This window comes from Saimiri boliviensis, chromosome 16 (assembly GCF_048565385.1).
Source record: "Saimiri boliviensis isolate mSaiBol1 chromosome 16, mSaiBol1.pri, whole genome shotgun sequence".
Taxonomy (NCBI): Eukaryota; Metazoa; Chordata; class Mammalia; order Primates; family Cebidae; genus Saimiri; species Saimiri boliviensis.
In genome coordinates, this window is record NC_133464.1 from 37,640,860 (window position 1) to 37,712,948 (window position 72,089).

Genomic DNA, 72,089 nt, shown 5'->3' on the forward strand with positions numbered 1-72,089 from the left:
ATTAACCATAGATTCAGAAGTGTAAGAAAATACGAACTACGAGGAGCAAAAAAAGATGCTTCAAGAACTCTATGACTAAGGGTGTTGAATAATGTATCTGGATAAGCTGATCAAATTATGAAAGAGAATAAGCATGGTCATTATTTTATGTCTATCAGTGGCATTGGCCATTCTGTTTAGAAACTATTTCTTAAAAATCTTATTTTTTACGTAGCCTATTTAATGATGTTTCTAATTTGCAAGTATAAGAAAGCAAAATGGTTATGTTTGATAGCCTGTTGCAGGGTTGAACTAAAAGCAGTAAATGATGCCAGCATCACTGTCATAAATTTGTTAATATAGTTGCTGCCTCAGCATTCAGTTTTAGACCCGACGTAAGTTGTCTGAAACCTAGTCCAACCCCATCGTTTTGGCTCAATTAAAACTTCCCCTCCCCATAGTGGTTGTTTAAAATATAGCCTGGTTGTGCCTCCTCTCACTGGTCCAAAATCCTACACACCCCACATCTGCTAACCACAATAAAACACATGGTTAACACCAGAGTTGTGTAAATAAGTTCTCCCTTTGCGTATTTTCTTTAGCTAATCCACAACCACCACAGGAAAGCCTAAGGGATAATGCTCATGGACCTTAATAAGCTTATAGTCCCACAGGTTTCTCTCTTTCTCTGTCTCTCTTCCCCAACACTCACATGTTGAGCTCCCTGCTGCCTCTGAGCTTCTTGCCATCCTCTCATCAACACCCTTTACCTCTCTGGTCCTGTGAGTAATAAATTTCTTCTGTCTCATACATTTTGGTTTTACTTCCTCATGTGACTCACCTGACACACACACACCCATATTTAACTTTCCACTGGTCAGGGTTCTCCTGGAGGGCAGGTATCCTGGCTTTTGGCCAGTCTCATGACAGAATTCAAGACCAAATTAGGTCGGGCGCGGTGGCTCAAGCCTGTAATCCCAGCACTTTGGGAGGCCGAGGTGGGTGGATCACGAGGTCGAGAGATCGAGACCATCCTGGTCAACATGGTGAAACCCTGTCTCTACTAAAAATACAAAAAACTAGCTGCGCTTGGTGGCACGTGCCTGTAATCCCAGATACTTAGGAGGCTGAGGCAGGAGAATTGCCTGAGCCCAGGAGGCGGAGGTTGCGGTGAGCCGAGATCGCGCCATTGCACTCCAGCCTGTGTAACAAGAGCGAAACTCCGTCTCAAAAAAAAAAAAAAAAAAAAGACCAAATTAAATTAAAAAGAAACTATAGCAATAGAAATCACAACCATCAGACTCAGCAGGTTACCCTGCTCAACACCAGCACCTCCTGAGTTAGCCAGCCATCAAATGCTCAGCTAGAAACTTATGACAAATGAGACTCAAAGCAAGAAGAGTTTTACAGATTTGTATTCAGTTATAAATATTTTCCAAAATTACCATTTGCTTTTGTGAGACTTTTCTTTTAATTCCTTTGAGTCACTGGAAAATACAATTGCATACAAAGAATACATAGGAAGCATTTAAATAATGCAGTCTGACCTTTCTAATTAAAACCCTAAAAGCAGTTCTCACGATCAAGCTGTAACTGTCAGGGAGCATTTCCCACAAATGTTTTGACTCCTATTAGAATTATAAATTACTTATAACTAAACTAGAAAGTGAGTCTCCAAGAAATTATTGAAATGCATAGAATAATACATAGTTTAAGCAGAATTTTCAATAGATATCCAGGTAGCTAACCATCTCTACTCATTCCTAACATCATAAACATAAGACACAGAGTAATAATGAATAGCTACTCTATACTACTATTAGTAAAGTGTTTGTTGGCTTGAAAATGTTAAACAGAATAAAAAATAACTCATTCATTTATATTGTCTAACACTGTTTATGCAAATACAATTTTTAAACGTTAAACAGAATAAAAAATAACTCATTCATTTATATTATCTAACACTGTATAGGCAAATAAAATTTTTATTCACTACATTTTATACTTACTTAGAATCTAATAACTACAAAATACTGAAGTATTTAAAATGGCATAGTGCTATTAGTGATTATCATGGTTTACATGAGCTGCTTTGAAAATGAATGCTTAGAAGCTTTTCCAACAATATTAGGTAATGTTTAACCTCTATGCTCAACTTTCTTCTGTCAGTTACATGATGAGATAGCAGGTACCTAATTGGATACCTTATTTCAGGAGATCTGGGTGAATAATCCCTGCTTAAGCATGAGAAAGGCCCTGGAGAAAAAGCAGAACTTCCATTTTAAGGTTCTCCATGTGATCAAATGAGGTTTCCAATATTTGTTTATTTTAAAATCATCTCCAAAAACATAATACTAGAGATATTTTATTATTCTATTTTCACATCGTTATAAAGAGTTATCTGACACTGGGTAATTTATGGAAAAAAAAGGTTTAATTGACTCACAGTTTTGGGGGCTGAACAGGAAGCATGGCTGAGAGGCCTCAGGAAATACAATCATGGCAGAAGGTGAAAGAGAAGCAAGTACTTCTTCTCATGGCTAGGAGGAGAGAGAAAGAGTAAAGGGGGAAATGTCACACACTTTTAAATCATCTAATCTTGTAAGAACTCACTCGCTATCATGAGGACAGCAAGGGGGAAATCTGCCCCAATGATCCAGTCACCTCCTACTAGATACCTCCCTGAATATTGGAAATTATAATTCAACATGAGATTTGGGTGAGTACACAAAGCCAAACCATATCAGATATAGTCCCATATTACATAATTCAACTAGTAATTATTAAGTGCTGAAAATATAACCACACTAGTAAGTACTATAGGCTACTGTATTTTCACTCCTTTTATATAAATTTAAGTAAAAACAAAAAAACTTATTATTCCCATCCTTAAACCTCTACTTTTTTAATGCACTGGTAATCAGTCCAAAACACGTTAAATTATATTTTGCCTACTCAATAATTTTTGTATTAAGACACGTTTGCCATGGATTAAATTATTTGCTAAATAACTGCAAGTATCCTAGACTTAGAGGTTTTAAGCTTAGGGAATATTCATTGGTATATGCAATTTTCATACTGAATTCTCTGTGGGCACATAGATATGAAATGTTAACACTACAAAAGTGGAGATTTGTTATCAGATCTTTATTACGAAAGAAAATTAGTGATGCTGAAAAGAATACGAAAATCTGGAAGTCTCAAAAAGAAGCATATTGAGAAATAAATTTAAGATGGTCTCTAATATAGTTATCGCCAAATAGTATTTGAGAAAAATCTTTCTGTTAAACATTGTTTGGGTCGTCTATAAAATAAGTCAAAACTTATGTATAATGTTAATTTTTCCTTACAGCCAGGAATATTATTAAGATATTATAGGAAAACAAAGAATAACAAGGTATACTACACATTGACTTGTGAAAAGAAAACAGCACTAAAGTTTCTGTTAGTTCAAACTTATAATATTTCAAATACCCTGAAAAGGTCTTAAAGTATCTGGGCCAGATTCTTGATCAATTGTCTATTTTCCAGGCTCTTCCCACTAGTGTACCAGTTCTGAATCTTGATTCCCATGTAAGTTTGAAGAAGTCAACTGAAGCAATTGGCAAGAATACTTTTTCTAAAAACCTACATTTAGAATGAGTGGCAACTTCCTCTGCAATCAACTTAGACAGTTAAACATTCATTTTGACCTCCAGAAAGAAATAAAGCAAAAAAATTTGACTGAAGGCTTATCTTAAAAATCTTGACTTGTATGATCAGGATTTCTTTTAATATATTTAAAATAAGATGCAGCTTTTAATGTATTGTATGGAAAGACACTGCATCTGCTACAGCACACTAGGACAGAGACAGGTGGTAGCTTCATCGAGTCAAATAAACCTATAAGCACAGGCCAAAATAATTTACCTACCTTTGGTATATATCTTCAACGCCAGTTAAACTTGATATTGGAAAACCCTCAGTGGGGAATTCTGTATGCCTGTATACATAGCATCTACAGCACTGGCTCCGTAACACCCACTCAGTCCCTGGAGAGTCCTTCAACCATATTCTCTTCCCCTGAACTTCAGAAGAAACCATCTGCTACTGACGCTGCCAGGAACCCGGTCTCAAAAAGCCTTAAGCTGTTTTACTTCCATTTTTGTCTCAATCACTTTAAAGTCTCCCTGCTCTTCTCCTCCTGCTTGTGATCCAGGAGGTCTGCGACCCAACTCCTCTCTTCTGCTCTTCCCAGAAAACCTTCTTCCATCTGACTCCTAAGGGCATTTCCCCTTTTGTTCATTCAACAGATTCAGGCTGGATGTCTTGTTACTCTTCCATACATTTGCTTGTCTGTAAATACCAATCATTCAATCAAGGGTTTTTAAGGCTTTCTTCTTACTACAAGGCAAAAAAAGGAAAGTGTGATATCATCTGCAATTTGATTTGAAATATATAAAATCTATTTAGCATAGGGATAAACCGAAAGAAAATATTAAAATGTCAGTAGTTGTTCTGGTGACTTTTTCTCCACTTACCTGTATTTTTTACATTTTCTCTCAATCAATTTTTCCTATTTTCATAACAAAATAGTATCATTATCTTAAAACTTTTTTAAAATTATGTATTTGGGGGGAGGTTGATACAAGTGACATTTTTAAATAGTAAAGCCAAGCAGATGACTACAAAATATAACAGTACAATATGATAAACAGCTTTTGTCAGTATTTCCATTAAACTACAAATTGGAACTTACAAAAACAACAACAAAATAGAGAAAGATTACATTTTAAAAAACTTTTAATGTAAAACAATATCATAAAATCAGTTCACCCTTCATGAAAAAAGTTTCTGATATTAAAAAACAGATATACAATTATGGGTATGTACATATGTAATGTTGCATATGTAATATGTATGTTATTTTGTAATGCTTAATGTTAATACATATGCTAACATATGTAATGCATGTTATTAACTTGATTTAGTCATTCCAAGATGTATGCATATTTCAAAACATCATGTTGTACACAGTAAATCTGCATAATTTTTATTTGTCCAATAAATAAATAAAAAGATACATGTTGATTTTTTAAGTATCATCCCTCCCTCAGCCACAACTAAGCAGAGAAGCAAGATATTCTGACAGGTTAGAAGAGGATCCATCAGTTCAAATCTATCCCTGTATGAATGATGTGTCTGTCTGCCCAAGCAAACAGAGCTCTGGTGATGCCTAAAGTAATCCCCAAAATGGAACTAAGTACACTTGAGAGACTCTATACATAGGCAGAAATGTCATCTTATTATCCAACTATTCATTCTATGTGTGCCTTCTGTTGTGATGTTGCATTCACAAGCAAAAGAAATCCTAATCTGAAAACATTCACTAATAAATTCACACTATTTCCCAAATAACTCTAGTGTTTAGTGATACCTTTGGGCCTCTGTCTCTTATTGATCTGGGACATCCGATAATGCCATGAAAATCACTTGCAGAGAGAAATTAAAATTGGAAGATTGCATGAAACATACACAAAGACTTTGACAAATTAATGCTTAGTAAAGTTAGACTAGTGAACAGTCTAGAGAAAAGGGACAGAATGATAAGAAAGAAGCAAGAATGATGACTTACAAAGGATTAGAGGTTGATCTTCAGGACAAATGACTTTATAATTACACTACACAGTCAAACATGAAATGAAAATGATCATATCTTAATATGTTAATTTGTCTAAAAGTTTACACCAATCAAAATTAATATTCGATGCATTCTTAGTCATGTTAAGAGTTAACATATAGATGAAATTATAATAACATTGCATAATATAGTTTCATTTTCTAAAATTGATGTCACAATCAACATCTTTTTTTTCTTTGACTATTCACCATGATATTTGGCTTAAGTGGCCTTTAAAAAGAGGTACCAATTTTTCATATATTACAAAAACCAAGAGTATATTTTTTACAATATAAGCCTTAAGAAAAGATTACATTTTTCTTTTATGGAATATATCTTGTGCTATAGGTTAAAAATTTTATTTGAAAGACACTTTTCAATCGCAGTCACCTACCAGCACCCTCCCTCCCAATTCTCACCTGTCCTGAAGATATAACAAGCTTAAGAACTTCTACAAAAGCAAAGCTGTTAATACATCTGAACAATGTCTATTGGAACTACAGATGAAAGCTAAAAGTGAGAGAGAAAAAAAAGAACGAAAGTGAGATTCAAAGAGAAGGGAAGCAACAGGGAGAAATACATAAGTAAGAGTTGTAAGTTGCATGAAACATTAATTTTGTAGAGTACCATCAAAATTATCTTAGCAATACCAAGACTGCTGTCTTTGAATTGGAAGCAAATGAAAGAGAAAATACAGTACAGCACTTTCTCCTCATTACACTAGCTTTGTGTCATTTCTTGTACATTTTCTTCCATGTTTTTAATCTTCCCACCTAGAATGACCTCTGCTTTCCCATCTCCACCTATGCAAGACCACCGACCACCCCTTGCTGCAAAGTCCATATGAAGCTGCATTTTTTTCTTTTTTTTTTTTTTGTGAAGCTGCATTTCTTCAGTGATTTCCATGATCACTCAGTTTACAATGAACTGTAGCACTTAGTTCGTTAAGTATAAACTCAGTCTTTTACTGCTAGTTCCATGTTATGTTTGTGTGCTTGTGTCTGTAACTAATCTGTAAGCTCCCCATGGACAGAGGCTGAGTTTCTTTCATCTTTATCGCCATATTGCCCTGCCTGTTGTCTAACACATAACAATCACTGAAGAAATGTTTTCTTGTATGAATGGACAGAATATATATCATTCAGAAACTAGAAGAATGCTTGGCATTATTAGATCAAAGGAATAGGTGATCAGCTGATGTCACCTGAGGCATATTCTTCTTTGTTTCAAACCAGATGAGTATAAGTTTAGTAAAGGTTTTTCTAAGGTTTTATATATAAATATTAAGAATAATTCTCTCTTAACTTTCCTTACTATTTTCCTTCTTTATCAATCATCAACTGATATGGTTTGGCTCTGTGTCCCCACATGGTGTGGGAGGAACCTGGTGGGAGATAATTTGAATCATGGGGGCAGTTTTCCTCATACTTTTCTCATGGTAGTGAATAAGTCTCAGGAGATCTGATGGGTTTATCAGGGGTTTCCACGTTTGCATTCTTCTCATTTTCCCTTGCCGCTGCCATGTAAAAAGTGCCTTTTGCTTCCCACCATGATTCTGAGGCCTCCCCAGCCACATGGAACTGTAAGTCCAATTAAACCTCTTTTTCCTCCCAGTCTTTGGTATGTCTTTATCAGCAGCATGAAAACAGACTAATACAGTAAATTGATACCAGCAGAGTGGGTTACTGCAGAAAACTTACCTGAAAATGTGGAAGTGCCTTTGAAACTGGGTAACAGGCAGAGAGGTTGGAACAGTTTGGAGGGCTCAGAAGGAGACAGGAAAATGTGGGAAAGTTTTGAACTTCCTAAAGACTTCTTGAATGGCTTTGCCTAAAATGCTGATAGCGATATGGACAATAAGGTCCAGGCTAAGGTGGTCTCAGATGGAGATGAGGAACTTCTTGGGAACTGGAGCAAAGGTGATGCTTGTTATGCATTAGCAAAGTAACTGGTGGCATTTTGCCCCTACTCTAGAGATTTGTAGAAATTTGAACTTGAGAGAGATGATTTAGGATATCTGGTGGAAGAAATTTCTAAGTAGCAAAGCATTCAAGAGGTGACTTGGGTGTTGTTAAAGGTATTCAGTTTCATAAAGGAAGCAGAGCATAAAAGTTTGGAAAATGTGCAGCCTGACAATGTGATAGAAAAGAAAATCCCATTTTCTGAGGAGAAATTCAAGCCACCTCTATAAATTTGCATAAGTAACAACGAGCCAAATGGTAATCCCCAAGACAACGGGGAAAATGTCTCCAGGGCATATCAGAGGTCTTCACAGTACCTCTCCCATCACAGACTGGGAGGCCTAGGAGAAAATAGTTTTTGGTTTCGTGGGCTGGACCCAGGGTCCCTATGCTGTCTAAAAGTCTAGGGCAGGCATCCCCAAACTTTTTACACAGAGGGCCAGTTCACTGTCCCTCAGACCGTTGGAGAGCCGCCAAATACTGTGCTCCTCTCACTGATCACCAATGAAAGAGGTGCCCCTTCTTGAAGTGCGGCAGGGGGCCGGATGAATGGCTGCAGGGGCCCGCATGCAGCCCGCGGACCGTAGTTTGGGGACGCCTGGTCTAGGGACTTGGTGCTCTGTGTCCAAGTCACTCCAGCCATGACTAAAAGAGGCAAAATACAGCTCAGGCTGTTGCTTCAAAGGATGGAAGCCTCAAGCTTTGGCAGCTTCCATGTGATGTTGAGCCTGCAGGTGCACAGAAATCAAGAATTGAGGTTTAGGAACCTCTGCCTAGATTTCAGAGGATGTACAGAAATGCATGGATGCCAGGCAAAAGTTTGCTGCAGGAGCACGGCCCTCATGGAAAACCTCTACTAGGGCAGTGCAGAAGAGAAATTTGGGGGTCAGAACCCCCACACAGAGTCCCTACTGGGGCACTGCCTAGTAGAGTTGTGAGAAGAGGGCCACCATCCTCCAGACCTGAGAATGAATAGATTGATCCATCAATATCTTGCATGGTGCACCTGGAAAAGCCATAGACAATACCAGCCTGTAAAAGCAGCTGGGAGGGGGCTATACCCTGTGAAGCCATGGGGCAGAGCTACCCAAGACCATAGGAACCCACCTCTTGTATCAGCGTGACCTGGATGTGAGACCTTGAGTCAAAGGAGATCATTTTGGAGCTTTAAAATTTGACTGTCCTGCTGGATTTTGAACTTGCATGGGCCCTGTAATCCTTTTGTTTTGGCCAATTTCTCTCCGTTGGAATGGCTGTGTTTACCCAATACCTGTACCCCCACTATATCTAGGAAGTAATAAGCTTACTTTTGATTTTTCAGGTTCATATGTGGAAGTGACTTGCCTTGTCTCAGATAAGACTTTGGACTGTGTACTTTTGGGTTAGTGCTGAAATGAGTTAAGACTTTGGGAGACTGTTGGGAAGGCATGATTGGTTTTGAAACATGAGGATATGGAATTTGGAGGGGCCAGGGACAGAATGATGTGGTTTGGCTCTGTGTCCCCACCCAAATCTCATCTAGAATTGTGCTCCCATAATTCCCATGTGTTGTGGGAGGGACCCAGTGGGAGATTATTTGAATCATAAGGGCAGTTTACTTATGCTGTTCTCATGGTAGTGAATAAGTTTCACAAGATCTTATGGGTTTATCAGGGGTTTCCACTTTTGCATCCTTCTGATTTTTCTTTGCCACTGCCATGTAAAAAGTTCCTTTAGCCTTCTGCCATGATTCTCAAGCCTCCCCAGCCATGTGGAACTGTAAGTACAGTTAAGCCTGTTTTTCTTCCCAGTCTTGTGTATGTCTTTATCAGCAGCATAAAAATAAACTAAAACACAAGGCAAACAAAAGAAAAAGGAAAATCTCAGAAGTTGAATTTCTTCTACCCAATTTAGGTATATGTGATTGGTACCCTTTGCTGATTGCAGGTTTTTGCTATGGAATCCAGCTGCTATCAAGGTAATATCAACTCTGAAATAGCTTTCTTCTCCTGTTATTACAATCCAAAATTTATTTTTACATAAATAATTTTTTGAAGTTGTAAAATATTCAGTTTAGTACTTATTTAACTTAAATATCTCATAAATTTTGAGAAAAGTCCATAAATCTTTTCTGAGACAAAACTTACAGTAAACATCAACTATCAAACCTTCAATAAAATAATTGCAGAAGAATATTTTCTTTACTAAATGTATTAATTTCTACTCATGTTTCTCTGATTAAATAAACTATTGCTGAAACCCATTAAGATAATCAAAGTATGTGCATCATCAGTAAGAAAGAAATAATACAGAATAATACACTAAAGCCTTGTCATTCTATGAACTTACGTGTCGCCAAAGCCCAATTCCCTGGACTGACAGTGTTTTATAGAATTAAAGGTAAGAAGAACTTGACTAGAAAATCTGATGGTTTCTTAGGCCAGTTGTCCAATGTTAGCATTACCAAACTTCCATTATAATTGAAAGTAGGTAATTTATTGAATAATTTTAAAAATATAATACGCCTTCTCTTAATTCTGAACTGTTATGTTTTCACAGGGAATGACTTTGTACAAACTAAGATTATCTCTGCTGCTATGTCAAATAAATCTGGAAATAGAATGTACTCCTGTGTAAGCCATTGAGAGAGTCTCCAGGAAAACAAATGGGTAATTGTTTCCACTCAATGTTCAGTTTTTCTCTGACTTGTTGATTCAGTATATTTGAAGCATAAAAAATAATAAGATTTATTTAGACAAAGCCAAATTTCAGTCTGAGTAATCAATCACAGACTATCATCCTCTCACTGGTAAGTTAATTCCATGTAGAGATATGTCAGCAATACTTTTAGAGCTGGCCAGATTATACTTTAGATCACCAGAATAAGTTACTATGAGTATTTTGGTGGGAATTTTTTAAAAATATTGTTAGACATATCTATTTTTAAAATAGACAAGAATTACCTGGTTTAACCTTTAGCTTGTTTTGAACTACAACTAGTAATAATTAGCCAAGTTGTCAGAACAGGAAGAATTTTTAAATTTGCTTAAATAAAAATACTTTAAATGATGTGTACAATAACGTGTATCTATAGACTAAAAGCACTTTTACTTACAAAAGTCATTTGGAGAAGTCAGTATTGTGACTCTAAACCAGCAGTTCCCAGACTTTTGGTTTTGCTATCTTTTCACACTCTTGAAAATGAAGAATGACTGAGAAACTGTTCCAGACAGCAGGAAACCAGTCAAAAGTAATAACAGAATGTGATGTGGGATTCTGAACCCGTTCCTGGAACCAAAAACAAAAAAAGACATTAATGGAAAAGCTTAAGTGGGGTTTTTATTTTGTTAATGGTATTGTACTAATGCTAATTTCATGATCTGATAAGTAAACCATGGTTATATAAGATGTTCACATTGTGAAATGCTGGAAGAAGGATATTTGAAAACTCTCTGTACTATTTTTACAGCTTTTCTGTATGTCTAAAGAAGCTCACAATAAAAAGATTTTATAGATTATTAAGAACAGCAAAAAGCTTTTGTTTATAGAGGTATCAATATCAGCAAAATCAATACTCAAAATTTGAAACTGAGAAATGTTAAGGTATATATTTATTAATTCATTTTAAAGTAATAATTATCCAGTTAAATGTTAACATAAATAGCACTTTTATAAAAAATAATTATAAAATAAAAACATTTAATTAGAAGAGTAGCATTATTTTATATTTTTGCAAATCTCTTTAATGTCTGGCTTAAAAGAAAACACTTGGTCTCTTGTATCTGTTTCTACATTCAGTTTATTGTAATACATAAAATAGAGTGGTGTTGGGGTTTTTTAAATTGAAGTAAATAAATAAGACCTAGCCTCACAGAGGTATATAGTTGAAAATGGAATATGGATATCTTTTAGAATCTTTCTGATAACTGTGGATATTCTTCTTTGATACTACACCAAAACTCACCAAGTGATGCTTTCTTTAAGATGGAATCTGAAATCATAATAAAACTTCTTTTCATTCTGTAAAAATGAAAAGAAGTTTTATTATGTAAACTTGTTATGTAAAAATCTATTGGACTATTTTGCACTTTAAACATTTACCCACATGTAACTTTGTGCTATCATGTATGAGTCATTTGAAAAGTATTTCTTATGCAGATTTTCTAAATGTTAAGTTTTTAATTATAAGATATAGGTAAAAGCCCACAATTCTTAATATCATCACTAATCTCATCAGAAACATCTTCAAGTATTGATGTCTTTCAAGTTTATGGTAGCAAATACAAGTCTTACAAAATTCTAGTTTTTCACTTGAGAGGTTCGGTTTTATTATGGACAACATATACTGTCAGTGTCTTCCCAACAAGCTCACTTTATTCATTTTTGAGGAAATACCTACCAAACAACAAGACTGAAAAACTATAGTTTGTCAGTCATTCTTTCAAGTAAAAATAGTGTTCTGTGTAAATCCCAGCTAGTTCAGCTCACAACCCAAACAATTATACAAATGCTTTCTTTGAGGCAGCTGTCATACTGCATTGTGCAGCAGAGTGGTTCACGCAGAATATATTTGGAAAGATGTGTACTTAAGGACAGAATGCAATAGAAGTGATTATTTGTACTCCCTTTTCAAGGGCATGCTCAGAGCAAACTGACTTTATTTTTTTGTTCTGTAGTGAAGACCACAGTGACTTCTGCCAACAATTGGGCCCACTGCCTACAGCTAAAGCACCACAGTTTAACCGACTATGGCTTTGCACCACCAGGGCAAATGTCAAAAGGAGAAATACATTCTTACCGTTATGAATAGTTTTGGCTTCACAGACTCCTAGGGACTCCCTAAGCTTCCACAAACCACACTTTGAGAATCTCCACTCTAACAGAAAACCAAATCTCATCACAATAGTAAAATGTACTGTGCTATAAAATTATACTGGGCAATGTTTGTACAGAAATAGATGTGGAATATTTTCTAGAGAAGAGAAACAGTTTTGAGAAACTCTGTGAGTGAAAGAACATCCTTCCTGAGTTTATATAACAGATAGATAGAACCCCGGGCTTTTGCAGAGCCATTCAGAATCAGAAGGCATATGATATGGTAAAGCAGAATTCCATTTTCTTGAGTTGTGCAGCAATAGGAAAGGAGAGTGGCATAGTGAAAGACAAACAAGTGTATATAATCCTTACTTTGTAACCAATATAAAAACCATGGTCTCTGCTAAATTCTCTGTCTTGTTCACAATGTGACATCCTCCCTGAAAACAGGAATTGCTTCTTATTTTTTAATCCCTAGACCAAATACAATGATTAGTATCTAGACAGGATTCAATAAGTGCTGAACAAATGAATAGACAGGCAAAGTACAGTGGCTCCCACCTATAATCCCAGCAGGGATTTGGGAGGCTGACATGGGAGGATTGCTTGAGATCAGGTGTTCAAGACCAGCCTGGGCAACATAGTGAGACTATTCCTTTAAAAAAAATCAAAAGGAAAACATTAGTCAGGTGTGGTGATACATACTTATAGTCCCAGCTACTCTGGAGGCTGAGGCAGTAGGATCACTTGCACCCAAGAGATTGAGGCTGCAGCAACCTGGGTACAGAGTGAGACCCTAACTAACTAAATAAATAAAAATGACCGGACAAGCAAGCCAAAATGCCTGTAGTTATTAAACATTATTTGACTTCAAGATAGGAGACAAGGGAATTCATTATTAAACTGCAGAACAGGATAGAGATTTAAAAAGAGACAAGAGAACAAAGCACTAGCAGGAAAATTCAGCGTACTTGAGAATTCATATTTCTCTTGGATTTCTTTCAATCCATCTGATACAACTTTTCTCATTTACATAAAGAAATTTTGCTAAAGGATTTAGTAAATGTATATACACACATGAGAACGATATGCACAGATGTATTTAGTACAAACTCAAGTACTTAGTGCTCCTAGAAGTTAAAACCTGCAATCGTCCAGATAGGAGAATTTCAGATAGCAAAGTGGGGACAGGGTAGCACTATTGAGTCATAGAAGAAACTGAAGTCTGCATCCTCGCTCTGCCATTTGCAGACTCTATTAACTCGATTAATCATCCACTCCATTCATTCACCTCACAGGCAAAGTGAAATAACAGTCTGGGTTATGCTTACCCTAGAATTTTATAAACTGCAAATTGTAGAGATTAAGATAGTAAGATAAGTTATAAAGCCCTCAACAAACCGAAGAGTCTTTTTATCTTCCGCTCCACCACGTCGTCAGTGGGGAAAGTTTAGTTCATCTCTAGAGTACCTAACAGGTGATATAAGATGAAATCACACAGACTACATCTCTCCTCCCACCTGGCCTGGGTAGTATTAAAGCTTCAACAAACTCAAGGCATGAAGTATTTTTTGCCAGCTTTTCATGATCCCTCTTCTCCCTATGCTGCCCTGCTCCTCTTGGCCTGCCATATTGTGGCAGAAGTGATAATAAAGAACTCAGGTACAACCCTCCACTTGAGGAGGGTTTTTAGCCAAAAAGAAGAGAGAAAAGACAATTTGTCACTCTGAATATCTCCTCCTACCCCTACTATACACACATAGGACTTTCCCTCAACAGTTTTTTGGCTAATGGCTACTCTCAGTTTTTCTATGGGCAAGGTAAGAACGTGGAGAAGAAAAAGCAACTCTCTCCGCATATACTTCACCCCATTTCATTTGAAGCAATGGACAGAAAAATAAACATGGAGAAAGTATGCCTTAAACAAAGGGCACTCGCCTTATACAAATACTTGTAAAAACACTTGAAAGTGTTTTTAAACACTAAGAGAATGAAACATTCAGAGACTTTTCTAAACCAGCTATGAATCGCCTTATATTACTAAATCATCTATCACTAAATAAAAACTAATAAATTTAGATTATTCTCCTTGGAAAAAATAATAGAAAGAACATTGATTTTACAGCACACTAATATTTTCTGAAAAATTAAAATATCTCATTATTCCAAAATCAGCTGTGATACAATTAAATGTAAAGGCAATTTATTTCTCTTCCCAATAGCTGACATTTATTCAAATGAAAAGTAACATAATCCCTCTTGAATTCCTACTCTTTTAGAAAACAAAAGAAATGTTAGAAATGTTTCTCTTTGAAATGAAATATTTGGTCATTTATGCAAATGATTGCATCTTAAATCCAATACAATAAAATAATCTAAATCCATATACCTTCAAATACAAATGAAAACTATGGCCTAAACTCTGCCATTAAAATACTTAGTGGCAGTGACATGATCTTACTGGTGAAACTGATTAAATCTCTTCTTCGACATATACCATAAGAGAAGAGAAAGTAATACAAGCTAGTAATCTGTATTCATTTCCCCAAATTTTGTTTTTCATAGAGCCTTGTATCTGAGCACTGCTAGATGTCTGTACATGAAGTGTCAGTTCAGCAGAAATTCAAAAGAAAAAAACTGCAATTTATTGGAGATGACAAAGCATTAAAATCTGCTTATTTTATAACAAAAAATAAATGTTTTATTACTATTTAATCTAGTTGTTTTAAACATGAAATTGTTGAAATCTCCTTAAAAATGCTAAGCTTTTAAAACTCAAGTCAATCACTCTTTTGTTATCATAGGAGACTACAGATTCACTTAATTCTAGGTTTGACAATTCAACTTTCCCTCTCCTTGCGAAAACTCACATTTCCTACAGTAAAACAAAGGGTGATCATGTCTTAAGAGGGGAGTTCAATGAATGAATGCTGTGGAATAAGCAGACATTGGCTGTGTGTACCAGTGATCTAAATGCAGTTACTACAAACATTCTGATTGAAGCCATGGACTTACATTCCATTAGATCCATATTATAGGAGACCTACTATTATCCTCCTAACAACGGAACCAATCTGGTGCAGCTACAAAAACACAGTCTTTTACTTTTTTTTTTTTTTGGTTACAGTCTCGCTCTGTCACCCAGACTGGAGTGCAGTGGCATGATCTTGGCTTACTGCAACCTTCACCTCCTGGGTTCAAGTAATTCTTCTGCCTTAGCCTCCCGAGTAGCTGGGACTACAGGCATGTGCCACTATGCCCAGTTCATTTTTATATTTGTAGCAGAAACAAGGTTTCACCATATTGACCAGGCTGGTCTCAAACTCCTGACCTCATGATCCATACCCCCCACCCCCAAGCCTACCAAAATGCTGGGATTACAGGCATGAGCCACCACACCTGGTCACTCTTTTACTTCTAACTTATTGCAAAGTTGAGCACACAAAGAAACCTGAATGAACAAAATTCTAGAAAGTAATGAACTTTTCATATGGGAGAAAAGATCCGAGGCTGCTCTTATCTCTAGAAAGATAGCAGGATGATGAGGTACCAGCTAAATTGTTTATTAGCATTTAATTGCAAAGTGTGGGTAACTGTGACATTAAAAACTTGAAGGAGGTACAGAGACAATACAGGACTGTACTCACCTGAAAACTTGTAGCCAGAGGTCCTTACTGAGGGCTCGGGGGTACACACCAAAGGTTGGCATTGGCAGGAAAACAAATAAGATGACTGAAAACTTCTAATCAGAAAAGGCATAAGCCAAAAGACAGTGGAACAACATGAAGTACTGGAAGAAAATACCCAGCAGGCTAGATTCTCTTATCTAGTAAAATACCTGTCAAAAAATGAAGGCAAAGTAAACACATTTTTAGAAAAACAAAAGCTGAGAAAATATATCCCTAACACATCTATGCTAAGAGAAATGTTAAAGGAAGTTCTTCAAGCTGAAATAAAATGATACAAGATGGAAATTAGAATCCATAGAAAACAGAATGCTAGGAATAATAAATGTGAATAAATATAAAAGACTATTTCATTATTTACTAACCTCTTTAAAAGATAATTAAGAGAACAGAAAATTCACTAAAAATATTCAAAATTGACAAAAACCATAAGAAGCATTGAATCTTAATAAAATTAGAGAAATTGAACAACACTAAGATACCACTTCTCACCTATCAGATTGGCAAACATCTAAAAGCAAGACAGCAAATTCTGTTGACAAGGCTATAGCAAACAAATATTCTCATACACTGCTTATGGGAATGAAAATTGGTCTATGCCTTCTAGATAAAAATATTACAATATTTAGCAAAAACCATATATATATCCTGAAGATAGTTTTCCAGTAATATGAATATTATTCATAGGCTTAACTAATATGCACAGGGTTATTTGTTGCTGCATTGTTCATATTTTCAAAATAGTGATAATAAACCAAATATCCATGTGTTGGAGAGGGATTGAATAAATTATGATACATTTACATGACAGAATACTATGCAGCTATAAAAATAATGAGGAAAATTCCTCTAAGATGCCTTGTTATTTCCAGAATATACTGTTAAGTGGAAAAAAGCAAAGCACGAAGCATTATTTATAAGATTCTATATGTCATGTGAGGAAGAAAGGAATACTAGAATGACTATAATTAAAAAGGGAGATAATAAGTTATGAGAATACAAAGAAATTGGGACCCCCTAATATTGCTATTGATAGTAAGAATGTAAAATGGTGCAGCTTCTTTGGAAAACTTTGGACTGTGGAATTTTGAGTTAATGCTGAAATGAATTGAGACTTTGGTGGACTGTTGGGAAAGCATGATTGGCTTTGAAATGTGAAGACATGAGATTTGGAAGTGTCCAGGGGCAGAATGATATGTTTGGCTCTGTGTCCCCACCCAAATTTCATCCTGTAACTCCCATAATCCTCACATGTTGAGGGACCTGGTGGAAATGAGTGAATTAAGGGGTCTTATCCTTCCCATGCTATTCTTGTGATAGTGAATGGTCTCACGAGATCTGATTATTTTAAAAAGAAAGTTGCCCTACAGAAGCTCTGTTTTTGCCTGCTGCCATCCACATAAGATGTGATGTGCTCCTCCTTGCCTTCTGCCATAATTGTGAGGCCTCCCAGCCATGTGGAACTGTAAGTCCAATAAACCTCTTTCCTTTGTAAATTACTCAGTCTCAGGTATGTCTTTATCAGCAACATGAAAACAGACTAACACAGGAGATACTACAACTGATACCACAGAAATACAAAAGATTATTCAAGACTACTATGAACACCTTTATGCACATAAACTAGAAAGCCTAGAGGAGATGTATAAATTCCTGGAAATATACAACCCTCCTAAATTAAACCAGGAAGAAATAGAAACTCTGAATAAACCAATAACAAGCAGTGAGATTGAAGTGGTAATAAAAACAACATTTGTGAATGACAAAACTTTTAGGACAGCCATAGTCAAAGACATCATTGACAAGGAAATTTGGTTATTTATGTGGCATACAACAATTTAACATGATAATTGTTAAGTATTACTGAGAACATATATTAAAATATCAGATTTTCAGGAATGTCATACAATACTGGAGCATGTATAAACAACATATCCATATGTAACTCAAAGAAAGTTACATACCGCCTTACATCTGACAAGGCTTACTGTATACTAATAAGCCTAATATATCTCCCTTGGAATTCAGGGAACCTAATATCCAAGACAGTTTCTTTAAGGTCAAAAAGATTTAAGTTAGAACTTAAATTTTGCCATTGGAAAGTCAGTCAAATACCAAAGTTTTTTTTTTTTTTTGCCATTTTTAAAAATTTTGTTTATTACTGTTTACCAATGGGGAGATGCAGCTTATTTACAACAGCAGCCATAGAGCAAAGGGAAATGCAGTTAGTCAGCTATCTGTATAGGATGGACTACTTATGCAAAAATAAGAATCTCCAAAACAAAGGACAGTGGTGAGCTTCACTACCCTCCCCCAATGATCCCAGCATGCGATAATGCCAGGCAGTGGTCCCTGGGCATGCGATGGTGGAAACTAACGTATGGAAGAAAAAGCCACAAACCACAGAAATTTTAAAGAACCCCTTTCCCCCATAACACACACACACACTCAGATACATAATATTGATTGCAGGGTGATCAATACACTTAATCAAGAAGGGGAAAATGGGAATTCTGCTGTTAAAAAGGAAGGCAGGTAGGGAAAAGGAGAGTTCCTAACCACTGTCAACTATATGGTAGGGAGCATTCTCTCCCCAGAAAGGAGTCTGTACTCTCTGGGCACCTGTTGAACCAAGCCTACCTTATACCCATGCAGGGCAGGGAGCCATTGCCCTATAGGTAGAGGGGCTAGAAACAAAAAAACAAAACAAGAAACAAAAAGGGGGTAATATGAATAAACCATTACTCCAAACTACTTCCCATTTCCTCCTCTAACCAGGAGAAAAGGCCAGAAAGAAAACAGTAATTTCAAGATCTGAGTCCCCTATCTGAAGGTAGAGGGATTGGACCGTGGCCTTTCTCCATCATCCCACTTCCAAGACACTGTTAGGAAGTAGGCCACAGTCTCACTTAAACTCTCCTTTCTTCATCCTCTTAGATGTCTACAAGGGCAAAGATATATCCAAATTATTTTAGCTCTTGACAAGGCTTGACTTTTTTTTAAAGTTATTGCAATTATTGAAGACTAATCTGTAACTAGGCCCCAAGGCTGATCAGCACAAGTCTAGGAGAAGAAGGCAATGACAGACAGTTCCAAGGCCCGATCTCTATGGTTTCCTTAACCCTCTAAAGTATGTAATCTAAATCAGTCTATACAGTCCAAATAGTACCTTCTGGGATAAGGATACATGCACAGCAAGGGTTAGAGAATGGATAAGGACCAACTCCATTCCCCTGTGTGTCAATCAGCCTTTTTACTGCTCTTCTACTTAGGTCCTAACAGGCAGTATTGAAATGGAGGTGGGAAGATACAACTCCTTACGAAGTAAGACACAGCAAGAGGGCACAGTAGCAAGGCAGTCCTATATAGGAGAACATGCTTAGGCATGACATTGCATTTTAAATACAAAAAATTAAGTTCTCTTCCAATTCCAATCCCAACAGAGGGAGCCATAAGAAAGATTCTCCTCTGAGTCTTCCATAAAGACAGGGGAAAAAAGAAAGAAAGAAACAGAGACCAAGAAAAAAGAAATTGGCCAGGCTTAAGCAGGAGCATTAAGAGCTGAACTGAAACTGGTCATTGTGAAAGCTGGAGTGGCAAGCAGCACCTGAAAACATTTCAAATAAAGCAGCACTGTTCCCACTCACCTCGGGGCTCCCAGTCCTTTATACTTCACAAACCCTCACCCAGGGAATAAAGTGGAGGGTAGTTTTGATATGTGGCTCTTACTTCCCATCTTCCCCTATCCCGATACCATTCCCTGAAGTCAGGAGATTCCAGAGGTCTTTCTCTGACTTCTAACAATAAAAGGACTGCTCTTGTTGTCAAGATCCGAAAGGTACCGAGTGGAATGGATTGCCCCTTTACAGGGACAGAGAGAAGGTGGTGACAGTCTGGATGTTCACCATAGCAGAGCTCTGACTTCCCCACCAAAGAACCAGGAACATTCAACAATATTCTGCAGTCAGATGAGATAATCTAGTCCTGCTCCTTGGCTCCTCAGCTAGCACTAACCCATTCACATTACTGAGGGCAGCTGAAAGAGATCCCCTCTGGGCTGTTTTCAAATCACACCCTCCTTCCAGGACAGCCATGATGCTCTTCTATAGTTTAGTCCCGCCCCCAGGGTGGGAGGCAGCTAGTGACCTGGCTTAATGACCAAGTCAAACCCATGGACTGGCTAGGTAACCAGTAACCCAGAGTAGGAAATGACCACCCTCCTAAACTTATGCCCACAGCATAATACATCCAGACATGAATCTTGCAGTTTGAGAGATCGTGCATAGTTGCAGAGGTCCCCTCTACCTCCCCAGGGGATCATAGCCGAATCCTCAGCCTGACTGGACAACCAAGTTGTCCATGTGCCAAGTTTATGCCACCAGTTTGGAGGGCAAGGAAGAGGGCACTGCTCAGTCAAGCGCTAGGCCTTCTCCTCAAGTCAGCTGAAATCATTACAAAGGCTGGACCTTTGGGAAACAGGTGGTTTCGACCATTTCTTCTTGCTGGAGTCAGGGCTACAGTGCTTCCCTATCAAACTTGAGAATTCTTTTTCTTGGATTTCCCAAATTGAAATTGTTAGTATCCAGATTTTGCACCTGACATTTACTTGTCTCAGAGAAGCCCATATCAGAGGTTCAGACATCAAATGAGCAGTCCCATTGCAGGCCACTGATTACGGATGAACCATAATGTCCAAACTGTCCAGGAAGTCCTTGACATCAGGCAGACAGAAAAGCTGAGGAACCAAAAATTTTATATGCTGGGCACACACTGCTCACCTGTGCATTGGGGGCACTACAGAATCTTGAGCACATCCTGGTATGTGTAGAGATCAACAGGCACTGCATGGCCCGCAGGCTGTGCGGCTCCTCCTGCCCGGGGCTTCAGAGCTGGCTCCAGGTGATATACTTTAAAAAAGGATTCCTAAATTATCCACTTTGGGTTTTTAAATGCTAAGATCTTCAAGGGGAATTAGAACTTTTGTGTGATTTTTTTTTTCCTACTTTTTTCTACTTAGCTCACTCCTCCACGCCACAGGACCAGTCTATGTTATCGTCCTGGCCACTCTCAGAATCTCATTTTGCAGCTACTGGAATTCCGCAGGTGAGCGCTGCAGCTGCTGATCGGGCCCATTCCCAGGTCTCCCGGAAGGGAGCAAAGCTGGAGACCGCAGGCTCCTTCGTCTTCCACTGGCCGAATGCCAAAATGCTTTCGCTACCAGTCTCTGCCAACTCCAGGTAGAAGCAGCCACACTTGACTGCCCGGTGCACCTCAAAGCAGAATCCCAAACAAGAATCCTCTATCAGGTCTACCTAAATCTCCTGGGCGATGGCCTCTAGCTTGTTAGTATCCAGCTTGGCCAAGGAAATTTCCTCCATTTTAATTCGTAAGCGGCTGCGGGCGCTCGTTTTACTCACGGCAGCAACGCGTCTGGCTCCGCGGGCCGCGCCCAGGCCTGCAGGCCGTTCAGGGCCGAGTCCTCCGGCGGCGGCAGAAGCGGCGGCAGCGGCACCTGCTCCGGAATATCCCAAGTCCTCTGGTTTGTTTTGGCGTCGCCCTCCCGGGTTGCGGGGCTTTTAGCTGCGCCTGGCCCAGGACTCACCGCTAAACCGTCTCAGCGCCTCACCCAGCCGCCTGGGCCTCTTCCGCTGCCTTCAAATAGCAAAGTTTTAAGACACTTGATATCACAAAACAGGATCATGAGTCACTATAGAATGTTATTCATTTAACTACAGTGATAAAACAGAAACATTTTCCATTCAATAAAGAGAAGATTCAGTTTCCCAAATAGTAAGACCTAATAAAGACAGCATGAAGCCAAATAAATCTGTCTCTCCTGTTCCATTTTCTTCCTGCAGTTTACTGAAAAAGTAAACAAAGTATTTTATCTTTTAATATTACACATTTTGTTCAGAAGAGAAAACCCTATTTTACCTATGTATGGTGTACTATTAATGTTAAAGCTAGTTTTAACAAAACCTTATAAACAAAAAAGTAAATAAATACACAGCTACTGTTGTGCTACAGTCGCCTACAGAATTTACTACAGTAACATGCTATACAAGTTTGCAGCCTAGGAGCAATAGACCATACCACATAGCCTAGTTGTGTAGCAGGCTATACCCTCTAGGTTTGTAAGTAAACTAAGATGTTTGCACAATGACAAAATTGTCTAATGACATGTTTCTCAGAATATAACCCCATCATTAAGTGATACATGACTATATATCATATATATGTATACACATACATATATGCTGATTATATGCAACTGAAAGATTTAAAAAATGAGTAAAAAAAGGAGTCAGAGAAAGTTATTCTAAGAGAGAATGTAGGTCAAAGAACAGTTATAAATGGGTCTGGTGTTTCGGTTATTTATTTAAAAATTAGCATAGCAATAACATATTTTAAGTGAATAGAAGATTAGAGGAAGAATGGAGAAAGATAAATCTGGAAAGATGTGGGGAGAAGGGCAGATTGTTAAGGGTATTTTAACTAGGTAAAGAGTGTGATTTTGATCTTATAATCTGGGCAAAAGAAACTAACAGAGGTTTCTAAAGAAAATGGTATAATCAGGTTTGTATAAGTCCAGTGTTAAGGACAACATTGGCTAGATCAAAGAAAGCCTAAAATAAGACAGTGATAGCGAGGGAGAAAGGAGGAGACAGATTCAATAGATACAATTTTAGAGATGAGGAGAGCCAAGGATGACAGGTTTACAGCTTAGCAGCTTGAGTTAACTGTGTTACAATTTAGTGGGTTTTAGCATCCAAGACAGAACTGGTTTCAGAGGGCAAAATAATGAATTCCATTCTACAGATGTTGGTATCTCTACAACAGCTGTTAATAAACATAGTTATTAGGGCAGGATGTAACCTAAGCTAAGAAAAATGTCTGAGCCTGCTCATTCTAGGCCCAGCCAAGAACTGGATAGGTCATGTTCCATTAAAAATGCCTAAGGAAATAGTACATATGCATCTTTCTAAATAAGCCTGGAAAGTTTTCTTAATTTACCCAAAACAACTCAATTTCTGTTTTCCTTGTATTTCTAAATTTTTTGTTGCAAGTATTTTAATGGCATATTATTTTTCACAAATTATCATGACTATTAGAAATGTGATGATAATTGTTCCATTTAAAATATAAAAAAGCAGCTTTGGTCTTATTTAATGTTGTCTGAAACAAAGATTGTATGTTTGCCTTTTCTACTTGCCTTTATGTTAAAAAAAAATACTTGCTTGCCCTTTTATGTTAAACTTTTCTTATCATTTGGTAATAGCTATGTCTCTTGTAAAACAATATACAGTCAGATTTTAAATCTTTCTGAGAGTATTGCCTTTTAATAGAATATAAAGAGTATAAACTATTTGCATTTTCTTTCTTTTTTTTTAATTTGGATTAAGAGATATTTCATTTGCTTTATTCATATCCAATGATGTGAAACATATTTATTTTTACTTTCCCTTAGTAATAATATTTGAATTTTTCCAAAACGTCTTTCAACTTAAATTCCTTTATATATCACAGCCACTCATGAATGAATCTTTCCAATTCTTCCACACATAAGCAAAGGGCACATCCAGGTTATATAACCTAGGTTTTAATTTGCCTACTGGGCTAGCACAGTGCTTTTTTATACCAGTATTTAGTAAAGTTATTTGATATACTGATACTGACAAACTAACATTAATACAGGGAGAACATGCTTATCGGATGTAAGGGGATCATATTTGGAAAAAGTAAAAACTTACTGCTTAAAATAATATCTGGTTAAGCCTTTTGGCCTGAACCTCCATTGTTCAGTAATTCCCCAAAATGACAAACACAAAGAGAAAAAGACGAGGTGCCTGCTGTATGTTCTTCAGGCCTTTTGGAAAACATGGAGTTGCTCTTTTGAGCACATACATGGGAATCAACGGGAAAGGTGATACTGTAGACATCAAGGGAATGGGTACTGTTCAAAAGGGAGTGCCGTGCAAGTGTTGCCATGGCAGAACCGGAAGAGTCTACAGTGTTCCCCAGCATGCTGTTGGCACTGCTGTCAACACACAAGGTATAGGCAAGGTTCTTGCCAGGAGAATTAATATACACGTTCAGCATTTTAAGCACTTGAAGAGCCAAGATAGCATCCTGAAACACGTGAAAGAAAATAATCAGAACACGAAGGAAGCCAGGCCAGGCATGGTGGCTTACACCTGTAATCCCAGCACTTTGAGAGGCCAGAGAGGAGGGATCACTTGAGCTCAGAAGTTTGAGACCATTCTGGCCAACATGGTGAAACCCCATCTCTATTAAAAATACAAAACTTAGCTGAGCATGGTGGCGCATGCCTGTAATTGCAGCTACTCGGGAGACTGAGCCAGGAGAATTACTTAAACCCGGGAGCTGGAGGTTGCAGTGAGCCTAGATCGTGCCACTGCATTCCAGCCTGGATGACAGAGCAAGAGTCCGGTTTCAAAAAAAAAAAAAAAAAAAAGGGAAGTCAAAGAGAAAGTCACTGGGTTCAATAGAAGCCCCAGCCTGCTTGGAGAAGCAGAGTTTGTGAGACTAAGTGGAAAGTAGCCTGAGCTGCTGGAGCCTATTCCCTACGAATTCATGGCAGAATCGCTGTAAGAAAAATAAAGACCTCTGGGCTGTTAAAAACAAATAAAATAAAATCTATTTAAGTGATAATATTGTTTTTTGTTTGTTTTGTTTTTCTTCCCTTTAATTTAACTAAGAACATAATGAGAGAACATATTTTTATTCTAAGCTAAATTGAGAGTACCAGTATAGTGACTACAGTTCAATATTCAAATAGTCAAATTTTCTTGATTAAAAAAAAAAGGATTCAAATGGACTTACCAAATTTCGTGTATTGAAGGTGCATTCTAAGCTTCATTTTCAGCTCAGACTCCAGAAACTGACTGTTAATTGTGACAATTAAGAATCATCAAGGATATAATTGTTCCTTTCATTTTGCTTTGGGAAGAAAGAGAGTGATTTATCACATAAAACAAAGGCCTAGGGCCCTGCAAGGAAAGAGAACGAGAAGATTTTGGTTAAAAAGGAACACCAGGAAAACTCTTTTATAATCGACTCATCTCAAGAGATGATAAAAAGCCTTCCGTGTCTCCCCCAGACAGTAGAAATTATAGAATATCTGAAATCAGTTGTTTTTAAAAACTCTAATCTACTTTGGCAAAGCAAAAGATCTGGATAGCCATCTGTGCCACCTGCTACCTTTGGCCAATGCTTAAAATACACACACAGACACACACACACACACACAGGTGAGTACCAGAATCAACAAAACAACTAGTGTTGATTTTAGTGGGATGACAATACTATTAACATTCAAATCAACAGTGTCAAAACCCTTCTAGATTTTCGACTACCTGGGGAACCTAGAGTAAACCACTCCTAAACAGTTAACTGAGCATTTCTCATCTGTATAGATTATATCAATATAATTATGGGGATCTAATTTTGTAAATATCACATTTGAATACCATTGAGGCTTTGATAATTATGAGTCTCATATAATAATATACTTGAGAGTCTGACATACTAATGGCATAAACCTGTGGAGATATTTGAAAACATAAACTTTAAAGCTTTTATGATTCTACCAGTTGAACATATCATATAATATCATATCATAAATTTTCTTATGAAAATTTAAGAGACCATAACTATTTAAAAAACAAACTTTGTTTTTAAATTTTCATAAGAAGGCTGAACATATGAATCCTAAAAAGACAAGGAACCCATTATAGAATGAGTCATGAATATTTGCTGTGTCTACCTGACACCAAAGTACAAAATTTAATCGGATGTGTTTTGCCTAGACAAGGCCACTCATCTGGCTGTGGAATCTCCTGGTTTCTCATTGTTCTTCCACAAAGAATATTTTGCTTGATAAGAATAAACAATGATTTTTATCACTCATTTTCAAAACATTGGAATGCCTTCTAGTCTTCTGGGATAAATTTCAATTTTATTTTGGAAAGCTATGAACCATAGAATAGGTTGCACTGCATTTGACTTTGTGTTTGTTAGACTACATTAAAGTAATTTAGCTAAGAAAAAAATAATTTTTTCTCTGACCTCTGCAAGTGTTCCATGCAAGCTGTAAATTTTCAAACCTAGCATAAATATTTAGCTAAAACTTATTCTACCTTGATCTGCCTAGCTCTGCCCTTGATCTGAGCAGAAATCTGAGAGATGTCCTGTGTTAAGATATGAAAAATTATGCAAAAAAGAAGGGAAAAGTCGATCTTTATAAGCTTAGACTGAGGAAAGAAAAGTGTGAAATTAGAAAAGACAACATTTCTGCAGCCCATCCTTCCTTCTTAGTCATCTGTCCTAGTGAAAGGAGACCTTCAAGTGAACCCTTTGAAAGCCCACAGGCGAATTTCTTGGTCTGTTCATGAGACCTGTTCATCTCCAGAGAAGGCCAGATTTAAATTTCTAGATCTGTATTCAGCAAATGCTTGATGCAGAAAATGAAAGTTTGCTATTAAACTTTGGTCAATTTGTTATTACTTTCCTATAATTTCAGCATCACTTTGAATTTAACAAGCACTAAAAATGTGTTAGAGGTCCCTGGAGGCACATGGCACGGCACCACAATTTATTTTACAGACAGTCCTTCAAAATATTAATAAAGAGCCACCAGGCTAATCAATTTGGTCCAACCTTTTTTCTTACCACAAAGGAACACAGGGTTGCTGATAACTATGGTCCACCCTATATTTAAGTGTCATTAGAATCAGCTCTATGCAAGCCTAAAATGTCAGCCATTTATGTTTTAGAAAACAAAGTGTGGAGTAAATTTATCTAAATGTCTCAGCTAAAATGCATATATTACCAAAAATCAGCTTTCTAGTCCTTGCTCATTAACACTTGGCCAAGATTCATTTATCATAAAATATAGTCTTCATCTGGCACCCTGAATAAATGAGGTGCAGTGAAGATGGAGTATGTGGCAGTTAGAAACTCATGGGAATTAAAGCCATCAAGAAAAGGGACGCAATGAGGGTCATGGCCAAACAGGGAATATATGGAATGATAAGGAAGGTGGTTAAAAGTGAAAAATGGAGATAGGATTCTTCAAGGTGTGCCTATATTTTATTAGCTCCAAGTGGCTTCTTCCCTTCCCAAAAGTTATTAAGCAACCAAACGTAACCTTGAATGAAATTAGTCCTTTAATATTATTATAAATCCTATAAGCAGCAATAGTATTTACTACCACTTGTAGATTTAAAAGAGTGGGCTCTTGGCCTGGCACAGTAGCTTACACCTGTAATCCCAGCTCCTTAAAAGGCTGAAGTAGGAGGATCACTTTGAGGTCAGCAGCTCGAGACCAGCCTGGGTGACACAACAAAACCACAATCTCTATTTAAAATTTTAAAAATTAGAGGGGGATGGTAGAATGCACCCATAGTCCTAGCTACTGGGAGGCTGAGGTGGGAGGACTGCTTGAACCCAGGAGGTCGAGGTGACAGTGAGCTAGGATTGTGTCACTGTACTCCAGCCTGGATGACAGAGTACTCTGTCTCTCTCTTTTTTTAAATAAAGTGGATTTTTATAGGCAAGACTTGGTGATAACTGCATTTTTGAAAATCACTTAGATATGCACTCAGGTCATTCCACTCAAGGTCTCAGAAAACCAACATGTTCTTACCTTTCAGAAAAAAAAATTAAACTCTGTTACAGCCTGCTCTGATTTTAATAGCTAGCGATAATTCTGTTTGGCTTTCAAATTCTTTTGAGACATTGGTAAAAAGCAGCCTTAACATTCAAGTCAATTGTATGTGTTACCAAAGCCCCAAACAAAGATACTGCTGAAGAGCCGACTTAGACGCGAAGATTGCTAGGATCACATCCAACCTTTCCCCTCCTGAAGAATCACCTGGTTTGTGACACACACTGATTGTTAGAGCATGAACTCCTGGCGGTACACTGTCAGGTCCTAAGAGCTCTCCTTCTATTTCCACATCATTCTTCCCTATTCTCAACTATCTTTTAGGGCACCATTATCTCTGAAAAAAAAATCAAATCTCTCCATTCCTTTGATTAAAAATTAAATTTATTATGCCATGAAAATGAGTTTGTGCCTTTCTGCACTCATAACATCTCAGAAATCTTTTGAACGATGAATTCAATGTGTGAGGTCATCATACAAGATTAGGGAGGTGAGGAGAATACAGTTTGTTGCACCAAATTGTTTTTAAATTGTATTAGAAGAAGAGTAACTTTTGCAAACACTTTAGCAACTACAAAGTGTCTGCACTTTGAGATTAAAATGATGTCTTTCCAGTTGACATGCTTTATTAATCAGAGAGAGGAGACACTTGTTTGGAGTAGCAATGATTTAATCCCACAGAATTTAAGTACTCTAAGAGAAAGGGATTGGCCTTATTGACCATCTCCTATTGGGGAAGCATTAAACTTGGCTTGTTAAGTATTCAACTTAATTAATTCTCAAAACAACTTTCTGAGATAGGCATTTGCCTCCATTTTACAGGTCAGGAAACTGAGGCTCAGAAAGGTTAAGTAGCTTCTTCAAGATCCTTCATCTAATAAACAGTAATCAGGATTGTGACTCGGGTCTCTCTGACTCAGAAGCCCATGCTCTTTATATTACATAGAGTTGCTGAAATAAAATGGGATTAGGCACATAGGTTCTCATAAAAATTATATGGGACAGAATTTTTGAATAATGTAATTTAATAGGAGATTATCTTATATATTTTAATTGAATCTCTTTCAGGGCTAGTTTAGAAATATCAGATTAACAATGTTCAAGAGATAAAATATAATATCAACCTACAGTTGTATTTCTTCTGGATCCAACTTTTTACATATTTTTATGAACAAACAAAGATTATTTAAAATGTTCTATTTCTAAGCTGTGGAAAAATACTGGCTGGCTGTTGCTCAACAATTTTTCCTTTCTTCCCGAGTATTTAAATGGACTACAATTTGAAGCCACCATTGTATTTAGATGTGGCCAAATGACTGAGTTCTTGCCAGTGGAATGTGGGTGAGTATGACTGCCTCATTTCCAGGCATGATCCATAAATCCTCCACAAAGGCAACACCCAGTGTACTTGTAGAAGCCACATGTTAAAGATAAAAGTCTCTGGACCCACAAATAATTGTGTGGGTCCGAGTTCAAAATGTCTGCCAATACAACACTATCTCTTTATTTAAGTAAAAAATAGGCATTATATGAAATGAAGTGACTATATGTCCCACTATGCAGAGAACAGTTTCAACTTACACTGCGTATCCCAGTGTATTTATTAAGAGCTCTCCCCTTCATTCTTACAATTGCTCCAGTTTGAATACGTAGTATCTGTAGTAATAGGTCAGAGAGTTACATATTATGACAAATAGCATTACCTTTCCAAAAACATTGGGTTTTATTTGTTGTACATTTATATTCTTTAGCAAACAATGGCTAAGCAAGCTATTTTTATTTTAAAAGTTTTAAAAGAAAAACAAAAGCATATACAATAAGTTGCAGTGTATATGATTTATTCTGTATATTTAAGACTCTTGGCCCATTTTATTAATGTCTATTTCAATATTCCCTTATGAAACAAGGAGTATATATATGGATGGAAAGCAAACATATGTATAATTTACTCCTTGGCAAAGATAACCCTGGGTTTAATGCCTAGTATATAACAGTACTTAATGAAATATTTCTTGCTAATGCTATAATATTATTTCTATTATTTTTCTATTTTTGTTGTATTATTACTTTTAATAAACTGCTGATTAAAAATATAAATCAATACAATGTTTTTTAAAAGTAATTTGATAAAATTATTTAATCAGTGTTCATTACTTATGTCTAAGTAATCTAATTTCTAAAAATTTGTCCCCTTCAATTGAAAATGAGAGATCTACAATTCATAATAATCTGTGCACAAAGGGGATTTATTAGTGTAAGTAACTAAGAATTCCAGGAATAAATTTTCTATAGGCAACAAGGCATAAGTGATCAATAAAATTACAAGGGAGTCTGTGTTTATCTGTATCTTTTAACTCTTCTTTTCTCTGTACATTCACCTCATTCTTTGGAAGCATTTTATCCTCAAGGCTAAGGAGCTGGTCATCCACAATTATATCACATCCTCACAGTTCAGCAATCTCAACATAATAAATCCATCTCCCATGACGGTTCTATCAACAAAGTCTCAGGGAGCACTCCTTGTCACTGGATGTGGTATCTGTGCCCATCGCTGAACCATCCCTGTGACATGAGAATGGGTTATTCTGATTGCCTAACTTGATCTGGTTACCACGACTGCAATGGTGTTGGTTGGGTGGGGGTGTGTATCAGGTTAAATTACCCCATCAGAGTCACACTGAGTGGGGGATGGAGAGTTCCTGAAAGGAAGCAAAGATGAGCAGACATACAATTCTGCAACATGTCACTATAGACAGATATGGAGTCAAAGATATAAGATATCTACACAAAGATTTTTGTTACCTTTTTCTGTTGGTAAAAATGTATAACAATTTTATATCAAGCAATGGGGGATTTTTAAATGATTAATAATATATCCATAAAATTTAAGATTATACAAAAAACAAAATCATGGCTTTGAGAAATAATAATATGGAAAATGTTCACAATATATTAGTGTAATAATTTTATGTGTTAAATTGACTGGGCCATGGGGTGCCTAGATATTTGATTAAACATTATTCCGAATGTGTCTGTGAGGGTGTTTCTAAATACGATTAAATCTGAACCAGCAGACTATGTGAAGCAGATTATCTTTCCCATAGGGAGAATTAGATGGTGGGCCTTATCAAATCCACTGGAGGCCTGAATCAAACAAAAATGTGCGGTAAGGGACATTTCACATACCTCTGCATTATTGTCTTTAAGCTGGTATATTGTTCTCCTACTTTCTGACTCAGAGTTGAACTGAAATTATACCATTGGCTACCCTGGTTCTCAGGCCATTAGAGTTAGACTGGAACTGTACCATTGACTCTCCTGGGTCTCCACCTCACTGACTGCAGACGATGGGACTTCTCAGCCTCGATAACCTTATGAGACAATTTCTTATTTTATATTAGCTAATTTGTTCATTGATTTCTCATTTCACTTATCTTTATTTTACAAACACCAGCCAATTTGTTGTCTTTTAAAATACTTTTAAACAATGTTGTCTATGTATAAGGGTTCTCCAGGAAGATAGAACCAATAGGAGATATGTAGAGATATCATTATAGATATAAATAGAGATATAGATATACATGTGCACATAAATGTATGAATGTCTTTATTAGGAGAATTATGAGAAGACTCATGACAAACCATCGGCAAGCTAGAGAACCAGCGAAGACAGCAGCGTGGCTCAGTCTATGTTCAAAAGTCTCAGAATTGGGAAAGCCAACGGTGTTTACTCTCAGTCTGAGGCTGAAGGGCCAAGGAACCCAGAAGTAGAGTTCAAAAGCCACCGAACCTGGAATTCTGGTATCAGAGGGCAGGAGAAGAAGGGTGTCCCAGCTCCAGAAGATAGAGACAGAGAGATTGAGACAGAGAGGAACAAAGAATTTGCCTTTCCTCTTTCAGTCCTATTTGGGCCTTAGCCGATGGGATGGTGCCTATTCTCATTGGGTGTGGGCAGATCTTCCTTATTCAGTCTACTGAATCAGTGCTGATCTCTTCCAGAAATACTCTTAGAGACACACCCAGATATAGTGCTTGACCATCTATACAGGAATCCCATGATCCAATCAAGTTGACAACTAAAATTTACCATCGCAATATATGCATCTGCTTTTGTGTCATCAAGAGGAATATAATAAATAACCATTTTATCAATACAAAATAAGGCTCTGGAAACAATGGATGAAATAGTTTATAAAACACTTTAAAAGAATGCTATTTAGAGGTTTATTTTTAATGGGAAGAGGGGCATAGGAAGGGAGAGAACTGTGAAAAACAGTATTTTAGGATGACTCGCAGATTTCTGTTTTGGTTGAATAAATATACGGCAACGTTACTGCAGTCACCATATATTAGTTAACATATAGTTAATGTAGAAGCAGAATTCGGTTTGAAGATTCGAGAGAGAGGAAAAAAAGAGTTTAGCTTCAGACACAACAAATTCAAGGTGACTATTTGTTTTCCAGTAGATGTGTCTACAAAATATTTAATACATAGTTTGAAGTTCCAGAGAGAAGTTGGCTGGAGATAGAAATTTGTGAGCAATTAGTATGCTGATTTTAGTTTAATCTGTAAAATCTTGTGTGGAGAGGGCAGAAAATGGTGGAAATCACAGAGAGCTCTGACACACAGTGACATGTGAGAGGAGGAAACAGAAAGAAGATGCTGCATTGTCAGAAAGGTGAAAGGACAGGCAGGAAAGAGTTCTGTAAAACTATACGGAAAAGAGTAGACAGTTTCAAGAATAAATCACAGCCAAAAGCCATTTCTTCTTTGAAAATTTATGCTTCTCCTTCTTTAGGAAAAAGTTGCCACTGACCCAGCCAGGAATATATTCCCCAGCCTCATGTGTATTTTGGCGGTGCCATTTTACTAGTTTCCATCAATAGGATGTGAGTACCAAGGCAACTGAAAGAGAGGTATGCCGCCTCTGTCCTCTTCTTCCATTTCTAAGAGCTGGAAGCAGAGGACTCCAAGGTCTTAACTCGTGACAGGGTAATGAAAAGGAAAGAGAGGGGGTCCCTGAGTTGTCACACAGAGGAAGGCCATCCTCACCTAAAAAAAACACCCATGTCAGACTATGATTGAGCAAGAAATAAATTATTCTGTCAAGGTTCTGAAATTGGGGGGGGGGTAGTTGTTATTATAACTACTGTTGTCTTAAGTACAGTATGAACTGACAATTAATTGTTGAATTTGACCACTAGGAAATGACTGGTAACAGAGGGATGATTAGCTACACAGAGATGTAAAGTAAATGGAAGGTTTTTGTTTTAATATTAGAACCCAAAGGAGATTTCATCATTTTTTTTAGAGGCCTGAGCATAAGCCATGAGATAGAGAATGAGTCCGTAGAACAGAGAAGAACTTATTCATAGAGCAAAAGTCACAGAGGCATCCTAAGACTATGGAAGGTAATCACCTTGATCGCAAGGATAAACAACTCTTTTAATGACTGTCAGAGGTTGAAGGAGTAAGAAAAGATGAATAAATGCAGAAGGAGATCAATCTGAGGGGGCACTTAGGTTCTAGTAAATATTATAACCATATTCACTAAGCATCGAAGTTGGATATATTTTGGTAATCAAATGCCTGTTGTAACACTTGAAATTTTTTAAAACCCACAAAAAACACACTGGTATCTCTATGCTGTCATTATCTACTTAAGGTTATTGAAAAAGAAACGTCTCACCTTGAGTTTTCTTTAACTTGCTCATTCTTACTTATTCACCTTTGAAGGAGATATATAAGATAAAGATCCCTTCCCACAAAACGTTACCAAAGATCTAACATCAAATACCATCCCTAGAAGAGAACTATATATTAAGAGTAATTCTTTAGTTTTCAGACACTACTTTCTGACTAAGAGCAACATGACAAGGAAATGCAATTATTAGTCTTGGGAGTTGCGATATTTCTGACTGACAGATATATTTATCTCTATACAGCCCCACCGTGGGAATGAATGTATTCAAACTAAACTAAAATTGACCCCACGTGCTGGAAATGATAGAAATAAATAAGGCGTTAGAGAACAGAAAGTGATGGGGTAGGGGAAAGAGAAAGAAAAGTCGTGTTCAATGTCTTTATTACATTTAGTTTCTTAAAGCAGTGGTTTGCATGTCTGGTCTAAACCCCGATTTTTAGGTATTAATACATTTTCACTACAATGTTTTTGGATCATTTATAGTAGAAGTGTGTGTCTGTGTGATTAATGTGAAATCCTTGTTAAATGAACAAGATTTATGCTCATGAAACAACTGTATTGTTTCACAGTTAGTCGTTCTAAGTCTTCTCTCTGGATATTTTCCCCCTAGGATCATGGGCAAGTCTCATAGCTTTTCTGGCCCCCTCCCTAGAAAAGTCTCATTTCAGATTTGCAAACAGCTAGATCTGTGAAATAAGTACAATTTGTAACATCCTTCAAGTTAAAGCTCTCTGCAGCCTAGGTCTGACGCAGGCACAGAAGCCGAGTGCAGCGCTCAGCGTGTCCAGCTTGCTCCAGCATGTCCTAACTCGAGCTCCTGGACCTGCACCAGCCAGCATCAAAGAAGCAGAAGAGAGTTTGTGGGCAAAGAGCACATGCTTATCGTGCAGATGCAGTCATGATATGCTCTTGGTTCCTTCTAAACAGAGAGCTCGGTACAATCATCCCTTGCTTTCAGGACGCCGTCTTGTGGGTTTGGGGTTTGTTTTTTAGCAGGGAGGAAGAAGCAGAACTCTCTCCGTGCCTTTCTAAGGTAGATTGTGCCACTCCTCCCGCTGTCTTTAGGCTTTCCTTTGCCCCTTGCAGCCTGTGAGCATCCAGTAACCCACTTCACTTATGCCATTTGGAGGTCCTTCTGTTCTTTCAGGCAGTGTGCTTGGGCTCTGCCACCACTGGGCCCTGCCACCACTGGGCCCACAAGTAATCTCTCTCTCTCTCATCCAGCACCTTGGTTGCAAATCTTCTCCCAGGACTGCCATTGTTCTTTGATACCAGTCCGGGGCACCCCAACCTCTAGTCTGTTGGCAGGAGGCAACAGCAGTTCCCCCACTTCCAGGACACATACATCAAGCCTCCATTGGCTCTCTTAAAGCTTCTGACAACTTTTTCCTAGGCATTCTCATTCTCCCTTTCTCTTCATGTACACACTCTCATTCTCGCTCTTGCTCTTGCTCTCTCTCTTGAATTTCCACTGTTTTATAGGCTGGAGGTGAGTGGTAGCTGACAGTGGTTTACCCTAGGCATCTGCTACGTGTGTGGTCTCTTCCTTCCTTAAGAACATTGAGTTACTTGGCAGTTCTTTTGTCGTTAACATCTTTGAGAGAAGAAACAAGGCCATACAAAATCCCACTGCAGAATCCTAATACATTCATTTACTTAACTTATTTCCTCTAGACTAGAAGTTCCTTAGAGGCAGAGACTTTGTACGCTACCATGTTCCTCAACACCTGACATGGCGCCTGGTACATAGTAAGTGCTCAATAAATATTTGTTAGATGAATGAATTGTTCTATTTATTCATTTCTGAAATAAAAGTTCTTTTTCCTTTCTTTTCTTTCTTTCCTTTTTTTTTTTTTTTTTTTTTTTGAGACAGGGTCTTCCTTTATTGCCCAAGTTGGAATACATTAGCATGATCATAGCTCACTGCCTCAAACTCTTGAGCTCAAGCGATCCTCCCACCTCAGCCTCCCAAGTAGCTGGGACTACATTATGATGGGTACTTTTTAAAATTATTTTTTGTAAAGACGAGGTCTCACTATGCTCACTGTATAGCCTAGGCTGGCCTGAAACTCCTGGCCTCAAGTAATCCTCTCTCCCTGGCAAGCCTTTTCTTAACATGACCACCCAAAGCCCAAATTAGCCCCAGGAAAGTATGGTCTGACTTTAAGAATGGGAGTATTTTATTTCTTTTTGTCACACAATGATTAGCTTTTATATAGACTTGCACTAATTAGAGAACTCTTTGCTATCTTTTCCATTGTTCACATGGGCTTAAATAAGACAATATTAAATGAAATCATTTGACTGACAGAGGAGATTTTGAAGATCATCTAGCCACTCGGCTTAAAATTAGAGATTGAGGGACTTGTGCTAAGTCTCAAGAACAGCTAGTTCTTGGCAGGGCAGAAGGCAGAACACAAAATTACTCTCAGTTCAACGAGACAGTATGTTCCTTTTATTAAACACTAGGCAGCATGTGTACTACCTCAGAAAGTACTTGCAAACCAGATCAAGTCAAGGTTTTTATTTCTAACATAATTAGAGGCTTCTTATTGACAGACCTCATCATTTGTAATTTATTGGAATAGTGGAAATGTTTTAAAAAATGTATGACTTTCTTATACAATTCTACCCAAACTGGACATATTGATTATTTGACTGACTGAGACTGAAGATTACAAAAGGATTTTTTTTCAAGTGATTTAAAGTAATTATTTGAGTTGTAAGTCTGATCCTGGCAAAACTGTGTTTCCATAACTTTGCCACCCAGTTGCTGTCTTCAGCAAAAGTCTATTTACTCCCGGTAGCATAGAGAATTTTCTTTCCCTCCACAGAATTCCTACGGAAATTACAGCTGGAACTGAAACCCTTCTATAGCTGTGATGGGTTATCACTAGCTCTTGCACACTGCTGAATATATTTTTTTTATCCCCTCTGTTAGATTATAAGCAATGCATAGACATTTGATCCCACTTTGTATCTTCTTACAGCACCTAGTACAGAGCGGATATTTATTGATATGTTTACTGAATAAATGCACCAACAGTTAAAGTCTGTGGAGTTTCTTTCTTGGGGCTACTACTCCATCTTCTTTAAGTAGTATATTAACAATATTTCAGAAAATGTAAATTTTAAAAGTAACAGGAAATCCCTCGGAAATTCAAAATATTTCTTTATAAACAAATTGTCTTGCTTTTTTTCCAAGTTTGACTTTTTAAAAATCATTTTATGATATTCCTAGTCTTGTCTTTAAAATATGCCCACTACAGGAATTATTGTCCTTAGCCAGCAAATGCACAAAATTTTGTTTTGAACTTACAGGTCTTGTAGGGGTTGGAAAGGTATCTACTCTGGCTCATCACCAAATTCATGGTTGAGGCCCCTATAAAAAAAAAATAACAGCTTAATGAGAGAAAAATCATACAAACTTATTTAATATAAGTTTTATGTGACATGGGAACCATAAGAATTGAATACACAAATAAATGGGAAAACCTGTGTATTTATAATGCCCCCTCCCCTTTTTTTTAGACAGAGTCTTGCTCTGTCAGCCAGGCTGGAGTGCAGTGATGCGATCTTGGGTCACTGCAACCTCTACCTCCTGGAGTCACATGATTTTCTTGCCTCAGCCTCTCAAGTAGCTAGGAGGCATGCCCCACCACACCTGGCTAATTTTTGCATTTTTAGTTGAGATGGGGTTCTGTCATGTTGGTCAGGCTGGTCTCAAACTTTTGGCCTCAAGTGATCCACCTGCCTCAGTCTCCCAAAGTACTGGGATTACAGGCATGAGCCACAGCATCCAGCCACTTAATGCCAATTTTGATGAAGGAATGGATAGTCATGGAGAAGTGTGATTGAACAAAGGGGGTATGATCCAATGGTAATATGCTGGGAGGAACTTAGCAAGGCCTATTTATTCACATTAATCTCTGTGTACTTGTGTTCCTTTTTTTTTTTTTTTTTTACTTTAAGTTCTGGGGTACCTGTGCAGATCTTGCAGGACTGTTATATAGGTATACACACACCATGGTGGTTTGCTGCCTTGATTCCCTTGTCACTTACATTAGGTATTTCTCCTAATGTTATCCCTCCCCAATATCCCAACTCCCTGCTATCCCTCCCCTACCAGCCCACGCAACCCAACAGACCCTAGTGTGTGATGCTCCCCACACCGTGTCCATGTGTTCTCATTGTTCAACACCCATTTATGAGTGAGAACATGAGGTGTTTGGTTTTCTGTTCTTGTGCCAGTTTGCTGAGAATTATGGTTTCCAGATTCATCCATGTTCCAGCAAAGGACATGAACTCATCCTTTTTTATAGCTGCATAGTATTCCATGGTGTATATGTGCCACATTTTCTTTATCCAGTCTATCATTGATGGGCATTTGGGTTGATTCCAAGTCTTTGCTATTGTAAACAGTGCCACAAGGAACATACATGTTCATGTGTCTTTGTGATAGAATGATTCATAACCCTTTGGGTATATATCCGGTAATGGGATTGCTGGGTCAAATGGAATTTCTATTTCTAGGTCCTTAAGGAATGGCAACACTGTCTTCCAACAATGTTTGAACTAATTTACACTCCCACCAACAGTGTAAAAGTGTTCCTATTTCTCCACACCCTCTCCAGCATCTGTTGTCTCCAGATATTTTAATGATTGCCATTCTAACTGGCGTGAGACGGTATCTCAGTGTGGTTTTGATTTGCATTTCTCTAATGACCAGGGATGATGAGCATTTTTCATGTTTGTTGGCTGCATAAATGTCTTCTTTTGAAAAGTGTCTGTTCGTATCCTTTGTCTACTTTTTGATGGGGTTGTTTGTTTTTTTCCCTGTATATTTCTTTTAGTTCTTTGTAGATTCTGGATATTCGCCCTTTGTCAGTTGGATAGCTTGCAAATTTTTTCCCCATTCTGTTGGTTGCCAGTTCACTCTAATGATTGTTTCTTTTGCTGTACAGAAGCTCTGGAGTTTAATTAGATCCCGTTTGTCCATTTTGGCTTTTGTTGCCATTGCTTTGGTGTTTTAGTCATGAAGTGCTTGCCTATGCCTATGTCTTGAATGATACTGCCTAGGTTTTCTTCTAGAGTTTTTATGGTGTTAGGTCTTATGTTTAAATATTTAATCCATCTGGAATTAATTTTTGTATAAAGTGTAAGGAAGGGGTCCAGTTTCAGCTTTCTGCACATGGCTAGCCAGTTTTCCCAATGCTATTTATTAAACAGTCTGTGTCCCAGTGTTTTTGTGTGTTTTTTTGTGTCCCTGTGTCTTCCAGGTATAGGGAGGGCACCTGTAGAATAAGGCTCTTATGACCTACTTCAGGGGAGAAGGGACAGGGAAGATGAGACTAATATTCCTGCTTCCACTGTTTTCTCAAATGCTGAGGTGCCATATTTTGGTGTAGTATCTTCTGAACCCCATCAAACTCATACCAAGTTACTGACATTTCAATGACTTTCTGAACTCACATTTTGTATCAATTCTTTCATTCAACAGTGTTGGAGCAGGAAAGCATTTGCTGTGTCTGAGGCACAGGTCTTTTTCAGCTGGGTCTGAATCCTAGTTCTTTCTTTTACTGATTTATGATGCTGGCAATTTAATTAGTGTCCATAAATCCTATTTTCCCCTTTGATAAAGTGGACATAGTAGCAGAAAGTATCTTATAGGGTAGTCATGACAAATAAGACAATGAGGTCTATAAAGCATTAGGCATGTTGCTTGATTCCTTCTAAGTACTCAGTACAAAGTGTTAAAATGTTTGGTCACAATTGTGAGAGCCTAACCAATTTCATTATGCTGACTTTGCCTTCTTGATCCAAAGGTAAAAAATAATAATAATAAACAATTTCAGATGATACTTTGAGCACCACCATATATAAGGAATGATGACAGGTTTTTATGAACGTATACTTTTGTAAGGGAGACCCACATATACAATCAAGTCCAGGGAGGACAATTATAGCCATAGTTGGCAAAGCCAAGGTTCTTAGAAATGCTGTGCAGTTCTGAGGAGAAAGGGATTGATTTCTGCTAAGAGCTGGCAGGAGATTGGTTAAAAGAGGGCTTTGCTGGGGAGGGGACTTAAGAGCTAAAACTGAAAGGTAAAGAGGACTTGGAGGGGAAATAATAGGAAGAATGGCACTGCCACCCAAGGAGTCATGTGAGGAGAAGCCTGAAGGAAAACACAGGGAATGTTTTTGAGCCTCCTGATATTCATGGAGCATGGCAGCAGCTCAGAGTTGGAAGACAGACTGATGGGCATCCACAGAGTTCTGAATGTCTCACCAAAGGAGACATCTGCTTGTATTCTGAAGACAATCAGAATCCATTGAAGATTTTGGAAGCACCGTTCTTGAAGAAAAGGTTAAGTAGAGGGAGGGAAAAATATTAAGGAGGAGAAACTATTGAAGTTATGATAATTAACAGTACAACTGAAGAGTGATAAAGGCTAGAACCAAGCCTGTGTCAGAGGAAATAGAAAAGTTAGACTCAGACCACAGATGTGACAGCACCTGAGGCACAGATGTCTGTGAAGTGTATGGATAAGATATAAGGAGTGCTCTTGTTTCAATGACGAGTAAATGGTAAAGCAGGTAATGAGGAAGCGAACAAAAAAGACAAGGTTTGGGTTTGGGGGAGGGGCTGGAGGAGAGGACAGGATGTTGGTTTGAGAAATGCTAATTCAAAGAGTTTGAGGAAATCCAACTGGAAATGTTCAGCTAATAGTTGGATATACCAATCTGCAATTCCAGAAAGAGTTAGCTTAAAACAGAGATGCAGACATATGCAAGTCAATTGCATAGAGGTAACATTTGAAACCATGAGAGTACACGAGAGCACCCCAAAAGGGTATAGAACTAGGAAGGGAATTCAAATCAAGTCTTAGGAAGTAACTTCCTTAGAGGATAACTGCTGGAAGAATAAGCAAAAAAAAAAAAATTTTAATGGAGAACTGGGAGAGGCTGGAGTCATAAAGTCAGAGGTGAAAAAGTCCCCAGAATGAGTTGGGGATAATTTTTTTCATGTCCACAGTCACTGCCATAGTTTAGTTTCTCATATTTCTTGCCTGAATTTCCTGTATGCCAGACAAAATGCTAGCATGAGTTTTGTAAAATAAAAATTTTGCCATGTCCTTTCTTGGCATAAAATCCTTTACTAATTCTCCATCATCTTCAGAATTAAGTATCTGAGCAGCAGGAAAATCCCTTCAGTATCTACCACTTGCTTGCCTTTACATCATTGATCACCACTCTGCTCTTCTTTATAACCTAAGTTTTACTTGAAGTTCTCAAAAATACTTGTTCTTTCTCATGATCTGACCTTCCAATATGTTTATTTTTCATGGAACATCCTCCCATGACCCAAAAATCTGTTCACCTTTAAATCTCAGCTGAGGTGTAATTTTTTCTATTTCACTTTCCCCACTTCTATTCACAGTCATTGTGTCCAACACACACACACACACACACACACACACACACACACACACACACACAAAATTGGGATTAAACCTCTCTCCAGTGTGTTCCCACAATACCCTAAAACAGGAATTGTAGCACTTTAAACTTAATAATAATTATATTTGCAGCTGCAATGACCATGTGCCAGACATTACACCAAACATATCATACACTACATCACATTTTATGCTCTCAACAAATCTACAAAGTAATTTTGTTAGCCCTACTTTACAAAAGAGAAAAAAATATACTAGCAACAATATAGAGTGACAAATGCACAAGATTATTCATCATGACATTATTTGTGATGGTAAAAGACTGGAGAAAATCAAAACACCCATTGATAGAAGATTGGCTGAATAAATTATGACACAGACACAACATACAAGGAAATACTATACAATGTATAAAAGAAATAAGGAGGTTTCTGTGCATTCCCATGGAGTAACCATTGAGATATATTATTAAGGTAAACAAAAGCAAGGTGCAGAAAATTTGATAAAGGAAACATTGGAAAGAAAACTGAAAACAAATAGAAATGGCTACCTATATGGTGAGAGAAGGAACAACGTGAAAAGGTACAGGAATGCAAAGATTTCTTTGGATATACCTTGTTACACAGTTTCAGCTTGGGAATCATGTAAATAATGTACATATTTTTTTAAAACTTAAAAGAGCATTCTCTATAAATAAGTGAAAATAAACAAATGTAGTTGCATACAAAATTAGTAAAATAATGTAACGAAGAAAACAATCACGTGATATTACAATACAACATTTGATTATATATCCATGTTGGAATATTTTCTACAGACAAACAGAGCTGTAAAAATATGTGAAACTTTGTTCATTAATTTTATTACTAGTATTGGGCTGGTGCAAAAGTAATTAAAATTTCTTTGTAATGGTATCAATAGTAATTTTGGTACTGTTACCCTACGATTACATACACACATATGTATAGACACACGATATATATTTTTCTATATACTAACTATACCCAATAAACATATATTTCTCTTACACTGAAAACTAAGAATTGTATTGTGTTACAAAAGAAATAAAGTTTAAAATTTAAAAAATTAGAAAAATCAGTATGAACATGTATTTTTTAAAATATATATTTCTTAAATATGTTCACTATAAAATCCTGGAAGCAATAAGAAGCCAGTAAAAGAAATTCTGATCACTAGATTTTGGTATCTAAATATCATTCCCCACAATAAGACAAATAGTTAGTTCTAGATCTGAAAATATGCCAACTGAGCCTGGTGGCCTTTTTTGGGCCAGGAAAAGAAGGAAATCATTAAAGTCCAGCGGAATTATTTAAGAATAACTCTAACGCCAACTTAAAAGAGGTCTCTTTGGACAAAGATGGAAAAATTGGAGAATCAAAATGAATTAAGAGCTTAAAAGCAATAATTCCAGCAGCAATGAACATACCTAGCACCTAGATCTTGGTTTCTAATACCATTTTCTTAAAAAAGGAACCAGAGCTTCTTAGAGAAAAAGCTTATTAAGAAGGCAGGAACTTTGTAAGATGAGGCTGGAGCAGCTAGCAGTGCCAGAAGGTAAGGCAATGTTCACAAACAAACCAACCAAAAAATTCACAGCAATAGGAATATGTCAAATGGATACAGAAACCCACTGAAAGAACTCCCACAGGTCAAAGGTGGAACTATTTAGGCAATAGGATACACAAAGTAGTATCTGATTATAACTTAAAATATGAAATAAATACATGAGCCTTTACTGAAATAAATGATCAAAAATAAATAGAGGCAAATCTCCCATGTGAAATAATTCTAGATAATTTTGTAATATTCTACCCTTAAATGTGGATGCTATATGGTGAATTCCTTCCAGAGAATACAATATGGAAAGGCAGAAAAACAGAGTAACTTTGCACTGGAGAAATCTAAAAAACACTGCATTAGCCAGGTGATCAAGGATATCAACAGTGATCAGTCATGTTAAGTGCATGTATCCTTTATATGATGTGATGAAGTGGCATTTTTCCACTTTGGTCTTCCTCTCAGAAATCCATAATCTCAGTATAATCATGAAAAGGATGTTAGACAAATTCCAACTGGGGAACATTATACAAAGTATTTGACCAATACTCTGTTAAGATTATCAAAAACAAGTCTAAAAAACTGTCACAGTCAAGGTGACCCTAAGGAGAGACATCACGACTAAATGTTATGTGATATCCTAAATGGGATCCTATAACAGAAAAAGGATATCAGGTAAAAGCTAAGGAAATATGAATAAAATATGGATTTTAATCAATAATAATGAATCACTACTGTTTCATTAATTGTGGTAAATGATACACATTACTGTAAGATGTTAATAATAGGGATAATTGGGTATGGAGTATATGGAAATTCTCTGTACTATTCTCTGCAGTTTTTTTGTGTAAATCTAAAGTTCTGGCTACATTTGATTTGTATATGTGAATATATCAAAATATTTGAATTAATAATGACAGGAGAGAATGAAAAAATACCCAAGACTGGGTAATTTATCAAGAAAAGGGGTTTCATTGGCTCACAGTTCTGCAGGCTGTATAGGAAGCATGATGCTGCCATTAGTTTAGCTTCAGGGGAGGCCCCAGAAACTTATAATCATGGGGGAAGGTCAAAGGGAAGCAGGGGCATCACGTGGCCAGAATAGGGGAGCAAGAGAGCAAGGGGGAAGGTGTTATACATTTTTAAATGACTAGATCTCACAAGAATGCACTCACTATCATGAGGACAGTACCAAGAGGACAATACTAAGCCATTTATGAAAAATGTGCCCACATGATGCAATCACTTACCACCAGGCCCCACCTCCAACACTGGAGATTACAATTGAACATGAAATTTGGGTGGGAGATCACAGATCCAAACCATATTAATCTCATTCATCTCTATTAGAGAGAGAACTAGGCCATTAGTTACTGTGAAAACTGACAATTTGAAGAAAAAGAAATAGTCATTTATCTTGCTTTTCTGTATAAATTGTATTTCAGGGCAATCAAGTAGTCCTAAATGGTGTGAGGAAGTTATTTTTTCGTATAAAGTGTAGCTAACACATGTGGTAGCAATTGCTAACCACCATCATGCAACCGTCAATGGATATTCAAGCAATAATCATCAGTGGATACAATCAATATATAAAAGTAGATTGAAACATTTCAATAAATAATACTGTTTCATTAAAAGTAGAAAATCAAAAACCTGGTTCCTCCTTATCAGATACAACATGAAGCCCACAGAATCTTCTATTAAGTACTTTGGCCAAAAAAAAAAAAAAAAAAAAAAAAAAAAAAAGGCATACCTAAATCTCCTCAAAGTCTAGAGTCTAGACCTGGCTTCCATTTATAGACATTACAGGAGATGAAAGAGCAAATTAAATGACACCACAGGGAAGCAAAAAAACAAATCCAAACTGTGGGAAATTCTACAAGAAAACAACGAATCCAGTTTCAGTGGTCAATCAATTGCATGAAAAAAAGAAGAGAAAAGGATCAAGGTAGGTAAAGAGCTAAAACAATCAAATGTGATTTGTGAATGTTGGATTCTGATTCAAATGTAAAAAGAAATTTTTAGAAAGTCTGGGAAATTTAGTACAAATTGATTACTAAATCATACCAAACATGGTTACATTTATTACATGTGATAATGACATTAAGGTTGCATAGAAAAAACTTTGTATCTTTAATAGCTGCATCCTGAAGTAAGTAGGAGTGAAATGGAATTAGATTTGAGATTTGCTTTAAAATTCTTCAGTAAAGTAAAGGAAGGAAGAAAGGTCAGGAGGGAGGAGGGGAGAGAAGAAAATGACAGAGGAATCCCAAATGGCAAAACCTTGCTAATTCAGAAATCTGGGTTATGGCTATAATGAAGTACTTTTGTCTTTTGCGTATGTTTGAAATTATCTATTAAAAATATTTTTTGCTGTTGAAATTAATGCTTTAAGTCTCATATCCAGAAATGCAGATGCTGATATTTTTCAGGATTTTTCCTCATTTCTGTAGTATATGACACTCTGCACTGAAATAATTTTTTTTTTCCTTCACTTTTATTTTAGGTTTAGGTGGTACATGTCCAGGTTTGTTACATGGGAAAATTGTGTTTCACTGGTGCTTACTGTATGAATGATCCTGTCATTCATGTAGTGAGCATAGTACCCAATAACTAGCCTTCCAATCCATGCCCCCTTCTAATCTCCCTCTTCAAGCGGTTCCCACTGTCTATTGTTCCCATCCTTGTGTCCTTGTGCTCTCAGTGTTTAGCTCCCACTTGTAAGTGAGAACATGCAGTATTTGGTTTTCTGTTCCTACATTAGTTCATTTAAGATAATAGCCTCCAGCTGTATCCATATTGCTGCAAAGGGCATGATTTCACTCTTGTTTACAGCTGCATCATATTCCATGGCATATATGAACCACGTTTTCTTTATCCAGTCCACTGCTGATGGACATCTTGGTCAATTCTATGGCTTTGCTATTGTGAGTAGGGCTTCAATGAACATACACATGCATGTGTATTTTGGTAGAACAATTTATTTCCCTTTGCATATATACACCGTAGTTGGATTGCTGGGTCAAATAGTAGTTCTGTTTTAAGTTCTTTGAGAAATCTCCACACTGCTTTTCACAGTGGCTGAACTAATTTACATTCTTACCAGTATTGTACAACTGTTCTTTTTTTCTCCGCAACCTCACCAGCATCTGTTCTTTTTTGACTTTTTAATAATTGCCATGCTGCCTGGCATGAGATGGTATCTCATTGTAGTTTTGATTTGCATTTCTCCAATGATTAATGATAATGAGCATTCATATATTTGCTGGCCATATATTTTTTTTGAGGGGGAGGACATTGTTCATGTCCTTTGCCCATTTTTTAATGGGGTTACAGAACAAAGCTGGAGGCATCACATTATCCAACTTCAAACTATACTACAAGGCTAAAGTAAGAAAAACAGCTTGTTGGTGCAAAAACAGACACATAGACCAATGGAACAGAAAAGAGAACCCAGAAATAAAACCACATGCCTACAATCACCTGATCTTCAACAAAGTCAACAGTAACAAACAACTGGAAAAGGAATCCCTATTCAAGAAATTGTTGAATTGGGATAACTGGCTAGCCTTATGCAGAAGACTGAAACAGTACCACTTCCTTTCAATATATACAAAAATTAACACAAGATGGATTAAAGACTTAAACGTAAGACTTTAAGCAATAAAATCCCTGGAAGAAAACCTAAGATATACCATTCTGGACATCAGCCTTGGCAAAGAATTTATGACTCAGTTCCCAAATGCAATTATAATAAGAAACAAAATTTGACAATTGCGACCTAATTAAACTAAGGGGCTTCTGTACAGCAAAAGAAACTATCAACAAAGTAAGCAGACAATATACAGAATGGGAGAAAATATTAGCGAACATTGCATCCAACAAAGGTCCAATACTTAGAATCTACAAGAAACTTAAACAATTCAACAAACAAAAAACAAATAAACCCATTGAAATAATGTTTTAAGAAGTCTTATTTTACTGTTAAAGTCACTCAGTACATATGAACTCTCACTGAAAACAGAGAGCTATATTAGAAATTTAATAACTAAGGTAACACAGGATACAAAAGAATGCAGTCCTAAAAAATGCATTAACAGTTACTCCTACTTTTTTTTTCAATCAACAATGTCTTGATTATGATTTTGTTTAAGCAAAGGATTCATTCGTAATGGATTTAGATGCTAGAGAAAAATTACCAGTTTTACTCTGTATATAATGACCTCTAAAATCCCTGAGTTAAAAAAAAAAAGCATTTAATTACATCTTATTCCTCTACCCCTACCACTTGAAGTACTCACTCTGAAATGACAGTGGAGCATCTTTGAGATGATTGCAGGTAAAGTAACCATTGCATTTTTCTTTGTCGATCTTCGCCATTACGTCTTCTTGATAAAGGACAAAAAGCATTTTTTTTTTTTTGGTATGTCTCAAATGTCCGAGTAGTAAATATTCTCTCACACCCTTCAAGTAGGAGTTATACCTAAACCATAAACTAGTTATTTTTCTTTAATGTTAACATGAAATAAGCAGCAATTCTAACGATGATGAATAACCACATAATGAAATCTAAGTGTGAGACTTTACGTAAAAGAACATAAGGTATCTTCAAGACTGTTTTCCCAAATCAAACATGTTTTTTAATGTATTCTAATTTAGGTACTTGCAATTGTGAATACATAACACAAATGTAACTTTCTAGATGCCTTAGGCAATGATGAAATTAGCCACTTACTCTGCATCAATAAATCATTGTGGATTTATTAGTCATATATTGCTTTATAATTGTGCAGCACTTGACAGCTTCCAATGCTCTCACTCATGCATTACCCCATTTTCAGCTCAAAATAAACTGTTGAGCACACTTTGATGATTATGCTCATTTTACACCTAAGCAAATGGCAATACAGAGGATTCAAGACCAGTCTGTGGGTCTACTGCTAATGGCAATAGAAACTGGGGACACAAATTTAGAACTTGCAGCCTATAGTTGAATCAGACACACTTTTACAATACCAAGATGCTCAACATAAGAAACAGTCCCTGACACAGCTGGGACTATAACACAATCAGAGACACAGTCTCTTACAGACTCCTAACCTAATTTGTTACAAGCCAAACAAGTAAAATTCTTCATAATAATACAAGACGAGGATTCAGAGGTGGTCCCAAAACAGAACATGATACATTTCCAAATGAATGAAAAAGAAATGCTTACTGACTTACCCTATTTTATTGTCAATGTCTTTAACTTTATAAAATATAATAAGATGAAAGAGATATGTCATATGTTACAGTTGTTAAGTTTCTGTACTTCTTATAAGACACGATGAATTCATGAGTAATTATAATAATTACTAGAATTGGCAAAATAATGTGCAAGTACCATGTACATTTCTCACTTAGTCCTCAAGACAGTTCTGAGAGGCAGCTGATGTTATTTCCACTTTACAGAGAAAGAAGCTAAATCTTAAATTAACTTTTCCATGCAAACATAGCTAGTAACTAGCGGTGAAGCCCAGCACTGTCATATGATAAAGCCCAGGGTCCTCACCATATCACTATGCTTTTCCTCCCCTCTCCATCCTTCTCTGCAAATAGTAGTAACAGCACCATTCCAAAACAACATAATTGTTTTTTTGTTTTCTGTAGATAGAAATCTTTTTCAAATTGCATTATTTATTTATTCAATATAGTTGTACTGTGTCTCTTCCTTGTGTACAGAAATATATTACATGGTTCCTGCTGAAAAAGATTTGCCCTCTATTTGAGAGGATAACACAACAAAAGACAGAGAGAGAAAGAGAGAGAAATCACAGTACAGAACTACTACTACGACTACTCATACCACCAATAATAATAATTGCTACTCAACAGCGGAATCTTATTATGTACCCAGCTGTGTTAAAGTGCATATCATGTGTAAACTCATGTAATTCTCACAGTCTTGTGATACTTAGATAAGTTAATCATTTATCTGATTAAATATGTTTCAAGTTAACACTAAGATTTCCTAATTTTAGAAATGGTATAATAATATTTCACTTTATTATAAATCTGAACCTAAATAGTAATTTTAAGGAAGTCATTATAGATATTATTTTAAGTAATTCTCAACTATGTAGCTTTATAAGGTCAATATCAAGTTATTCATTAATAGTCATAAAAGTCATTGAATATCAATATATGCACAACTTTTGGCAAGTTGCTATTAAGCTTCCTTAGGTATGACCTAAGCACCTTCAAGAGGCTTATCATCTAGCAATGTAAAGATTCGACCTGTGTGTATTCCATCAGAGATGATGCAATACGCCACTCCCTACTTGTGTGTTCTGCCTCTGCCTCCCTCAGCTACACAGATATGTCCATTAATAGCTCCACCAAGTATACTCCTGCCTATTATGTTTCCTAAGACAAACAGATAAAATGACAGGCAGCTGGGCTCACCATTTGGTAGGTCTTGGTAAATAGTTGCATCCTAGATCTAAATATTGAGTCATGCAATATATTCATTCACTATTGAGCATCTACTATGAGCATGGTTATAGCCCCTCAGAACATAGCAGTAAACAAAACAAAGTTCCTGTCCTCATGGAGTAGCATCTTGAACAAAATAAGAGAATAAATTGTGTAGACACATTCAGAGACAGGCATGCGCACAAGGGAAATAGTAAGTGCCCCCCACACCCCTTAACAGGCCCCCCTGTGTGATGTTCCCCTCCCTACATCCATGTGTTCTCATTATTCAACTTCCACTTATGAGTGAGAACATGCACTGTTTTGTTTTCTGTCCCTGTGTTAGTTTGCTGATGATGATGGATTACAGTTTCTTCTATGTTCCTGCAAAGGACACAATCTCATTTTTTTTTGTGGCTGCATAATGTTCGATTGTGTATATGTAACACATTTCTTTATCTAGTCTATCACTGCTATAATAAATATACGTGTGCATGTGTCTTTATAGGAGAATGATTTATAATCCTTTGGGTACACATCCAGTAATGGGATTGCTGGTTCAAATGGTATTTACGGTTCTGGATTGTTGAGGAATAGCCATACTGTCTTCCACAATGGTTTAACTAATTTACATTCCCAGCAACAATGTAAAAGTGTTCCTATTTCTCTACAGCCTTGCCAGCATTGGTTGTTTCTTCACTTTTTAATAATCGCCATTCTGACTGGTGTAAAATGGTATCTCACTGTGGTTCTGACTTGTATTTCTCTAATAATCAGTGATGTTGAGCTTTTTAAAATATGTTTGTTGGCCATGTACATATATGTGTTGGCCACATAAATCTTCTTTTGAGAAGTGTCTGTTTATATCCTTTGCCCACTTTTTGATGGGGTTGCTTGTTTTTGTTCTTGTAAATTTGTTTAAGTTCCTTGTAAATTCTGGATATTAGACGTTTGTCAAATGGGTAGACTGCAGAAATTTTCTCCCATTCTGTAGGTTGCTGATTCACTCTGATGATAGTTTCTTTTGCTGTGTGGATCTCTTTAGTTTAATGGGATTCCATTTGTCAATTTTGGCTTTTGTTGCCATTGATTTTGGTGTTTTCATCATGAAGTCTTTGCCCATTCCTGTGTCCTGAGTGGTACTGCCTAGGTTTTCTTCTTTACATTTAAGTCTTTAATTAATGTCCAGTTAATTTTCATATAAGGTGAAAGGAAGGGGTCCAATTTCAATTTTGTGCATACGGCTAGCTGGTTTTCCCAACACCATTTATTCAATAGGAGATCATTTCCTCATTGCATGTTTTTAACAGGTTTTTCAAAGATCAGATGGTTGTAGATGTGCAATTTTATTTCTGAGGTCTCTGTTCTGTTCCATTGGTCTCTGGGTCTGTTTTAGTACCAGTACCATGCTGTTTGGATACTGAAGCCTTGTAGTATAGTTTAAAGTCAGGTAGCATGATGCCTCCAGCTTTGTTCAACACAAATAACTCAGAAAAACCAATTCAGGCTAAAAATTTAAAAATTACCCACCCAAAAATTAGATATCTTTAAAAACAAAAACAGAAATTCGACAATAGACTAAGCAGAAGAAAGAATTTCAGAACGTCAAGGAAGGTCTTTAAAAATAATCCAATCAGACAAATAAATAAAAAGGAATATGCAAAGCTGTCAAGAGACATTGGGACATCATAAAGTGACCAAAGTTATGAGTTATTGGTATTCCCAAAGATAAGGTGAGATCAAAAGGTTTAGAAAACCTATTTAATGAAGTAATAGATGAAAACTTCCCAAGTATAGCAAGAGAATTAGATACTCAGACACAATAAATTCAGCAATCCTCAAGAAAATACAATGCAAAAAAGTCTGCACATTTAAATCAGACTCTCTAAAAGTCAAAGTGAAAGTGATAATTCTAAAAACAGTAAAAGAAAGCTTCCAGTCATCTATAAAAGAAGCACCATCAGACTAACAACAGACTTCTCAGCAGAAACCTTACAAGCTAGAAGAAAATAGGATGACATATTCAAAACGTCAAAAAAATAAAGCTGTGTGTCAAGGATTCTATACAGCACTATTAACCTCAATAAATAAAGGAGACATGAAGTCCTTCCCAGACAAACAACTGCTGATGGAATTCATTACCACTAGACTGAAATTACAAAACAAAAAAATATACTCAAGGGAGTCCTAAACATGTAAACAAAAGGTTGATATTCGCCATCATAAAAATACCTGAAAGTATAAAATTCGCTGGTAATGCAATTACAAAAAGAAGGAAGAGAAAGAAATCAAGTGGCAAAAGTACAGAATTCCACCAAACCACAATGACAAACAGAAAAAGAAAGAAATAAAGAATGCATAAACAACTAGAAAACAATTTAACAACATGGCAGGAACAAAACTTCACATATCAATATTAACCTTGAACATAAATGAATTAAATATTCCACTTAAAAATATAGATTGGCCGAATAGATTTTTAAAAGCACTATCCAACTATATGCTGCTTTTAGAAACTGACTTTACCTGTAAAGATACATACAGATGAAGGTAAAGGATGGAAAAAGATGCTCCATGCAAATGGAAACAAAAAGTGAGCCAGAATAGTTCTACTTTTATCAGATAAAACACACTTTGAATCAAAAAATAAAGCAAGAAACAGAGGTTATTATATAACGATAGATTAATTCAGCAAGAGGATATAACAATCCTAAATATATATCCACCTAACACTGGAGCATGCAGATTCATAAAACAAATATTACTAGACCTAAGGAGAGAGAGAGATGGCAATACAGTAATAGTAGAGGACTTTTTTTTTTTTTTTTTTTTTTTGAGACGGAGTTTCGCTCTTGTTACCCAGGCTGGAGTGCAATGGCGCGATCTCGGCTCATCGCAACCTCCGCCTCCTGGTTTCAGGCAATTCTCCTGCCTCAGCCTCCTGAGTAGCTGGGGATCCCACTCACAGCATTGGACAGATTATTTAGACAAAAAACAACAACAACAAAAAGACTTAAATTAGACTTTAGACCAAATGGACCTAATAGACATTTACAGAACATTCTACTCAACAATTGTAGAATATACATTTTTTTCACCAACACATAGAATATTCTCCAGTATAGATCATATATTAGGACACAAAACGAGTCTCAACAAATTTTTAAAAATCAAAATCATATCAGATATCTTCTTAGACCATAGTAGAATCAATCTAAAATCAATATTAAGAAGAACTTGAGAAAGTATATGAAAACATGGAAATTAAATAGCATGCCCCTGAATGATTGTATTCAAGTCAAGAAAGAAATTGACATAGAAATTTAATTTTTAAAACAAATGAAAATGGAAAAAAAATTTAATTTTTTAAACAAAATCAAAAGAGGAACTTGAGAAAGTATACGAAAACATGGAAATTAAACATGCCCCTGAATGACTATATTGAAGTCAAGGGAGAAATTAACACAGAAATTTAATTTTTTAAACAACATACCAAAACAAGTGGAATGTGGCAAAAGCAGTGGTAAAAGAGAATTTTATAGCATTAATGGCGTACATCAAAATAGTAGAAAGATTACAAATTAACAAGCTAATAATGCACTTCAAATAACGTGGAAAGCAAAAACAAATCAAACCAAATTTAGCAGAGGAAAAGAAATAAGAAAGATTAGAGCAGAGCCAAACAAAATAGAAACTAAAAATAAATACAAAGAATAATCAAATGAAAAGTTGATTTTTAAGAGATAAACAAAATTAATGAACCACTAGCTAGAGTAACCAAGGAAAGAAGATAGAAGACTCAAATAAACAAAACTGAAAATGAGAAACATTACAATTTATACTATAGAAATGCAAAAGATTATCAAAGAATACTGTGAATAACCATGTGCTTACAAACTAGAAAACCTACAGGAAATGGATAAATTCCTGGAAACATTCCACATCCCAAGATTGAACCAGGAAGAAATAGAAAACTTGAGCAGACAAATAACAAGTAGTGAAATTGAATCAATAATTTTTGAAAATCCTACAACAAATAAAAACCCGGGACCAGATAAGATTCACAGCTGAATCCTACCAAATATACAAAGAAGAACTAATACCAATTCTTCTAAAACTTCCCAAAAAATCAAGGAAGAGGGAATTCTCCCTAATTCATTCTATATGGCTAGTATCACCCTGATAGCAAAACCAGGTGATACACACAAATGAAATACAGACCAATATCCTTTATGAACACAGATGCAAAATTTCTCAACAAAATACTAAGAAACAGAATCTAACAGCACATCAAAAAGTCTATACATCTTAACCAAATGGATTTTATACTAGGGACACAAGGATGGCTCAACATGCACAAGTTAATAAATGGGATATGTCACATAAACAAAATCAAGGAAAAAGTATATGATCATCTCACTAGATGCAGAAAAAGCATTTGATAAAATTAAGCATTTTTTCATGATAAAACTCCTCAACAAACTAAGCATAGAAGGAACATGCCTCAAAATAATAAAAGCCACACATGACAAACCAACAGCTAACATCTTATTGAACAGGGAAGACTTGAAAGCATTTCCCCCCAAAACTGGAACAAGACAAGGATGCCCATGTTCGCCCCTCCTATTCAACACAGTAGTGGAGGTTCTAGCCAGAGCAATCAGACAAGAGAAAAAAATAAAAGGCATTCAAACAGGAAACTAGCAAGTTAAATAATTCCTGTTTTCTCTTGATATAATCTCATATACAGAAAAACTTTAAACTTTTACCATAAAAACATTTAGATTTTATAAATGATTTCAGTGATGTTTAAGGATACAAAATCAATGGACAAAACTCAGTAGTGTTTCTGTACACCAATAATGATCTAGCTGAGAATGAAACCAAGAAGGCAATTTCATTTACAATAGCTACAAAAAACAAAACAAAACAAAACAAAACAAAACAAAACAAAACAAAACAAAACAAAAAACCTAGGAATACATTTAACCAAACAAGTGAAAGATCTCTATAAGGAAAACCATAATACAGCAATGAAAGCAATTGTAGATGAAAAAAAGCAAATGAAAAAACATTGTATGCTCATGAATCTAAAGAATAAATATCATTAAAATGACCATACTGCCCAAGGCAATGACTTCATGCAATCCTTATCAAAATAGCAACATCAGTTTTCACAGAATTAGAAATAAAAATCCTAAAATTGATTTGAAACCAAAAAAACAGATCAAATATACAAAGTAATCCTAAGAGAAAAAAGAAAAGCTGGAGGTGTCACATTGTCTAATTTCAAATTATATTACAAGACTACAGAAAGCAAAACAGCATGGTACTGGTATAATAGAAGACAAATCAATCTGTGGAATAGAATGTAGAATCCAGAAATAAAACCACATCCCTACAACCAACTGATCTTTGACAAAGCCAATAGTAACATACTTTGGGGAAAGTACACCTTTTTAAATAAATGATGCTGGGGAAACAGGATTTCCATATGCAGAAGAATGAAAATGGACATTTATCTCTCACCATATATGAAAATTAACTCAAGATACATTAAAAACTTAAATTTAATACCTGAAGCTTTAAGAATACTAGAAGAAATTCTAGTCAAAATTCTTCTAAACATTGGTCTGAAGAATTTATGACTAAGACCTCAAAAGCATAAAGAAAAAAAAAACACAAAAATTGACATATTCAATTAATTAAAATTAAAAGCTTATGCACAGCAACAAAAATAATCAACAGAGTTAACAAACAACCTGTAGAATGGAGAAAAAATTTGCAAACTAGTCATTGAACAGGAGACTAATATCCAGAATCTAGAAGGGACTCAAGTCAACAAGGAAAAAAACAGAGGGGGAGAGAGATCCAAGATGGCTGATCACTAGCAGCTTGGGATTGCAGCTCCCAATGAAAGCGCAAAGAACGAGAGGACGCCACAGCTTCACATGAATTCTTGTTGCTCACGCACCAGGAGATTCCCAGCGGAGGAGCCCCACGGGTCGCCAGCGCAACTCTTGTGACCGGCAAGGCAGTTTTGCCGGCGCCTCGGAGCATCGGTTCTTGGTGCAGAGTCAGAAAAGCACCATCAATCTTAACGCCGCTGATTAGTCAACGCAGTGGGTTGCTCAGATTTCGGCACTGAGAATCAATAAGTTGGACGTCCACTCAGAAACCCAATTGCAAAGACGGTAATTATAAAGACCACAGATGGATAAATCTACAATGAAAGGAAGAAAACAGCCAAAAAAGGCTGAGAATACCCAAGATCAGAATGCCTCTCCCTCAGCAGGGGATCACGGTTCCTCAGCAGCAACAGAACAAGGCTTGATGGAGAACGAGTGTGTTCCAATTACAGAAGCAGGTTTCAAAATGTGGATAATAAGAAACTTCTGTGAATTAAAAGAACTTGTTCTAACCCAATCCAAAGAAACTAAGAACTTTGAAAAAAGGTTTGACGAAATGTTAACAAGAATACACAATTTAGAGAGGAAAATAAGTGAATTGATGGAGCTGAAAAAAACAATACGAGAACTACGTGAAGTATGCACAAGTTTTAACAGCCGAATTGATCAAGCAGAAGAAAGGATATCAGAGGTCGAAGACCAACTCAATGAAATAAAACAAGAAGACAAGATTAGAGAAAAAAGGATAAAAAGGAACGAGCAAAGTTTCCAAGAAATATGGGACTATGTGAAAAGACCTAATCTACGCTTGATAGGTGTACCTGAATGTGATGAAGAGAATGAATCCAAGCTGGAAAATACGCTTCAGGATATTATTCAGGAAAATTTTCCCAACCTAGTAAGGCAGGATAATATTCAACTCCAGGTAATACAGAGAACACCACAAAGATATTCCTTAAGAAGAGCAACTCCAAGGCACATAATCGTCAGATTCACCAGGGTTGAAATGAAGGAGAAAATACTAAGGGCAGCTAGAGAGAAAGGTCAGGTTACCCACAAAGGACAGCCTATCAGACTTACAGCAGATCTCTCAGCAGAAACCCTACAAGCCAGAAGAGAGTGGGGACCAATACTCAACATCCTTAAAGAAAAGAACTTTCAACCAAGAATTTCACATCCAGACAAACTAAGCTTCATAAGTGAAGGAAAAATGAAGTTTTTTTGCGAACAAGCAAGCACTCAGAGATTTTATCACCACCAGGTCTGCTTTACAAGCGCTTCTGAAAGAACCACTACACATAGAAAGGAACAAACAGTATCAGCCTTCCTAAAAAATACCAAAAAGTAAAGAGCATCAATATAATGAAGAATTTACATCAACGAATGGGCAAAAGAGCCAGCTAATATTAAACGGCAGTATTAAACTCACATATGTCATTATTAATTCTAAATTTAAATTGACTAAGTCCCCCAATCCAAAGACTGACAGGCAATTTGGATAAAAAACTAAAACCCATCAGTATGCTGCATCCAGACCCATCTCACATTCAAGGCTACACAAAGACTCAAAACAAGGGATGGAGAAAGATTTACCAACCAGAGAGCTAAAATAAATAAATAAAAAGCAGAAGTTACAATTTTTGCCTCTGATAAAATAGTCGTTAAAGCAACAAAGATCAAAAGAAGCAAAGGAGGACATTATATAATGATAAAAGGATCAATGCAACAACAAGAAGAGCTAAAGATCTTAAATATATACGCACCCAATACAGAATACCCAGACATACAAGACTAAAAAAGAGACTTAGACTCCCACACAATAATAGTGGGAGACTTCAACATTAATATTAGACAGATCAATGAGACAGAAAATTAACAACGATATCCAGGACTTGAACTCAGATCTGGAACAAGTAAATGTAATTAACATTTATAGAACTCTCCACTTTAAATACACAAAATATACACTCTTATCAGTACCACATCATATCAACTTAGAAGTTTAAAAGAAATGTTGGTTGGCTCCTTGTTTGTTATTCTCTTCCCTCATTTTCTTTTATGTCTCCATTATTAAGGACAATTATAGGCATACCCATATTTAGACTGCATTCTAGGCCACGCAATAAAGCAATACCCCCATTCTCTCTCCCTCTTCCTCTTTCTCTTTCTTCCTCTTCTTTATTCTTTTTCTTATTATTCTTTTTTTATTTCTCAAAAAAAAAAAAAAAAACAAGGAAAAAAACAAATAACCCCTGTAAGAAGTGGACAAAGGAGGTCAACATACATTTTTTTAAAAGAAGGCATATGAGGGGCCAATAAACATATGAAAAGATGCCCAAAATTACTAATCATTAGAGAAATGCAAATAAAATCGTATTGAGACACCATCTTACATTAGTCAGAATGCCTATTAATAAAAAGTCAAAACACAACAGATGTTGGGAAGGATATGGAGAAAGGGAAACTTTCATACACTTTTCTAGGGAATATAAACTAGTACAACCACTATAGAAATCAGCAGAGCTAAAAATAGAACTACCATTTAATCCACCTACTATTTAATATACTAGTGGGTATATTTATTACCCACTACCGGGTAACTACTATGCAAAGGAACAAACATCAATATATCAAAAAGACACATGCACTCATGTTTTTCACGGCACTATTTACAATAGCAAAGATAAAAAATCAACCTAAGTGTCCATCAATGAGGACTGGATAGAGAAAATGTAGTACTTATACACAATAAAATACTATTCTGCCATAAGAAGGAATAAAATCACATCTTATGCAGCAATGTGTAGGAAACTGGAGGTCATTATCTTGAGTAAAACAAGTCAGGCACAGAAAAATATGACATGTTCACACTCATAAGCGGATACCAAAAATATGTATAAATGGACATAGAGTATGGAATGAGAGACATGGATACTTGAAAGGGTGAGGGGGAAGGACAGAAGTGGATGATGAGAAATCAGTTAATGGATATAACATAAATTTTTGAGTAATGGATCCCCTAAAAGCCCTGACTTAATCACTGTGCAATTTATGCATGTAACAAAATTGCACATGTGGCCCCATAAATGTTTCCATATCAAAATTTAAGACAATAATATTCTGAGAGTAGAAATAAGGTAACTTTAGATATGGAAGACATTCATTGGCCAAAGGTTGGAGGATTATCCTTGGGTGTAGAGTGATAGCTGGTATGAAAATGATAAGGTATTAAAATATTCAAACTACCACAAAGCAAAATAGATAAGGCAGACAAAATCCTCCCCACAGCAGGTTGAGGCTTTCTGATATGTTCAAATATAAGGGTGGCTCCATAAGGGCCACTCTACTCCTTAAAATAAATTTGGTTCAGGCTACTGAGGGTGCAAGGCACAAGAAATTGGTAGGACAGTTCTGTATTTAAATTTTTACTCCTTTTTCAGAAGCTGTGAGGCATTAGGCCATTTCTAAAACCTCTCTAATATTGCTTTCTTCTGGTAGAATATAACTACCTCAGCAGTTGCTACATGGATTACATGAAATAATCTAAGCACATGTTTCTAACACATACCTGGGATATAACAGATGCACAGCAAATGTCAGTTTTTACTGCCCTCTTAAGAGGAATTATTCTTTCCTGTATCTGTGTTCATATTAGGATAGTGCTTACATCTACTTTTACTATTGAATAAAGGACTAAAGCAGAGAATTATGATTGTGTTTATACTTTAAACAATTCTATCAACATTAAGAAGAATATTAACAACCATATCATCATAAGGGAAACAGGAAATGAATGTTATGTCATCAGCTGTAAAATCTTAAATTCAGTATGGTAAGATGAGAAGTAAATGAGAGTAATGGGGGAAAAAATGAGTGGGATAAAAAAGAGAAATGGCAACACCTCATACACTTTTTCTTTCTTTCTTACCCACATTTTTTTTTTACTTTCTTCTTTTTCCTGCACTTTCCAATTGCAATTTCCTCCATATCTCAAGAAGCAGTTCCATATCACATACTGTGCTAGGCACTCAGGATACCACAGGCAGACAAGGTAAATCCATACCCTCAAGAGGCTTAGGCTACCCAGTAGTGAAAGACAACTCTAAAATGTCATGGTACATGTTGGAGAGGTTTTCACAGGGTGCTATGAGAGCAGAAATCAAGTGGAGCCTGGTTTTGCTTGAGGAAGGACAGATCCTTCATAGAGGAGGTGATAACCAAACTGAGCCTTGAAGATTGAGTACAAATTACACAACTACACAAGGATATTTTGGTTACAGCACGTAACTGTTATTTCTCCTATTGTCATGCACCCAATCATCACTTCATCAATCCTTGTACAAACACACACACACACACACACACACACACACACACAATCCTTCCTTCACATTCTCATACTTCTCCTATTTTCCAGAGATTTAAAGTTATTAGTGGGGGAAACAATCTAGTCAGGAAACTAATTTGCATTAATTACTGAGAATCCTTGGAAGTTGAAGCAGCTAATTTTACTTAAAAGATGATAAGTAACTAGTTCTTGTGATTGCAGCATTACCAGAAACCTTAGCTTTTCACAGTAAACCTGCTAAGCTGAGATTAAATAAACCAGTAGATCTCAGACAAGAGTATATCCAATTCTGTGGCAAGGCAATAAACATTCAGATGCACAGGCATTTCCCTTCCCTTTGTCCCCATTTCTGAAACCATGGGGACTTCTTAAATCAAAATTCTGATGACAGAAGTTGAGTTTGTGGAACTAAAGAATAAAACTCTCCATATAAGTTAATAGCTTTCTTTTAAGAATATGTATACCTACGTATATTTCCATTTGCACTTTTACTAAAACAAAATGTTGCTTGCAGAAAAAAATGCTATGCAAACATGCCCTTAGAGAATAATGAGTTTTGATACTTACCAAGGGACACAAAATTTTTCTCAATGCTAATAAATTAATAATGTTCTAAGCCTCCAAACCACAGGTTGTTAATTTAGTGGGATATCTAATTATATCTAATTATAAATATTTTGTGTCTACAGTTTCTTAAGAAGAATGTCTTTTTTTGCATAATTTCTAAGTATAAGGAACATGAGCAATTTCCAAAAATGGTTAGAACAGAATTTTCTTGGACTACAAATGTTTTTCTCTCTGTCCTCATTATAACAATTTGCTACATCAAATGCCAACAGCCAATTTTTAAAAGCAAGCTGAAATAGGCCAAATAATTTTGTTGTACAGATGACTATTTTCTAAAAAAAAAAAAAAGAGCAGATTAGAAAAAAATTCATCTATTAGAAGTAGTTATCCAGATGGAGATGTAACATGAGATGAGCTGTTTTGTTATTACTGTTGCTGTATAATCCAATTATTTTGGTGAATGATTCTATTGTCTTATATCCTGAAGCTTTAGGAAAATAACTTGAGAGGAGGAAGTATTTCATCCATAGAGACCCAAATAGAGTTAGGCAGTATTTTGGATCCGTGTCAATGTGTGTTTGTTTTATTTGTTTAGTTTTTCCATAAAATGCATCACTGTCAAAGGATGAGTTTTCTACTGCTGTATAAAATTTTACCACAATCTTAGTGGCTTAAAACCACACACATTAATTGTCTCACAGTTTCAGTGGGTCAGGAGTCTGGGCTTAGCTTAGCTCAGATTCTAACAAGACTGCAGTCAAGACATTGGCCTGGATGTGTTCTCATTTGGATGCTTGACTGGGAAAGAATTTATTAATATTTTATTTCAGCTGTATGACTGAGGGTCACTTCTTAATAGCTGCTGGTTAGAGACCACACTTAAACCCTAGAAGTCATCACTGAAACTCCTGTCACATGCTCTTTTCCATGGATATCGTACAACATCACTATTTGCTCTTTCAAAGCCAACAAGAGAAACTCTATACAGTTTTCTGAGAGAGTCTAATATAATGTAACATAATCACAAAAGTAGCATTCCATCATCTTTGCCATAGTCAAAGGCTTCACACAAATCTGGTCCTATTCAGGGGGAGGAGTTTATATAATGGTATGACTCAAGAGGGGTAACCTCAAGGTGTGTCTCCCAAAATCAGAAATTGTACTGAACATTTTAAAATTTACCTCTTAACTTCTCTGTGCCCTGGAATATATGTCCCATGAAACCAGGAAAATTCTGTTAAAATTATCCTTTTAAAAAAACTCTTTCTTATTAATAAAATCTAACCAGAGAAACTATTTAAACATTTGTTTTAAAAGTTACAGATGAATTAACTACAAACGTAAACTACACACAAAAGAAGCCATTTATGATTTTTGAATTTTATAATTTTGTGAATTATTTTTAATATTGACGTCAGTAATATTGACGTCAGTTGTCTTTGTCCGTTGTCTTGACTTCCTAATAATCAGTCCCAACTAAATACATTTACTAAATATATTAATTATAATATAACCTGAATAGATGTAACAAGCTAGTAACACACTGACTGAAACAAGGCAGAAGTTTATTTCTCACACGACAGACTGGCCAGTATGAACTGGCAGGGTAGTTCACTTGTATAAAGTCATTCAATAACCTAAGTTTTTTCCTGTCTTCTAACCATGTCATGTTTTCTTTGCCTCCTTGGCCAAAACAAAGGTAGGGACAGGTCCATTTTGCAGAAAATAGGAAGGAGAAAAGAGCCAAAGACCAGGGCAGTAAGATCTGTTCCCATTCCACTGACTCAAAAGCAGTTACAGGTTGCAGGTAGCTGCAAGGAAGCGGCAGTAATCACTAGCTTTGTAATGTTGAACCCAGGACAAAGGGAGAAACAGATTATAGAAAATAACTAGCAGCCTGCAGTATCAGTAAAACAGCTTCTCAGAATTCCTGATTAAGATGAACAAATCAAATTACAGGTACTCTTTGATGACTTGGATCATGGCATCACACCTGGAATGTACAACCACTGTATCATACCTAGAATACAATGTAGGCCTCCTTTGAAAGGCACGTGTTGCACACTTACAAAATAAAATTAATATAGGTTTTTCTGTATTTTTCTTACAGTGTTGTTATAACGAATAAACAGAAGGTGTTTCTTCAATATTGCTCTCTTGAGGTTAATAGGCCACCTCTAATATGACAGTTGCACGAGGTCGTTATATGAGTAGCACAATTTTCCCTTTTGACAAATACAAGATTGTTTTTCTCTAGAAAATGAAATAAAAATGTTAACACTCTTCTTTTTTTATAAAACTGTAAGGAATTCTCTTTTTGAATATTCATGGCTTTTAATTTTCAAATTCTTAATTTCCCAAATTGTACCTAATTGTGATTTACCAAAGCATTATGCTCTTGTTTTTACAAGTCTCATTTGGCTTTTTACAGGCAGTATAAGCAAAATTCTTCCTCTATGTTCAAAATGTTGTGTTGAACAAGTAGTTTCCTTTATAACACAAGTTTCTGGAAGAACTAAGCAAGAGATCTTCCCCATGACATAACAAAATATTATTATGATTATTATTTTCAATCTAAATATTTAACCTCTCTAAATCATCTCTATATGTCTTAAGTGATAATTATAATAGTAAAATATTAATTTCTCATGTAGTTATAGATTATATACCCCAAAGAGTCCTGGCCCCATAAAAAGAGCATTTTAAGATATATAAAAGAGCCAAGTCACTAAGTTTATGGATTGTAGCTGTAACATAGGTTACCGCCCCTTATACATTAGCTACAAAGAACAAGAAGTGGGAGATGATGAAAATAGGCATTCAGCCACATGACACTTTAAAATCCATTGACGCTAAATCTGATCCTGATGCCTCCCCACTCATCACACACACAAAAACATACCAAGCTGTTTCTCACCTGGTTCTTTGCTCAAACAAGATTCCCTGTCTGGCTTGCTTTTGTATCCTCTCTCCTCCAAACCAGCGCATACTCATTTCTAACGCTCAGTTCAGCTGTTACCGCCTTTGGAGGTTATCTCTTTTGGAGAATGAGTTGGGTCTCCCCACCACATAGGTCTCTGATTACATTTACTCTGACATGTTTATCCCTTTTTGTAACTGCCTCCCCACTAGGCTGGAAGCTCCTTGAAGACAATCATGCAGTTTATTCTTCTTTGTATATAGATGCCTGATACATGATGCACACTGAATAAATGTGTGTTGAAAAAGAAATTAATGAATTAAAGTATATCATAATTTCCATGACAGTATATGATGCTACATTATCAATTTGTAGGAGTGCTAAATTAGGGGTCTAACTTATCCAAAATTATTTTCAATATTAATTAAAATAATTATTTCAGTGATCTGCTTTAATAACAGGTGAAAGGGTAAGTTAATTTTTTTGCATCCAGTGAAATACAGGAAAAAGAAAAAATTAGAAAGTATGTTAATTTGATTAAGCATCTATTCTTACAGGCACTTTGCTGGCACAAATACATTTTCTCATCCATTCATTCTTTCAACAAATATTCAGAGTGCCTACTATGTTGTAGCAACTATTTTAGAGATACATAGTAAACAATGGGAAAAAAAAGACAAACTCTGCCTTCATGGAGCTTATATGGGGGACAGGAAGAAGCAGCCAGGGAGAAAATGAGATAGAAAGAAAACAAGAAATATAAGTAAAACATATGAAATAGTGCTAAGAAGTATACCAGAAAAGATGAATGTGAAATGACATAAGGGCTGAAGTTTTAGTTACAGAGGCATGGAGAGCCTCATTGAGAAAATGAATTTGAATAAAGACCTAAATTAATTGAGGGTGATGGCTGTGTATCTATGTGAAGGAAAACAAAAGATAGGGCAGGTAAGACAAGAACTGAGAAAGTTATTTTAGGTTTATCAGCATGGAGGTCATCACAGTCTTTCAGTAGAGAGGTAGATGTGAAAATCTTATTGAAGTGGGTTCAGGAGAGAACGTGAGGACAGAGTTTGGCAAAGGCAAGTCTAGTTTAATCTTCTCAACAACTCTGTCAGGTAAGTAGCTGGGAGTTCATTTATAGATGAAATTGAAGCTCATACATGTTAAATAATTAACAAGAGGCACAGCCAGGATTCTAATTCAAGCCAAATTCATTTCTCCAAAAGCTCTACAATTTAGCGAATTGTTAACTGACTCTTTTGGCAATTATGACACTCAATTCAATGTCAGCTTCACTGCATGATAAACAATTGTTTAAAAACTGATACATAATTGATCCTTATTTCAGAAAAAATATTATTAATTAGAAAGCCATTAAATGAATGACTACATGAAGACTTGGACATTGGTTCCAACACTTGGCAAGATACACAATTCAACAAAGAGTAAGTGTCCTACACAAATACTTGCTCAACAAAATAATCAAATTACAAGGTATTCAGGCATCCTCCATGCAAAATATTAAAGTAGATTCCACCCATAAGATTTCGAGTCAGTGAGGCTGAGGACCTACTCTCTTTCAAGCTAAGAGGAATTACAAATCAAATTATTACAATTACATAGATGTTTAGGTACTTTTATATTTTTTCATTCTTCAGGAATGTGTGTGTGTGTGTGTGTGTGTGTATTTCCTTTCCTGTAGATTAGATTGCTTTTCTGGTTTTATATATTTCTGATACATAGAAATTGTGGCAAGGGTAATCCAGTTTTATAAGGATGATATATATTGTAGAGATAAAGTAGAAGAATGTTTTTTATTATAAAAAATTTCAAACATAGAAAATATGTAGACAGAATTGTATAACAAATTCCATGTGCAGCAAGTTACTGGTTCATGGCTAATTTTGCTTCTGTCCTCACTTACCTCCCTCTCTCCCTGTCAGATTATTTTGAAGTAAATAACAGGCATCATATTAGATGATCTGTGTATGTGTTGGTGTGAGGAGATTTAAAAATAGGTCACGTCTTACTTGCACAGTAAGAAAGTAAAAAACATCTAAGTTCATCATCTTCATTTGGCAGTACCCAAGTTCAAGTTCTATAAGAATAACAGTATCTATGTTAGATGACCACCTGGACTGAACACATTGAATCTTGGAACATGCATATTTTTAACTGCATTTTGATTTTTACTTCAAGGTCACCCCATATGCTGGTTCTGTATTCAGTTCCTTCCTATTGTGTCCCCCTGTTACGGTCAGTTCTCTCTTCTCATTCTCTTTCATTAATACCACATTCAAACTTCTGTTTTTCTCTCCCAAGTCTAGGATACCACTATCCTTCATTAAAAACTAATAGCTCTCTTAAGGTTGAGGTCAAGTACAAGGTACTTCAAGAAGTCTTCCTGGAGTCGTTCAAATCATGGCCATCTCTCCATTTTTTTTTTTTTTTTGAGACGGAGTTTCACTCTTGTTACCCAGGCTGGAGTGCAATGGCGCGATCTCGGCTCACCGCAACCTCCGCTTCCTGGGTTCAGGCAATTCTCCTGCCTCAGCCTCCTGAGTAGCTGGGATTACAGGCACGCGCCACCATGCCCAGCTAATTTTTTTGCATTTTAAGTAGAGACAGGGTTTCACCATGTTGACCAGGATGGTCTCGATCTCTTAATCTCGTGATCCACCTGCCTCAGCTCCCAAAGTGCTGGGATTACAGGCGTGAGCCACCCAGCCATCTCTCCATTTCTAAAATCCAATTTCTGTTATAGTTGACACCATTAAAAACTTTACTATATATAATCTCCTATGTTTGTTTTCCCAACTTGACAAGCTCCTATATGGCAAGAATGATAATTTATACCTGATTGATATTTTAAACTTCACATCACCTGCCACAGAACTGGTGATGTAGCAAGTGTTCGATAAATATGTATTAATTAATTAATGGATTTAGTGGATCCAGGTATTTACCTGGGACTGGACGTGCTGGGTTAAGTGAGTGTCTTAGAATGTAATATACTCATTTAAATGTTCTAATTGCTAAACTTCTTCTAAAGAGAAATTTACTAATAGCCTAGGGTTTGTTCACACATTTTTAAAAATCAAGACTAATTTAAACTCTTCAAGACGTGAGATTTGCCTAATCATGTTAATACTCCTGACTTAGATTTCTTTGGTATTTATTTTTGTGAAGACTCTGAAAGTCATCTTTTTAAGAAGTACCACGAGCACTTGAATGAAAAACTGAATGTTCTCTCTTGTTTCCAGAGAGTTCATCACAAATGCTGAGCTGGAGACAGCCCCTAAAATAGTACTACTCAATCTATTTCATTTATCTTGTAAGGCATTTGAAGATGGAATATTTTTATGTGCTGAACCAATTTGATTTCTCTATATGATTTGCCATTCATATTTTTTTTCTTTTTCCACTCAAGACTGTGATTTTAATAGTGATGAAATGTAATGACAAACATGTGAATGAAATATGTCATTATTATTCTTGACAGAAACAATATGCTATGAAATTTTGGTATCAAAATTTACTCCATGATAATATTAGGAAGAAAATAAACGCTCTATCTTGATCATATTTATTAAAATATCTGGAGTAGGTTTTGACAACCTTTAGTGATAATCATTTCCTATACTAGATACATCTACACTGCAAATTCCTTTAGGCCATTTCAACTTTGTTTAGCCTTTTATCCCCTGATAAAAGGGGATATTTGAATATTAGGATACTACCTAATAAGTATGCGCTTCTTAAGTGCTTTATGGGATACATTATTGGAGTTATGATGCTAATTGATGCTAATTTCATGAAGGGGCAGAAAAGAAGATACCTCTTTATAATAATATATGGAGAAAAATACTATTCATATGAACTGATCACAGGCCAACTTAAATTTTAATCCCCAACAAAAGAAAATAAGCAGGGCAAAGAGGAGATTGTAAGCTCCCATTGCACTCTTCTCAGATTCTAGAAGGCCTGGATACCCACACTTAGCAAACCCACATCTCAGCCTCTAGAGGAAAAAAGAAATAGCTCCGTGGCTCAGAATCACTAAAAGAAACAGTAACACCTACAATGAACTGAGTGCTTACTAAGCGCCAATCACTGTCCTAAGCACTTCTTAGTAATCACCTCATTTTCACTTCATCACAAAACTGTGAGACAGATTTCATTTTATGTCCACACTGCTGGGGAGGAGTTGACAGCCTCGGGACATTCACCAGAGCCTTCACACTTAGCTTTCCTTCACATGCCTCTCTGTTATTTTAAGCCTCTCTCCACAAAATAGTTTTTCTCCATAAGACTTTGTCTTAGCACTTATTCTCCAATATACATCATGGCCAATATCCCAATCTCCAGTGGCCAAGTTTCCAAAAACTGCTCCTGTAACTAGTTAAAATAAGAATACTTTTTTTTGTACTTTAAGTTCTGGGATACATGTACAGATATTGCAGGACTGTTGCATAGGTACGCACATGCCATGGTGGTTTGTTGTCTCCATCCCCCGGTCACCTACATCAGACATTTCTCCCAGTGTTATCCCTCCCCAACCTCCTTGCCCCCCACTGTCCCTCCTCTTGCACCCCATCCCCCAACAGACCCCAGTGTGTGATGCCCCCCTCCCTGTGCCTATGTGTTCTCATTGTCCAACACCCTCCTATGAGTGAGAACATGCAGTATTTGATTTTCTGTTCTTGTGTCAGTTTGCTGAGAATGATGGTTTCCAGATTCATCCATGTCCCTACAAAGGACAAGAACTCATTGTTTTTTATGGCTGCATAGTATTCCATGGTGTCCATGTGCTACATTTTCTTTGTACAGTCTATCATTAATGGGCATTTGGGTTGGTTCCAGAAAAATAAGACCATTCTTTTGTAGACAGTCTTAATGCAATGGTAGCCTTCTGTGTTACCCTTCCAAACTGTCTTTCCAGGTGAATTCTTTTTTTATCTTCTGATAATATAGGTATTACTATCAAACAAGGGTCTTAGTCCTAGAACAGGTGCATCCAATCTTTTGGCTTCCCTGGGCCACGTTGGAAGAGAAGGAATTTTCCTGGGCCACACCTAAAATACGCTAACACTAATGATAGATTATGAACTAAAAAAAAAAAAAATTAAAAACTGTAAAACAATATTATAATGTTTTAAGAAAGCTTATGAATTTGTGTTGGGCTGCATTCAAAGCCATCCTGGACTGCATGCTGCCCACAGGCCACGGGTGTGACAAGCATGTCCTAGAACTTTAACTCCGTCTTCTCTTCCCCAGCTGAAATGAAAGTCTAATGTCTGAATTTAACTTTGTTCCTTGTCAAGATGTAAGTAACCTGCCTGTTCCCCCATGCATAGCTCCCCTCATAGACACTTGCGGTAGCACCTAATTCCTAGTGCCCCAGGACCCAGGACCCAGCCAAGTTGATTCTGTTCCTCTATTTAGTCAAATTCCATGCTTATAGACAGGAAAATCCCTGCCTGAGTCTGGCACGGTTTCTTTCTCCACCACAAAATAAATAAGCTTTCAGAAATGTGGCTCCAAATTCCATATGAATGACACTTTCAAATTTGATATTCCTATAGCAGAAATATTATTCTTGAATGAAACTAAGGGTCTGTGTCCAACTGTAATGCAATTAAAGTTATCTTTCAGCATCCTCTGGTGTTTCCTGAACAGACTATGTTAAATAAATCAAACCAGCAGGGCCGACCTTAGATACCCAGGAGCAGTGAGGAAATGTGAGTGCAAATCCCTCTGGTATTCCCCCTTTATCACTTTCTTCCTCGATTATGTTCCCTCTCAACAAAAGAAAAGTCCAAACACTGCCAGGTTTGGCACCTCAATCAGATCTGACCTTTTTAGTAGTTGTACTACAAGAGAATCTTATTTTCTCATCTCCGTTTCACTCAAAACAAACAAACAAAACAATGACCCCTTCCTTTTACTCAATCAACCTACCTCTGACAAACAAATTCACATTACAGTGGCAATTACTTATAACAGCTTCGTGTTTTATCCTTCTTGATAACAGCTATATATCTAATGAGGACACTTTGAAAGTAAATAGTTTTGAAGTTTCAGGAAATGTGATAAACATAAGCGAGAATCAGGAAAATTTTTCTTCTGCCTCTAAATAATACCAACTGGAAACAGCCCTATTGTCTGACCTTGGAGTTATGCATTTAAATTTCATTAAAAAGTACACCTCGTTAAGTGAAGAGAAATGACAATTCTTGAGCACTCACTCTATGCCTATGCACTGAGTTTTGCACATGCAATTTCATTCAATTCCTAATAACAGTCCTGTGCTGTGCAATGGGTATTCTTATCCCCATTTTACAATGAAAGAGACTGGGGCTCACCAGCGTACATAGATTCAACTTGCTCTTTGCTAAGTAGTAAAACAAGAATTGCACATTAGGTGTGCCTCCCTCCCAACCATAGTCTTTATTCACATTGTTACTAAGATCTGACTCCTATTTTCTGTAATCTTTTGGCAGCTACCACTCTTTGTAAATATCCCTTATCAAATTGTCTATAATAATACTGGCTCCATTGAGGGGTGCTTTCCATCTTTAGTACCCAAACTGCCAATGGCAAATGAGCAAAATAGAATTATTTAGATCACTGAGGATTCTTCTGATAGGTACTAAAATGTTACACTAAATGAAAGTAAAGCTTATGTTTCAAGTACAAAGTGGTATGTGGGGAACAGTTACAAAGGAAAAGGGAGTTCGCCTTCCCATGACTAGGGCATGGGGAAGGCAAGAGTGTAGCTGTGGTTCCATAAATGGCAAGAACTCACCGAAAAGAGAATAATCTCTCATGCAAGAAGAGCATGACCCCTGTGTGCTGATGGGCTGATCACAAGAAGCTAGGGTCTTGGGAAGGATGACAGAAAAACTCCCAAGTGCTTCAGGAAGCAGCAACCATGTTGATCCCATAGGAGCTACAACTGTGCTGTGCCCAAAGGCAGTGCCACAACTCCATCTCAGGGGTCTATGTCCCATTTGCTCTCTTTTATGCATGATACATTGTTCCAAAACGTCTCAGTGGTTAGTGATATCCTTTGTTCCCTCCCCTCCATTGCCAGCTGAGCCAGGCTCTGCGATCTCAGGTTTGAGAGCTCCTGGAGGTGTTACTCCAAGACTAAACTCTTCCATTTCCAGTACTGTCAACTTAGGTGCCAATGAGACTCGATGCTAGTAAACTGGAACATTATCATCTCTGTGCCATTGCAAAACTTTCATAACATCAGTCGCTTCCGTCACCACGTTAGAGGCTTTTATTAACATAAACACATACACACACTTCTTTTTCTCTCAGGATGCATGCGTCAATCATGGTGGCTGGATTGGAATGAATTTTCCAATCAGTTGCACTGTGATACCAAACCACCTGTCCTCTCCAGCTCTCTGGCCTTGTTGCTCAGTCTCGCTCACTCCATCTCATGCCGTCTTCACTTTACTCTTAAGGCTTCCTCCATTTCTTTTCTCCCTGCACTTGCACTTCCTCCAGGTTCACCTCCATCCAGCAGCTAAGATTTCACACGTCCACACGTCAGAGTTCAACAGTGGAGTGTGATTGTTTTCAGATAGATCCTCAGCATTCATGTCAATCAGTGGATATGTCAGGTATAGGGGGTAAGTCCTAAGGCAGAACTGTGCCCAACATATCATGAAAGAAACTAAGGGGGCCTTTGTGGCTCCAGAAGAGTGACAATAAAGAAAAATAACAGGATTACAGTGGGTTACAGAGAGAATGGTCGGGGACCAATCAAAGGAAGTATAACTAACTCATAAGAAGTTTTGATGCAAACTGAGCAAACCTTTATGATATTCTCTTTGCCAATCTGGACAGCTTTACACTGTCCCATGGTGCTCTACATACTGAATTTGTTTTACCAGGTTTTACTACTTAGAGGGACTGAAGACTATAGTATTAATTAGTACTACGCAACAAATGTTCTGGTTCTCCATCAGAATACATGGTAGGATTTAGTTTGCTTTCTCCTCATGTAACCTCTTATAGGAGTGATATATGTCAGGTCCATGTGGAAGCTTTATGAACTAGAGAAAAATTCACTGTAGTCTCTTTCCACCTGTGTGTGGGCAAGCAAGAACTTTCAAAATGGAGTCTGCTCCATCAGCCCGTATCCCAGAGTAAGGACGTATGAATGAGGGTCTCTGGTCAATTCACGATGAGCAAGTCATGTGAATAAGAAATAAATCTTTGTGGCTGAAAGTCCATAAGGTCTCAGTGTTGTTTGTTATCACAGTATAACTTATTCTAACCCTCTGACAGAGTACAGAGTTTATTTCTGTTTTTAATAAGATATAGACATGGAAGAAAATCGAAGGAGCCAATCTGAATTTGAGTCATCTTAGTAAATTATCTAAAATAAGGTTCATACTAGATCCATCCTACCAATTGTAATAAGCTACAAAATTACATTCAAATGCTACCTCCTAAAGCTATGTTATGTTTTATGTATGTTGTATTTCATTAACCTCCATACAACTTTGTAAACTCCATACAACTGAAAGTTTTAGGTGAAAAAAGTAATAATCATCTCAAATTATGTAATTTCAAGTGAGAGCAGTAAAAACATCACAAAACAGGTATATTGCTAGCTCCATGGAAACCCCAGGATCACCTGAAGGCCTCTTCTGTCTAAAAAGACAAATTGGAACAGATTCAGAATACTACAATACAAAGTTTCCCTGAATCCAGCTAAAAAAGAAATATGATAGTGACCATTTTTAGGTGATCTTTCAAGCAGATAGACATAGCCACAATCATCCACATTGAATAAGGAAAACAATCTATCTTTCAGGTTATAAATGAATTCTTCCTTAATTATGTTAAAACACACACACACACACACACACACACACACACACACACACATTCTTACAAACATTTCGATGGATTTCCCATTGCCAGCAATTAGATTATGGTGTTCATTTGTGTGGTGTCCTTTGATGCTGCCTAGAGCTTGTTTTCATCATTCCTTGGCTGGTGCGAAAGCATGTCCTTTCACCATTTTTTTCTTCAAGGGTAAAGACAAGCAGTATTGATGTTTAGTCATTACAGTCCCTTTAGATTTTAAAAACAATTTCCATTTAGAGTATGAAACTAGCAGATTCACACTGTAGGAGTCTGTTTCTTTTTATAGCCCCCACGGCCTCTGGCAGGGGATGGTGTGCGTTTGCAAATGGTCCGCTTTGTGCTATCTCTCTGCTTAGTCTATAGAAATTTTCCACTAGAAGAACCAAAAGACCACAAAGAGCTCCTTTTCTCTCTGGGCGGGCAGCGATGTGGACAGCAGACAGAGTATGGAGGCTGAGTGTCTTTTGGCAGGGAGCCATGT